The sequence below is a fragment of the Dasypus novemcinctus genome, chromosome 15 (assembly GCF_030445035.2).
Source record: "Dasypus novemcinctus isolate mDasNov1 chromosome 15, mDasNov1.1.hap2, whole genome shotgun sequence".
Lineage (NCBI taxonomy): Eukaryota > Metazoa > Chordata > Mammalia > Cingulata > Dasypodidae > Dasypus > Dasypus novemcinctus.
The window spans coordinates 80,973,017-81,045,105 of NC_080687.1; positions in this window are offsets into that span (position 1 = coordinate 80,973,017).

The following is a 72,089-nucleotide window of genomic DNA, read 5'->3' on the forward strand; positions in this document are numbered from 1 at the left end:
TTATGTGATGGATGCAGATGTGAAGGTCTTCCTAATGAATTAAATTTTCCCTAACTACATCATGACCCTACTTTTCTATTTCCTGTGTGAGGTAGATTGTATTTTGTAAAGATACCTGCAACAACAACTTTCATGACCTATAGTTTTCTTACAGTATAACTGCGACACCACCTCTGTTAGTGGAATGCTCTGTTTCTAGGTTCTTGGGATTTTAAGGACATGCCCAGCTGCCTGTTTTGAGGAAGACTATTACGGCCATAGGAGGCCATGTATAGAGGCCATAGGTAGTGTGCTGCCTGATACTCCAACAGGTCCAAGGTAATACCAGCATCAACCACAAAGCGTGTGAGCACTTGCCATGGGATCATCCCCAGAAGATTTCACTTGGAATCTTTCTTACCGAGGCCCCAGGCATTGAGAAGCAGAGAGGTCCTGTCACTGGGCTCTGTTTAAACGCTGGCCCATTGGTAATGCTTCAATAGATAGCAGGCATAATCTGATGGTAGTTAGTCAGACCAGCATTCTTGTGATTACTACTTCTGTGATATGTCACTCTGGATTTAATACAGTTGTATGTAACCAAAAACCAATGGGGAACTGCAAGTTTGCTTTGTTCTCCTCTTTGAAAGAAGTCTGAAGACAAGCAGTCCCGGGCAGAAATGGCAATTTCTTGGTTTACCATGGAACAATGTCCCTTATCTCTTTTCCTTACGACCCTTTTATCTTTAACCTTCAACTTCACCTTATAGCCACATTCCCTGACAGCAGGAACAGAATATAGGAGGAGTACAAAATGGGTCTTCCTTCCAAATGAATGAACCTCTATTAAAGAGATTTCTTTGAAACTACTGCTTATGCTTCACTGGCTACATCTACTGCAAGGGAGTCTGGGAATGCAGTTTACGATGGACAAATTGCCTATTCAAGTACTGAAGAAAATTGGTGTTCAGTTTCTAAGGAAAACAGAGATTGGATTTGGAGTACTCCTTATCATCATCATCATCATCATCATCATCATTATTATTATTATTATTATTATCATTGGCTGCAATTGGTATATCTTCTGCTTTCCCCTTGCTGTATCTGTTAATTGTTCTTACTGAAATACATACTTTAGAAGTTTCCTTGTATTATTTCCATGTTTTGTAGACTCTGTCTGTTTTGGCTGAAAATGCATGTCAATGCCATTCTTGAAATATGATTTCACAAGGTATATAATAAAATATTTCCTTTTTCTCACAAGTTTGAAATCATTATTCCACTTTTACTATTACTTTCATTAATATTTTATTCTTCCTAGTGTGATTGGTTAAACTAATAAATGTCTTTCTAATTTTCATTCTTCCTCCAATAAATATTGTTTTGAGTAGCAGATACTGATCCAGATTCTGAGGATACAAAAGAGGACAAATCATGATCCCCGACCTCATGGAATTTAAAGATTTGTCAAGAGAAAAGCAAATGTAAAGTAAGTTAGACGTAGTAGGAGACTGTGATATGCACAATGATGACAATTCTATGACTCACCCAGAGGTGTCCATCCTCTTGTGAGCTGGGATCTCCCTCCCAACCTTCACCTTCTCTGATGTAACTTGTCTACATCTAAGTTGAGTAGGAAGAATGATAAGAAATTAGTTTGTTGAATAGAGGTGGCTCACAGGCCCATGGTTTTGTGATTTTATCTTTGACACCAAGTTATAAGGAAGTTGTTTTCTGACAAAGTTATATGAAAAACTAATGTGATTTTTGAACCACTGTAATGTTGACAATCTACATTCAAACTACTTCTCAAAGACTCTGGTCAAATATTGGCAAAAAAAAAAAAAAAAACTTTGGTTTTGAAAGAAACAGGACGCAACTTTTCTAGTAGAAATAAAATATAATGGTTAGAGAGAAGATTAAATAAGTGTATATATTGGCTAATACTAATGTTTATCTTAGTTGGGTTCCTTTTATTGCAGGCACAGGTGTTGACCTTTGTTTGTTCTAAAAAGGAGGAATTCATTGTAAGGAAATGAGTGAAAATGTCAAGAAAATCCAAGGACAGACATCAGCCGGGCTTTACCTAATCAGAAGCAGAAAACTGAAGCGTGAAGGAAGCCATTTTTCAAAGGCAGATTCGCCTCACATTCTCCTTCCTCTCTTTCTCCCGTGTTTCTTAGATCTCATGGATGTCCAGCTGGTTTCTTGCATTTATTCCTTTTTCCTCTTCCTTACATTTAGATTCTGTTGATTACTTTTTTAATGCATAGCCCAGTTTTCTCCACAGCATGATAAATTAGGGTGTATTCTTTTAGCCACTACTTAAAATTGGCAAATCTTATCTGTATTTCACAGTTAAAATTTTCCAAGAGAAATTTGTTTGGCTCTGCTTATATTTTGAACCAAGTCTCACCATGGCTCCCTGGCCAGAATATGGATCAATTGTCCTAGATAAGGTTTCACACCTTTTCTAATCAGTATGTAATTCAGTAGACACAATAGAGAGCCTTCATATGGAAACCCATTTAATTCATAATATACATGTGTGTGTATGTATATGTGTGTGTGTGTGTTTCAATTTTGGCAGTTCTTTGAGGCTGAAGGTTTGATATTAGATTTCAAAATTCTTATATATACATTCAATGGCAAAACAAATCCAATCTTTATTACTTGTAAAATCTTCCTATTAAGAGGACTGAAATTAAAAGTTGCTAATGAATAGGAAATTTGCTTTTATAGTCTATCACTTACCAATCATTTTTGACCTGTTAAGAATTGGACAACAAAATGATGTATTTTAAATCCATGAGTACTTATTTCTTTTATATATTTTAAATAAAAATTTAATTTTAGAACAGTTTTAGATTTACAAAATTATTTTGAAGATAGTACTGAGTGTTCATGTTCATCCCATGACCAGTTTCCTCTATTATAATAATATAATTTATCATAATCAACTATAGTTGATAATCATTTATAACTAAAGTCTATAATTTATTCAGATTTCCTCAGTGTTTCTCTAATGTCCCTTTTCTGTTCCAGGATCCCATTTAGGAGATCATATTTTCATGTCTCCTTGGGCTCCGGTTACTTTCTTTTGAGACAGTTTCTTTCTTTTCCTCTCTCTTTTTTTTTCTTTCTAGGCTATTTGCTTGATTTGTTTCAAAGTTCATATTGATGTAGTTCCAGAAGCCCATTTTGTAAGTCTACAAACAAGATTAAAAGCTTAATTAATTTTGTAACTTAATGGGAGTATGAAATCATAAGCAAAATGAAGAAGGAGAAAACAATCCCCCAAAATAAGCCATTATGTTTTAAAAGGAATGACATTTAAATCCCTATGATACTGATATTCTTATTTGATTTTGTATGTCTATTCCCCAAATTTTAGAGATGAAATAAACTATTGCTACAGTTTGCATGTACTTAATTATAAAATTGTATGAGCTACACGTCATGTTTGTTCAAAGTTCTTTCACACTTTTAAATTTAATTATCTGAAAATTATCAATCATTTTATTAGGCAATACTTGAAATTGCATGCATATCAGTATAATTATTAATGCCAGCCCATTTACTGGCTCATTTACTCTGGCTATGCACAATTATGTGTGACATTTAAAAAAGAACACTGTTTTCATCATGATACAATCGTTTTTCTGAAGATCAACAAAAGATCTATTCCTTATAATTTTGTTACTTACTGTTTTTCTGACAAAAGTCATAGATTGAGAGGAACCAGATGGTAATGGAAAATATACCAGGGGTAGTCTACTTAATTGGTTTCTTAAATTGTTTTTCTTTCTACTCCAGAAGAATTTGTATTTCATTTCTTTTACTATGGGAAGGCAAGAAAATGCAATCTCTTACATTTTTATGGTACTTTTACGTTCATTTCTTATTTGAATCTCACAAATATTCTGTGATACAGGTAAGTAAATATAAACTCAGCATTGCCAAGGCTCACCCACCTTTGAGTTCAAGTGAAGACAAATAAATATTAATACCCATAACTTACTGGTTCATTTAATTGCCTTTGTAAAATGCAGGACTTTCATTTCTTTTCCAACAATGACCATCCATTCTCCTTTATCATGTGCTCCTTGCTGAAGTCCCATCTTAAGCAGCCATTGAGAAAGAATGCAATTTTGATGTTGACATATTATATACACTTACTATTTGATTGACTGTTCTTAGTTTATATTTCTGTCTGCTTTAACCACTGCATTGTGCAATATTTCATACAAACCTATATATATATATATATATATATATATTCTTTTTTAAAGATTTACTTATTTATTTATCCCCCCTCTCCCCCAGTTGTCTGCTCTCTGTGTCCTTTCTCTGTGTGTTCATCTGTGGTAGCTTCTATCCTTATCAGCGGCACCCAGAATCTGTGTTTTCTTTTTGTTGTGTCATCTTGTTGTGTCAGCTCTCCATGTGTGCAGTGTCATTCTTGGGTAGGCTGCACTTGCTTTTGTGCTGGGCGACTGTCTTTACGGGGTACACTCTTTGCACGTGGGGCTCCCCTATGCAGGGGACACCGTGCCTGGCAGGGCACTCCTTGCGCGCATCAGCACTGCGCATGGGCCTGCTCCACACGGGTCAAGGAGGCCTGGGGTTTGAACCGTGGGCCTCCCATGTGGTAGGCAGATGCCCTAACCACTGGGCCAAGTCCACTTCCCCTAATCCTATATTTAATGACTATTACATACATGCCTCTACTCTATATGTGGTACTTGAGTATTGAATAATAGACAGTTTTTTATATTATAAACTTTATATCCTTATGAGCATTGGTAAGCAATAGACTGGTAAATAAAAAATAGACAAGAAAACTTCAAAAAGCAATAGGTGCTAAGGAAAGTTTAAAATGCGATTATATGGGAGAGAGTAACATGGCTGCAGCTAAGCTTCATCGGCGTTCAAACCAAATGGTTAGTGGGAAACAACCTTTTTAAGATCCAAAACAATGGGGTTCCAATCCAGAGAACAAGCATTTCAAAATCCCAGAGGTTTGAAGGATCTATGAACCTGAGGAATACTTTGGAAGAAATATGTAGCTGGCACATAGTAAATGAAAGGAGAAGTGCTTCTGAATAGGTTTGACAAGGCACTAAGGGAAGCAGATAACCCTCACTTCCAGCAAATAGGATTAAGTGTACGTAAGAGAACCCTATATAAAGATAATCATGTCCCTTAAAATCAAACAAATTTTCTACACTCCAACCGTAATCTTATTTTAGCTTTTCCCAAATACAGCATATTCTTTTAAGGCCTTTACTTTTCTATTCCCTCCACTTTCCTCTTTTCCTCCTATAGTAAACACCTGTTCATCTTCCAAGACAATCTAATGTGCTCCCATCTCTAGGGAGATGGACTTCCCAGGTTATGGACTCCCAGAACACTCTTTAAATGTTACTTTTATAGCATTAGTTATATTCTACTCTGTCCCCAGATTATATATTTTCAAGATAAGGACCTTGTCTTATTCATTTCTGTACTTTTCCCTCCTCACTGCAACCACCTTGCAGAATTGAATTATTCATAAAATAATTATTGGTTGGTATGGATTAATGAACAAGGTAATCATTTTTAAGAAATGTTTAACATTTGTATTTGGACATTAAGACAGACCACCAAACAGAGTCACAACATGATGCAGAAGATGAAGAAATTTAAGGTTCTTATATTAAAACCTATTGATATCAATGATTAACAATCAATGCATATTGGTTCTGCCTCTGTTAGGTTTAGGGAGAAAGATAGCTAATGGTGACTTAGCCACTCTTTGAATTGGTTGCAAAGTCAGTATTTTGCTGATTCATATCCAAATATTCCAATAATTACAGCTTATATTCCTTCATAGAAGAAAAGAGGAAGAATATTTTGACTATTTTTAACTTGACATTTATTTCAAGTTTCCATTGTAAAAAGCACATTCTAAGCAGTCTCCTGGCTGGAATTTCAACATTTTCCAAGTTGACATCTCTCTTATTGTTGTGGAGCAGATGTCAGGATGTTTGGTCAATCCTTGACATTTTGGTGACAACATTACCATCAACTGCTAAACGTCAATTTAATTGGAAGAGGTTAAAAAGAACTTCTATAAGAAAATGAACATTGATTCCACGTGTGAAGACATATGGGAGAGGCTATTAATGCAAGTGAAACAGATCAGATAGACATTTTTTAATTTTTCTTGACTATATCCAGAAAACAAAGAGTTCGATTGCTTTTGTATTTATGATTGGTTGGTTGTTTAAAAAGATAAAACTTATTTAAACAGACAAGGAATTTGTTTAAAGTCACTTTATGCTTTTAAACAAAGATGGATTTTATGAATAGACAAAGTGTAACTAAAATTTTCAAATCACCCTGAATGCAATCTTAGCCATCAGCCAAACTATATTTAGCTTTACAATATAAAATATTGACATGGGAAATACCTGTGGTTGTGAAATGGTAATATTTCTTGTAAACTGATACTGTCAAGTATTAATATATATCCCAACAGTCTTAGGCCCTATAGGAACAAGAATTTAAAGGTTTGAAAGATCTGAATAAAAAATGAGGAGTATCCCATTGCCTACACATGACCATGTTCAAGCAGAAATTCTCATACAATCCACAGAAGCTATTTTCGGGTTTCATAATGAGCTCACATCTCTGAAAATAAATTCAGGTAAATGTTTCTGAGGTTTTAGAGGATGCACTGAGGCTGATGCAATGGTGTTTTACATTGCTTCAATGACCCCTTGATCCAGGAGCACTGTGAGATGTGATAAGAGAGGCTAGAATTCTGTACTCAACTCTGAATTGCCAGACTACATCTTACGGCCTTATATGTTAGCGGCTACAATGGGATTTGAATTTGATTTGGATATTTTAGCTACACCTGCCACAATTTATCTTTGGCTTTTCTTCATCTACTTCCCTATTCACTAATTCATTTAATTTCACTTAGAATATATTTTGTTTACAAAAGTTAAACTATTTTAACTTTATTATTTTCTCTTTTTAATTTTTTTATCCTGAAAACAATACATTCAAAGCAGTCACTTTGTGAGGTATTGAAATACAAGGAGTAGGAAAATTATCTAATCATAAATCCATGATGTAGAGATAATCACTGTGCACATTTTAGATATTTACACAATATTTTAAGGGTGTATAATATTTATTACACAGTTGAATTGTAATATTCTAATTAACTTTCCTACTTATGTTATATCAAAGTTTGTGCTTGTGTAAGTAAAACCAAAATGTCATCTTTATGCCTACAATTCTAATAGTTTCTTCAAAACAACTTACAAGAAGCTTGCTAAGGTGTAAGTTATGAATAACTGTATGATTGCTAGCATCAAAAACTCTTAAATTTGAGTATCATCAAACTTAATTATAGTTTGTAAAGATAGATTTCATTATTTCCACTAACATTCTTTTTTCAAGAATGAGATTGAGTATTTTATGATATGTTTATTAGTCTTTTGCCTTACCCTTTTGTGAAAATTCTTTCCATTTAACTGATAGACCTTAGCGTTTTCCTTATCAAATGTGTGACTGACTTTATAATTTTTGGTGAAATTTCTTGCACTTATGATCATTTCCTTGTGCACACTGATACACGGCTTTTGTCTTCTTCTTGGGGGTTTCCATTGCCCTAGTTTTCATTTGGTCATTCCCGTTTTCAGAATATTTTAAGTAACTATATCACATTTCGATTACATCTTATTTTAATTTAACTTGTTTTGCACTTGCTGTTAAAGTCATTTGCTTTTCATGTGTTGTCTATATTTTGCATTATAAACTTTCATGATTAGAGTAGTTAGCAGTTAGCTTAAGTGATATGTTAAGTTCTGACAACTTTAGGGTGTTCTATAATTTGAATTTTTAAGGCCAAGGCCAAGTTCTTTCATTTCTTTATTATCTTCTAATATTAATAAAATAGCTGTGTGCACAATAAATACTTCCTTATTATCATACGAAACAATAGCTGCAAATTAGATATATAGTTATTGTTACTTACTATCCTAAACATAGTTTGTTTGGTTTTGATATATATGTATATAGATAGATAGGTGATAGATAGATAGATAGATAGATAGATAGATAGATAGATAGATAGATAGATACAGATATAGCATGCTTCTTTAATCCCAGAAGAAATGCATTTTTGGTCAAGGCTTGTGCTATTTCTTAGTACAACCTCTTGGATATTTTGTTCTCAATGAATATTCCCAAATGTTTTTCAATTATTGGTTGACTAAGCCAGAAGTTTATTTAGAAAGCTAACAATAAATAGCAAAGAAGTGAAAATGAATTTGAAGTATGAGGCAGAGGCTAATAAGAAATAATAAGTCTGAAACACTTTGAGACACTAAAACTAACCACCAATCTTTCAGGTAACTGGATTGTAGAATAGTTCTAATCTAGCTGTCCTTTTTTAATCTTATGTGAAACTATAAACTAAAAAAAATCCAAAAAACTGTCCTTTGCCCATTGTATATTCTGACATTGCTATAATAAATGAATCAACAGAGGTTGTGTTTATCCATTTTGGGGGTCTTAAAAATATTTATCTAGAAATCTCAATAATGTTTCACATTGAGCTCTTCTCTACCTATTCATTTATAAAATGGGTATGGTTATTATCCCCAAAACATTATTCCCCATTCTATAAAGTTGAGGATAAATTTGTTCATTGAAATAATTCTTGTTTTCAAAATAAACCTATAGTAAGTAGGGACGTATAAACCACAGGCAAGAGAGTAGGGGAAAACATTTTCCAGATTGCTCTCTTTTCTTACATATTTATTTTTCTCTTCAACTTAAAAAATTTAGTAGGTCTATTTTAAGAACAAAATAGAGGTTTCAAAAATTGACTTAGAGGTTGCTAGAGTAGAAAAGTATAGAATCTTGGTTCTACATTAGAAGTTGATGAATTAGTAATAGCACAATGTTTATTTTTCTATAACTGGGAAAATGGAGACTTTTAGTATCAATATGGCTTGTATCAGAAATAATTATAAAATATAGCAGTCATCTGATTCATTTTTATCTATGCATTTGACATAACTTCATATCAATGTTGTAATGTATATTTTACAGACTTTATGCCTATAATTTATGTTTTATTCCATAAGCCTTATGTGAAAACCAGTTGTTTTGACTCCACAGACATATTTTAGATAGTTGTATAACATAGTTATAAGACTGTAGCTAGACAGACAGATAGACAGGACCTTGGAGTCCTGAGAACCTTGAGTTTCTCTCCTTTTTCCTGTGAGGCATACTACTAGTTTGCCAATGGTCCTATTATGTGCAAATTAACTAAGAAAACCCACCTATGCACAAAGAGTTTAAATGCTGCCTTGAAATCACAAAGCAAAGTTTTTGAAACCTGTGATCAAATGAATTTTAAAACAATCACATTGATAGAATTATTGTAATACCTTAATGCCATGGCTATATAGATGACGATAGGTGGGTTTTTCATTTACTGCAATTTCGACAGAGCCTACACCGTGCCTGACATGAGGGGAGGCTGTCAATAAATGTGCACCAAATGGAAAACAAGGAATAAATATACCAAATTTAAATATACCTGCACACATGGGACTTGGAGTTGTCTTAAATGATATTGCAGAGACGGATTTTGGTCATTATATATCCTGCCATAACCCATTGAATGTACTGGGGGAGAATGTAAACTACAATTTAACTGGCGGAGAATGTAAAGTATAATGTAATTGGGAGAATGTAAACTATTATCCAGGTGGTGCAGCAGTGCTCCATAGTATAGTCACCAAATGCAATGAATGTCCCACAATGATGAAAGTGGTTGTTGATGTGGGAGGAATGGGGTGGGGTGTGGGATATATGGGAACCTCTTGCATTTTTTAATGTAACTTTCTTTGTGATCTATGTATCTTAAGAAAAAAATACAATAAAAAAATAAAATGCAAAAAAAAAAAAAAAAAAAGAAACTGAACTAGACTTTTAGCTGCAACCAGAAGAAACACTTGGTCATTTGTCAAAGAGGGTGCTATTTGAATATCACCTTGCTATTATTTACTGACAGGCATTTATGACTAATGAAAACCAGACAATTTACTTCAGAAGATTCAGAGGTATAAACAGAACTAACAAAATGAATGGGCTTTTTCCCTATTCGCGGGGAACTTGCTTCAGTTCCATCTTCATTAGAGGTGAGGGCAGTGTATCTCATTGATTCTCGGGCTCCTGTTTCTGCCTTGACTGTCCCTTCTGGAGGCATCTGTCATCCTGTATTTAGTTCACTCGCATTCTGTTAATGCTTTGAGCTAGCTGTAGGGTATTGGCTTAGGAGCAGCTACAGGTACTCCCCGTAGGGTCCAGTGACATGCAGGAAAGAATAAGCAAAGCCACCCATAGTTTGGGGTTGGAAATACTGGCTTCCAACAATTTTGCCGAAGTGTGAAGATTTGCAGTAGAAAATAAAGTACCTCGTGCTGGGTCTGGCTCCAAGCCTCCCCCGAGAACCTTCCACTTCAGCAATCTATTTTATTCTGCGAGCCAGCTTTCTATCTGACAGAGTGTAACTTTCACATTAACAAAATGGCTTAATTATTTTTAACCAAACTGTTAACCACTTGCAGTGACTTCAGAAAAAGTCCCAACAAGTTTTAGTTTTTCATTCAAGAGGAAATTTTTCAAAGCTGTTAACAAACTGAATAGAGTTTCCTTTGGGGAAAATCAAGAATTCCTCTCTCAAAGAGAGTCTGAGCAGCCAGGTGGGAAGCTTCTAGGCAAGCTAAGCTTCAAGAAAAAGAACTCAAAAGCTTAGGAGCTTGCCCACAGCAACAGGATTTGTTTATCGTGAAAGGCTTCTTTCCATTAGGTTGCTTAAATTTCTAATTTGATTGCCATCAAATAGCAGCATTGAGGTATGTTAATTGAGGTGAATTCTGCCAAACTCCTTGGAGCATATAAGTATGAATATTTTATTACAAAGAATTCAGGGCAACAAAGATAATCAATCTGTTGGGTTTTACTTTGTCCACTGGTGTGGAAGCATTCATTTAAAGCTAATTGTGGTCAAGAATTAGTTTCTCTTTTCAATATAGATGTTTATTTGTAATGCATCTATATCATTATATATTCACTCTTCTAAATATCAAAAGGTTGAGAAGTTCTAAAATTATAAAATATTATAGCCATGACTACTGATTACAGAAGATTCATAGCCCTAATCAAAATGTGAAAATATGTCCATTACCACATTTTAATTTCATATGACATTTTTAGAAATGTGTGAGGCTTATGTATTTCTGATCATTATAATGATATAAAATATGATTTTGCTTTATTATACTGAGAACATTCATGTCTATAAGCATATTTTTCTACTATTCTATGGTGCAATGGGGGTTGTTTTATTCTTCTATGATAATTGGAAACTTTATCTGAAATTGAAGTCCTTCCTGCTACCATCAGTCTAGCAGAGAAGCTCCATGCAGTTCACTTGTGCCTTCTGAGAGATGCCTGTGGCACATCCTGAAAACTAGGATTATGAAATCATCTAATTATGAATGAAAAGTAAAAAGGTGGTAGGAGGTTGGGTTTAAGGAAGAAAACTTACTTGGTGATTTTTTTCACAGTATTTGGTAATGACAAGTACACTACAATGGCAATACTAGCTTTCCTACCTTGGGTGATTTGGAGCTGTATGTACCCCAGAAAAATGTGTTCTTAATCCATTCCTGTGGGTGTAAACCTACTGTAAATTGGACCTTTTGAGGAGGCTACTTCAGTTAAGGTGTGGCCCTCTTCAGCTGGTATGAGTCTTAGTCCTATTACTGGAGTCCTTTATAAACAAAATGAAATCCAGACACACAGAGAAAGCCACAGGAAGTGGCCAGAGCTGAAACTCAGCAGACCCTGAAAGAGAACAGAGGAGCCTGGCAAGGCTGCCAAGTGCACTGCCATGTGACAGAGGAGCCAAGGACCAAGGGGCAGCTAGCCCCAGAAAGCCTGTCTTTGGGAAGAAAGCATCGTCCTGATGATACCTTGATTTGGACTTCTCTTAGTCTCAAAACCATGTGCTAATAAATTATTATTGCATGCAGCAACCCAATGCATTGGTATTTACTTGAGCAGCCCCGGAAACAAAAACTTTCCCTAAAGAATCCTAAATTCTTTACAGAGAGCCATCAAACTTCCATTACTTCAATTAGACAGAGAATTTAAAAATTATTTTTCTAAGGTAGGGCGTGGAATAAATATTCCAAGGTTATAGGACAGGAAACAAGCACAGTTGATTCTAGAACTCTGTGCACATTTACTGTTTTATTTTATAACTTTTTCTTAACCAACATTTAGAAATATTTATCAACCATTACAGAAAAAGACAGATATCTTGAATTATTGCTAGGATATCATTTTAGCTCCTTCTGTTAAACATTCACAGCATAGGCCCTAAGCCTGAGAGAAGAACCTGAAGTCCGTGAGCATTTTCTTGGTTGAATGCCTACTTTCTTGGACACCTTTAAGGCTATTTGTCTGGCTTGAACCCTGCTGACCGTGTCACTCTTCGACTGAACTCTATGTTTTTGAATTTTCTGGAATTAGCATGGGTTGCTTTGGATAGCTTCTTTATACCTATATTCTCCTTTCAGTTTGTTCCTTTAGGGAATGGTTTGTGCTTTGCCAAGTTACTTTCAGGTTCCCCTGAGGCTTGTTTGAAATCCTATTTAGCTTTATATTTACATATTTTTAGTGAATAAGATTATTCAATGCCGTGGCCTGCAGTGTCATATGTATGCAGAGGATACTCAGATATTCTCTCCATTCCCTGTAGACCTATGAAGCGGCTTGATGTTTTGCATAATTGTCCGTGTGATATTCAAGCATGGATGTCTTCAAATTTCCCTAAATTTAGTACTGATAAAATTGGGTTGTTACTGATTGCTTCTCCAGTACAAAATGTTTAAAATGTAATTCATGCTGGCAACCTTAAAATCACACTTTTGACCTTAGGATTACTGCAATGCTGTATGTGTGTGGTGTGCATATGCATTATATTAATTCTACGGTTTCCTTTCTGTACCCACCCTGTGAAAACTTGTCACATAATGATTTCCCAATTCCAGAGGACTTTCTGCAACAATTTACAGGCCGGAACCTCCAGCTGCCACTTTTCCATCTCTCTCTGAATGATCACAAATCCATCCACACCCTGGTCTTCAGGGAATCTTCTTTCATGCTTGAGAAATTTAAAGTTGCTCTTCATTTGTAAGGTTGAACTAAAAACTCATTTGTTTGATTTAGCTATTTAAATATTTATTGTCTCTTTTTTCATATTAAATCTGCATAGAACCAAGGGGCACACACATAAAGAACACTTCATAAATGTAAATTGGGTTGATTGATAAGCCATGCAAAGTGTTTGTAGAAAGTAGTACTTTACCGTAAGAAGGGATATAAATGAAACCGTGGTGACTCTGAGTCGTGGATAACTTGATGTGTAGCATAATCTTCTTGCAAGGCAGTCAAAGAGTGTACAACGTTTTGGATACTGCATTAAGTAAATGGGGTAGAATAAAATTCCTATGAAATGGTCTCAGTTCATTAGTCTGGTAAAGTTTAGGTATCACTTTAACTAAAGGGGTATTCTGGATAATAGCTGGTGTTTTCTTCTAGCCTTTTAAAGAAATGGAGCTTTACATTCCTGTCTGATGGTCTGAAGAAGTTGAGTCTGCATTAAATAGAAAAGCGCGTTTAATTGATAGACCATAACATAGAAACTTCTTAAAGTAATACATGCATTGCCAGATATGGGTATGCAATTTCCCAACCTAGTCAAGCTCTCCTGTTAGATGAGAACATAAATGCAGGTGTTGGTTAGAGCTAGCTACCAGCTACAAAATTTGGAAAGGAGCAGTTTTGCCCCTCCAAACTGGCCCACTGGAGTTAATGATTGACCAAGACTGCCTCTGCATTTCTGCTCCACCAAGAAGAGCCTGTGACCCTGAAATGCTCCCATTTTAGCATTCATTCCTCACAGGCTGAAAAACCAACCCACACATGTGTATAACACTTATCAATAAGGCAAATTAAAATTACATTTTTCCTATCTGTGATGCAAAGATTATTTAACTTTAGTACAGTTGCACCTTGTGTTGTGGCTTTCATTTCCTTTCAAATAAACTAGGAAACATGAACCTTTTTTTTTTGTTAACTACACCCAGCCGGGAGCATTGGTGATCACTGTTAGAACAATCTGTAAATTCAAGGTGTTCAAAGGATGTCACTAGCCACAGCTATTTATACCTTGTTAAAATCTTATTGAGATTTATCCAGCTGCATATTTCCATTGCTCCATGTGCTACATGATACTCCCTAGCATCTGTATTGAAAGAAATAATACATTTCTGGGTGCTTTTCAATTTTATCCATTTCTGTCTTGTTCCTCCAACTTTCATGGTGTCATCATTGGATGCCCCTCCCAAGACATCTGTGGATCCTGTAAAAATTCTTATATTCTGGTTATTTGCAATGGATAGTGAATGCATTAATACATTAATACATATGTCTTCTTTGTGTTCATACTTACTGCCAGCTCATCATAAATTCCATCCCTGCAGACGTCGGCTCACATCCTTCCTCCACCCCCCGATTTCCTGTAAGCCTATCGTTCAGTCTCTAGCTCTCTGAGGCAGCTTTCTTATTTCATATCATTGAGGTCATGTAGTATTTGTCCTTCAATGCCTGGGTTGCTTCACTCAACATAAGGTTCTCAAGATTCATCCATGTTATCACGTGTGTTTGTAGTGTATTCTATATCTATCCTTTAAACCCATCACTATATTCCATTTTATTAGTAAGGGATCCTGACATTATATTGGGCTTCACTTTTCAGGAAGTTTTGGATCACAGAGTGGTTCAACAATGGCAGTGGAGGAATACTGGTATAGGATACTATTGACAGGTGATATATGGCTGACAGGGAGCTATACAGGGCATATGTCCAGGGTGCATGGTAATGTTTGGATATACTCATAGTGGCAACAGTTAAAAACTACAGCTGGGGGGGTACTGGGTTCCTGGCCGGGGGTGCTCTGTCGTGGTCCCTAGGGGAGCAGTGGCAGTCCCCCAGGTGCAACGGTAAGGACCAGGAAGTAATGAGGGTCCAACAGTGAGACCATGATACTAATGACTATGCTTGTGAGCCTATATGCCTGAAATAAGAACAAGGCCTAGAGCAACACTGTGCCTAGGAATTTCCTCCTGACAGCCTTCATGTTACTAAAATGTGGCCAGTCTCGAAGCCAAACTCAGCATGTAAATGCAATGCCTTCCCCCCAGCATGGGGCATGACACCTGGGGATGAGCCTCCCTGGCACCGAGGGATCACTACCAAGTACCAACTGATGATGCAACTAGAAATGACCTTGAATTAAAGGTTCAATGCGGATCAGCAGAATATCCCTGTCTACATATAATAACATGACGTTAAAATGCTGTTTGACCTAATATAAGGGGGAAATGGAAAGGAGAAATGAGTTTATATGGCTACGAGTCTCTAAAAAAGAGTCTGGAGGTTGTCAGAAGGATTGCCCTTATGCACAACTGAGCAGAGTCTAAGAGACAGATAAAGTAGATACAACCCAGGTATTGGTTCCTTTGAGGGCTAAAGAGACCCATGGGTTCTATGGTCATGGCAGATGGGGTTCACTGCCATGTCAGATGGCCCTTCTTTGGAGCTGTTGTTTCTGCGTGATGACACTGGACTCAGATGGGATCTCTTTTCACAAGACTTTCATGCTACTTTACTGGAATTGTAGTTGGTATTGGGGTTTAAGATATATTTAGGGGATTTGAATCTCTGGACTGACAATATGATAGCCAGTCCTGAGCCTCAACAGACTTCAATTCCTACACTCTGATTTATTGGACTCACCCCACTCAGCTAAGATGGAGTTGAAGAAGGACAACCACCACACCATGGAGCCTAGAGTGCCTACAACTGAAAGTAGGAGGATTGCATCCAGTATCCATGTGGAATCTGAGCCTCCTCTTGATATAGAGGTGCAACGGACGCAACCAATCCAAGGTCCACAGAGAAAAGGTGGCATTGGTGTGGGAAAAGAGGCCATGGTGGCTGATGGGTATGGGGAATGGGAGGAAGAGATGAGATGTGGAGGTGTTTTTGGGACTTGGAGTTGCCCTGGATAGTCCTTCAGGGGCAATCACTGGACACTGTAAACCCTCCCAGGGCCCACTGGATGGAACGTGGGAGAGTATGGGCTATGATGTGGACCATTGACCATGAGGTGCAGAGATGCCCAGAGATGTACTTACCAAATGCAATGGATGTATCATGATGATGGGAGTGAGTGTTGCTGTGGGGGGAGTGGTGGGGTGGGGGTGGTGGGGTTGAATGGGACCTCTTATTTTTTGAATGTAATATTTTTACAAAATGAATAAAATTAAAAAAAAAAAAGAATACATATGGAGGGTTTTTATGTTGACCAACTCCAGCAAGCGTTCTTCATGCAAACTAACTGATATTTGCAATGGGTTGTGATAGCCTTACAGCCTTACCCGGGGAATTCCCTTGAGTATTAGTTACCTAGCACAGTCATAACAAATGATTACAAATTGTGTCGCTTAAAACAGCAAAAATCTATTTTCTTACAGATGTCCAAAATCAAGGTGCTGACAGGGTCAGATCCGACTGGAGGCTCTGAAGGAGAATGCGATTTATGCTTCTCTCCCAGCTTCTAGTGGTTGCTGGCAATCCTTGGTGTTCCTTGACTTGTAGGATCATAAGAGACCCTCCATTCTCTGTCTATGTCTTCCCACGGCATTCTCTCCTGTGTGTCTCTGTGTCCAAATTTTCTTCTTCTTGTAAGGACACCATTCTTTGGATTAGGGTGTATCCTCACCCAGTGTTACCTCCTCTTAGCTTGATTACGTCTACAGCGGCCTATTTCCATATAAGCTCATATGCACAGGTCCCCGGGGTTAGGACCTATATGTATATCTCTTTTGGGAGGACATAATTCAACTTACAACACCTTGACACATCACAGTAACAATAGTTTATGGACTTTAAATCTTCAGATTACTTTACATTCTACAGCACAGTGTGTTAGGTCAGTAAAACATTAGTCTCTTTTATCAAATTAAATAACACTAAATTTAAGAGGGAATTTAATATAATAATTCATTCAGATTCTTAGCTTGTAAAATGTGGGAACCAGTTGTTTTTTTATCCCCACACTACTTCCACATAAGGGAGCCAATACCATAACAGAAGGAGTCATTCTCTGTGCATAGGGTGGGGATAGGACTGGAATTTATGTTAAGAAGATTCAGTGCACTGTGTAAGTTTAAAACTGTGTCTGCCTTTGGTTATTGGAAATCAGGAAATACATATGCACTTAAGCTTACAAATATGGTATTGCCCTTTTAAAATCTTTCAGTACTTTAAAATTATTTAATGACGCCATGTCATCCTTCCCACTACCATCAGGATAAAGTCAGTATTTATGAATATGTCCCATGGCTCTTTCATGAACTAGCCCATAATCACACTTCATTTCTTAACAGCATTTGTCTGCAAACCATATTCTCCAGTCAGAGTGAACTACTTGCAGTCCTATTATCCATACTCTATTTTGTTCTGAGTCTGTTTGAAGCCTTTCTCAGTTCGGAGCATGCTCATTTCCCTGTTCTTCCTTTTGTTTGACTAACTCCTTATTTTAGTTTGCTAAAAGCTGCCAAAAGCAATATACCAAAATGGATTGGCCTTTCCAATGGGGTTTGTTAACTTATAAGCTTATGGTTCCAAGGCTGAGAAAGGTGTCCAGATCAAGGCATCATCAGGCAATGCTCTCTTCTGGACGACCAGCTGCAGGTGATCCCGGGCTTGTCTGTCACATGGGAAGGTGTCTACTGGTCTCTCTCCTCTCCTCCAGGCTCTGTGGTTTCTAGCTTCTGGCCACTCCATCTGTGGCCTTCTTTCTCAGCTTCTGGGGTTCCCCTCTGAGATCCTATATCTTTCTCTCTGTATTCATCCCATTTACAAAGGACTCTGGTAAGAGGATTAAGACTCATCATGGGTCAAATCTTACTAAAGTAATAAAATCAAAAGCTCCCACATACAATAAGTTTACACCCACAGGAATGTGTTAGCTCTAAGGATATGATTTTCTGGGGTCTTCCAGCATCAAATTGTCACTCTCATTCATCTGAGAACCTAGCGTAGGCATGGTATTATCCTGTGTTTTGACTTTGATTTTCATTCCTGGATCAAGTGCCTCTCACAATACCTTCTTTGGTTACTTATTATTGTCTCTTCGCCTGTGGATTTTAAACTTCTGAGGAGTATGAGTTGTGTCCTATCCACTAATGTGACATTATAATGCCATGATATATGATGGCTACTCAATAGATATTTTGAGGAAATTGAAAAGGTAAAAGTAGATTATTTCAAAGGATCCGATTGACCAACAAAACCTACAGGAAGTCTTTAAATTCCTATGGGTCTCATAACTTGACAGTCCTCATCCTCCTGGGAGATCATCCTAAAACTATGGTTTGGTTAGAAAATAAATGCTATCATAGAGCTATGTGTCCCTGCATGATAATTCTATACCTGGTCTAGATAATCTAGACCTGTAATTTAGGAGAGCTCATTGTTTTAGAATATTAAACTAGGGACTATATTATTTATCTTCATTCATATGGCTAGTCTATATTTAACACCCCAGGCTACTTTAGGGTACTTGGAGTCCATTTCAATGCTTATTTACCTTAAACACTATTTCTTATAGCAAAGCAAATATAATAAATGAAGTGCTTAAAATGAAAGATAGTCTTGGATATTGAAAGAATAATTAACTTAAAACTCGCTATATTACTCTCACATTCAGAAATATTTCTAAAATCTCTTAGAAAAACAAAAGGTTTATGTATCTCTAAAAACTATAATAAAAGTATGAGCAAAGAAAAAAACAATAAAGAACATTAAAAAACAAACTAAATACCTTTAAACATGCATATAGGAAAGCAAATTTGGCCCAATGGATAGGCGTCTGCCTACCACATGGGAAGTCCAAGGTTCAAACCTTGGGCCTCCTTGACCCGTGTGGAGTTGGCCCACATGCAGTGCTGATGCACGCAAGGAGTGCCCTGCCACGCAGGGGTGCCCCCCGTGTAGGGGTGGCCCACACGCAAGGAGTGCACCCGTAAGGAGAGCCTCCCAGCATGAAACAAGTGCAGCCTGCCCAGGAATGGTGCTGACGCAGCGAGGTGATGCAACCAAGAAACATGGATTCCAGGTCCACTGACAAGAATACAAGTGGACACAGAAGAACACATAGCGAATGGACACAGAGGGCAGACAACTGGCGGGGGGGGGGGGGCGGGGGTGGGAAGGGGAGAGAAATAAATAAAAAAATAAATCTTTAAAAAAAAACCATGCATACAAAGGTGCATTGTGTATGCTGGAAGCACAGTTCATATTGTGCTTTATGGTGAATGTTTGGTAATCTCTTATCATGCTATGCTTAATAACATGAGAGTCTGCAATGATATAAACGAAATCCTTTGTGAGTAGGAGGAACAGGAAATCACGACAAAGAGTTTAATAGTTGTCTTGCAAGTTTTAAAGGTTGGGAATGACACCAAGAACTGCCTAAATGCTGATTGGATACAATGTTTGGAGTATTATACAATATTTTTGAAACTGAAAGCCTGCAGGCTCAGCATGTAGACAGAATCTCCACAGGCCTTGCCATTTCCTATTGTCTTATATCTGTCCAATTTATACATTCATCATTCCTTCCTGGCCTTTTGTGAAGATAAGAGATGAGATATGAAAAGTTTTGAGATTTTAAGAAATAAATGAGAGAAAAAACAAAAAAGAAAAGAAAAATTGCTTTCCAGTTTGATCATTTGTAGGGGACCAAAATGACACATTATGCTAGGATACTATCTTACAACTGTCTCTGTCAGAATTCTGTGATTGGATAATTTACCTCTTCCAAATTAAGGCATGCCTCACTATCATTTCTATGCACATAGAAGAAAACTAATTTCTAAGTACCCTTTACATGACTTTCAACCTAACAGATACCTAAACTTGCTGTCATACTGGGGATTCATTAAGGGAGTATGGCATTCACAGTTACTCACTAACACTAAGAAAATTAAATTTGAAGAAGTAATGAATGAATTATTATATTATCATCAAAAGAAAATTTCATAATATAAACCAAGATTACTGGAGAAAAGCCAACACTCATGGGCCATTTATTAATTTTCCTCTTGAATAAAAACAAACAAGTTCTAACATCTAAAATGATTCTCCACAAAATAAAATTAGCTAATAAGGTAGGAAGAGCAAATCAAAACTAAAATTCTCAGGTAGAAAAATCTTCAAATTCTGTATATTCAAATAGGAATAGCGTGAAGTGGGGGAAGTACACGCCTATCCGTATATTAGTGTGTCTTCACTACATAGAGAACTATTTGCATTTTTCTTATCCAAGTCAGTCAGTTTGTGCATCTTTAATATCCCACTTCCATTTTCATGCCTATAAGCAAGAAGATTCTACCAGCTCACAAGGGAGCAGGACGTCTTATGCATATACAATGTTTACCTGAAGACGAGAGTTTTGATGAAAACTTGGAACTCAAATATTCATCTCATTGGAATACAATTTGTGAATTTTTCAGCAGTTTCATGAAAAACCGAAAACTATTTTGAGAAGAATAAATGAGCAATTTCACACAGCTATAGTTTGCTTCCTCTTGTTTCTTGTCTTGCTATGTTATGCATGATAGAGAACCTTATAAAAAAATGCCTTTTATTACTGACCCAGCTCTTTGTGAAAGTGGTTTTATACTCCTTCAAGTCCTTAAAGAATAAGATTAAAGTACAAATACGGAAGTGTTTGTGTTGAGGAAAATGAAAGTTGAAAGGCACAAAGAAAAATGGAGAATGCACACTCATGGAATGTGGACACTGATAGACGTTCAATATCTAATGAACATTTCAAAGTGGAACTTCAATGAAAGTAAATAATCTGCTTTAGTGGGAAAAGGGGAATATTAGAAAATAATTCTTAGAAGAAACAGCAGATTTAGAGTTACTAAAACATACAAAGGAGGATTATAGCCTGTGGAATTGGTAAAGGCATTACTTGATATAATATTTATCCTAACATTGAAAAATGCAAATACATTAGGTCTTAATGAAATTTAAGAATATGTTCAAAATTCAGTGGTGAAATGGACTTTTGAAAGACTGTTTATAGATTATATTTTTCCCTTTTTTCCTGAGGAGTGAGAATAGTCAATTTTCAGAGGGCTTGGAAGTTAACTTTTTCCCTCCCTCAAACCTCAAAGATGTTACCCTTTTGGAATAGAACCACTGTAGGCAAACCACAAAGTATACTCTGACTCTAGGGGAAATAGTCAAGGGAGAATTTTCAGCTATTACAACAATTTAGCTCAACTTTTGTTCTTTCTAATCAAAGTTGATTCAGGGTATAATAATGTATTGGTACTTAGATTTTACATTAAAACCCATGCGTGTCAGTCTTTCCCAGAGCAGACTGCAATGGTCCATGAATTGGTAACAGACACCACATTTTCCTCAGCAAGACGCAAAGAACTGTCTGGGTACCAGCTCCAAGAAAATTACCCTCTCTTTCACTTTCCAACCTCCAACCCCAGGGAAGAAAAGAATCAATTTCAAAATATTCTTGGTAATACTCTTAAAACATTAGGTTCACAAAATTTTCTTAGTTTCGGCTATGGCATGGACTATTATTAGCAAGTTTAATGACTAGAATGCGATGTTATTCTGGTTGGCCATATGAAAAATACAGATCTACTAGAATAAAGCACAGGGTGTGGGGGCATTTATTTTCTCAGTTTGATGATGCAAATAATATTTTCATGTCTTCATACATGAATGTACAGTAAAGAGTTCTGTTATCAGGGGTGGGGGGTATGCAGGAACCTCTTACATTTTTTAATGTGACATTTTTTTGTGATGTATATATCTTCAAAAAATACAATTTACAAAAATGATGGTGTGGGAGGGTGGGGAGTGGGGTATGTGGGAACCTCTTATGTTTTTTATGTTTTTTTATGTCTTTTAATGTAACATTCTTTGTGATCTATTAACTTTAATTTAAAAAGTGTTAAAAAAAGATTGCTGTTATGTGGCAAGGAATCAGGATACGGGATTATTATATATGTGGTTTTAGTAATAAGATTTGCAATTTATTGAGTGATCATAATGTATTGTGCTCTTTTCTAGCCTTTCACAAGTCTCAAATTAGTGATTCTTATGAAAATGCTCTAAAATGTGATTATCAATTTTGCAGATTTAAACACAGAGGTGTAGAAGGGTTAAGGGACTTTTCCAAGGAACTGCAGCTAACAATGACAGGTCTGGACTGAATCCAGGTCTGTATCATTTGGCTCAAAAATTTTTTCCTTTTACATTTTAGAGAAAGTGATTTTATTTGGTAGAAAAGACTCTTTGTAAATCAAATATTTTAACGTCTTTAATCAAATATGATAAGTCATGTTGTACATATCAACAAAGGACACAATAGATAATATCATAAAATATATCGTTGGAACTTTACCTTTTCCAACACCTATATCATATCATTTAAATTATTTTAAATAATTATAAAACATTGGACATTGTGAGAATGAAATACTTAAGCACTATTATAAAATATTTTGAATGTAGTGGATATATCATATGGCTCTTCATAAAAGTTTAACTGTGTGATGACCCTTTCAACCCTATATCAAGATCTTAGTTTTATAGATATACAAAAATAAATTATCTCTGTTTCCTTAGGTTCCAAAATTTACAAGGCACATGATGAAGGGGCCCATATTTTACAACTGTGCCAAGTGTTAAGAACCTCTTTAGATCACTATATTATTCTTTGGCCAAGATTAATGGAAGTCACTTATTGTACCTTTTGTGGGTGGAAATAGAAAGATCAGTGATGGGCATAATTCAAAATCACATATTGTCTGGGTAACTATTTGGGATTCACAACAATGCATACAGCAGCCTGTAAAAGTTATTTAGATTCATTTCAAAGTGGAGAATGGCGGAATTAGCCACTGTGAAAACCTGGACAGACTCAGAAGACATTTTAATGGCTCTCTGAAAATTGTCAATTGGTACAGCATTCCTAAATGTTTAAGTGATCTAAGTAACTCGTGTATGAAGCATCCTTCTATGTCTTGCAGGTGCCTCCAAGAATCTTGAGAAAGTAATGACATTTCCTGAGCAAAAATATTTGTATGTTTCAGAGAAGCCAGCCGATACTCAATTTTTAAAATAATATAAGCAGTGATAGTTGAAAGGTGGAATTTATTTAGAATAGGAGACAAGGTAACCTGCATTCAAGAGTCATATAATGATCTTTACCATTGCTTGCTTGCTCTCAGATAGGTATCTATGTGACCGATTAAAAAAATTTGTGACTGATCTCTCAGACAATGAATTAATTGAAATCAGCAAATGAACCAGAACAGTAGCATGGCAGGCACTCAAATGCAAAGGTCTGATACATAGCAGCCACCCAAAATGTTTATTCTGAATGAATTGAATAGCTACACACATTTATATAATAATATAATATTCATAATTAATATTTATTGACACCTGCAAAATGTCAATACAGTCAACACATCATATACTTTGCAAATACTATTTCTGAATCTCTGCACAATCCTGCAAAGCACGTGTTATTATTCCAGTTCTACAAATAAAAGCTAGGATCATATTTTCTATGTTAATTAAAAATCTTCCTTACCTGCAGTTTGCCTTGTCTAGTCCTGACCTGATTTCTTTATTGGAACTGAATTTGTTTTCATCCCTTTCTTTTCAAAGGTACATTTGTATATATATTTGTATTTTGTGTATCCATGAAAGAATGCTTAGGATTTATTGGGATGCTTCTTAATGATAATATATTCCCACTAAAAACTGCCAAGGCACATTTTAAAACAAATTGGCAGAAAGAGAAGTGTCAGATAATTTAGCTTGCTACCTATTGGAGACTACATAGCTCAAAGACACAGGAGTGGCAGGCAACTAATTAAAATAGAAAACAGCGATCAGAAGCCTTTCGAGCCCTTAATACACCAAAGAGAAGGCGTGGCACCATAAAACAGACCGAGCACAAACAGCCATTCGTAGCGGATTTCACACAAAGTGAAAATGAAACACAAGGAGGCCCATCAGGGAACCACATCGCTGAAGAAAACGCTGTTGGTGAGGTGGCTGCGCCCTGGAAGGGAAGAGCCGTGCCGCCGCGAAGCTCCGCGGGAGTTCATGGAGAAGCCGCCGCCCCCGGAAGACAGAAATGCAAAAACAATGGGCTGGACATTTGCTGACAACAGACATTCAACAGATCATTGTGAGAATAACACCACTGGGCCAATGAATGACTCTGAAGTCATCTGTGGTCCCTTTTGCTGTGTCCTCTAAGTGGCCTTCCCTGTAATTGCTTAATTAAACAATGAAAATTGAGACTACTGTAAAGAAATCAAATCTGTTTCAGAGCTTTATGGAAGAGAGATTGTGATGTGCTTTCATAATCATTCCTCCTGGAATCAGAAATTAACAACAACAGTTAATTGTCTCCTTCAGGTAACTATAAAATCAGACATCTTTAAAAAAAAAAGAAAAAAGTGATTTCCAACTACCAAACAAAGTATAACCAAGGGCTGCTGGTAAACAACTAGTATGGTTTATTATTGTAAGTATAAATTAAGATAAAAAAAGGTGAAGTTGGGGAGGGGGGATGTTTAGATTAATAAAAAGATATTGACTGAAAATATCCTTGATAATTGCCCACATACTCTGACGACTGGCACTCTCCGCACCAGTTTTGTGTTTCTTTCTCTTTTCAGTGAACGGAGCATACGGAGATTCAGATGAAAAAAGTAAAACTTGGAAGACTTTGGGAGAAGGGGAATTTTGTCATCCTGAAGATATTTTGCTTGTTCTGTTTGAAAACTGGATTAACAACAACAAAACACTCACTCACACAGGAGCAAACCAAGCTCTTCCCTAAAGCAAAGTATATGCTTTGCTAGGTACTATAAATACGTTACAATTTGCTAGGAAGAGTGATCCTAATACATACAGAAATGCCCCTGTGGTAAACTGAATAATGCCACCCAGAGGTAGCCAGCTCCTAATCCCTGGATCCTGTGAAGATTACTGATAGCAAAAGAGACTTTGCAGAGGCGATTAAGGTAAGGGTCTTGAGATTGGGAGATTATCCTGGATTCGGTGGGCACTAAATGCAATCACAAGGGTCCTTTTAAGAGAGAGGCAGGGGAAGAATATAGAAGAGAGGAGGCGATGTGAGGACTCAGCAGAGAGCGAGATTTGGAAATGTTAAGCTACAGGCTTTGGAGATAAAAAAAAATGGTGCCCCGAGCAAAGGAATGCACCTGTAGACACTGAAAAAGGTAAAGAAACAGATACTCTCCCTCAAGGCGGAGGCAACCCTGCCAACACTTTGGTTTTGCCCTAGTGAAACTGACTTTTGTTGCTTTAAGATACAAAGTTTGTAGCTAATTTTTTATTGCAAAAATAGGAAACTAATATAATACACATGTGTGTTTCTAAAATAATTGGAAATGGGCTAAGAAGACTGGCCTAATTTAAGGAACTCTAGGACAATAATCCTAGATTTTATCGATATCTAGAGTTTATAGAAAATGCAGATTTCTGATATTCCTTTCCATGATTCTGATGCAATCAAACCCAAAGGGACTCTGTAACCTGTATTTTACCAATCCCAGGTAGTATTCAAACCACACAATGAAATACATTGATACAGGGGAAGGTCTTACAGTGGCTGCCAGGTTAGAGTGTTTGTTTTGGTGGTTAAACTATGCTCTTTGCCAGTTAAAAGGATGATTAGAAAAGTGTCTCTGCCTCCTTTACATCCTTTCTTCCTCTCTTCTTTTCTCTTTGCTTCCCTGTTTTTCTCCTCTCTTACAAATTTTGGGATGTATAGAAATCAACATCATTCTCAGGATTGCTAGTAACCTATTCAAGGTTATAAAATATACAGAATATTTGTGTTCAGTTATATAGGTGAACTTTCTTTATGGTAATGGTAGGAGGATCAACATTTTGGCACCTTGTGTTGGAAATGAGAGACTTTGAGAAAAGGGGGTGTTTAAGCTCAGTAGAATGGTACAGTCTAACAGTGACAATTTTTAGACATAGATTAATTTCTGAATCCCTGTTTTGCCATTTATGTCTGTGTTTAATTGGTTCTAAGAGGCACAAGAGCTCACATTTTAATAGTTCTGAAACAGGAGTGACTTTTTAAATGATGTCTTCTAATCGATGTTTTTTTTCCTCCCCGCATTGATACACAAAATAACATTACGTCTTAAAATAAGACTGATTTGGATTTGATAACACGTACAACACGTGACTTCAAGTTAGAGGCTCTACTTACTTCGTCTGTAAAATGGAGATAATGAAATGAACACTAACATCATCATACTAGTGAGAATTCAACCTCATCATCTATGTAACAAAGTACTGTTTAATAGGTGTTTGCAAATGTTTGTGCCTTTCCCTCTTTCTGTCTCTAGGCTTCAGTAGAAAAAGGACATAAACTCAGAAACAGGTTCCGTTTTCGTCACCTACGTTATTAGATCATAGATCTCCACAATCAGAAAATTCTGTGAAAATAGGCTTTCGTTAAAGTCTTCAGTTGGAACTACAGATTTCTACTTGGAATGAAGCTATTTCTGAATGAATCCTCTGAAAGCCAGGCATAGTGTGAGGCCAGCCTGAGTCCTAGAAATGCTATTATTTTCAGCCCTTCTTTTTATACCTTTCATTCTTTCTTCTGCATTTTCTAACAGGAAGGAAGGATTGGCTACATAATAGTTCCTTTGGATACTCTGAACAGTTCACAGAGCCATAGAGAAGTGTTTGGGCACTGAATCTCTCTACACGTGGTGAGAATTCACTCACTTGAATAAAAATTGCAATGAAATATTTTATTGGATGCACTGGATTCTATATTAAGATTATTTCTAAATAACAGGGAATTTTAATAACCTAAATCATGTAATTGAAGAAGGCAAGGAAAGTAAATCAGGTTAATTCCATGACTGAGTTTACAAGTCAGCATAAGTTATATATTATCTCTATGTAAATTAAGGGACACCAAGCAATTATGGACAATTTCCACATTTAGGCAAAACAATTGTTTTGCCCATGCCTTCATTACAACCAATTCTGCATGGTATATTTTACAATATATCCACTGAAAATATATTCCTTCTCATCAAATTACTAATTATTTAGAAATGAACATATTGATTATTTTCTTTAGGGAGGTTTGGTGTGAGCATTGTATTGACCGTGATTTTTAGCCCCACAGTCTGAATTAATATTAAAATATTCCAACTCCAAAATATAATTTTAATATATGTACCCCAACAAACCTGTTCTCATCATCTTAATCCTTGTTCCTGTGGCGTGAACCCATTCCTGGTAGGACCTTTCGAAGAGATTATTTGTATTTTTTTTAAAAAATGTATCTTATTGTCTTTTTAAAAAAAAGATATATAGATCACTCAAAATGTTACATTAAAAAATATGAGGTTCCCATTTAGCCCACTCCTCCCACATCAACAACCTTGAAGAGGTTATTTTTAGTTGAGGTGTGGCAAACCCAAGCAGGGCGGGCCTTATTCCAGAAGACTGCAGGTGTTATAAAGAGAAGAACCTGGGAGCCAGCGTCAGAGAAGGCCCCAGGGAGAAGCAGGAAGTCAGCAGGAAACCAGAAGAGATGAGAGAAAGGAGAAGACATCATCACGTGTCTTGAGAGGGAAGCGCAAGCCACGGAACCTCAAGGAGTGCTGCAGCTAGGACCAGACCTCTACAGCCTTCTAGCCTCTGAAACTCTGAAAAAAGAAATGCCTGCTGTTCAATCCAATCCTTGTGTGATATCTGTGAGAGCAGCTCAGACAAACTAAGACACCTTTTAATGAGGGTTCTTCGGAATAAATTAAAAACAAAAGTCTAACTCAAAAAGTATTACCTGGCAGAATTCTGACTCAGTAGATCTTGGGTGGGTTGTAAATTTGCATTTGTAACAAGTTCCCAGGTAAAGCTGATGCTGTGGTCTAAGAGTCCGTATTTTAATAAACTTTGGCTCAGGCTGTCTAGATGTCTGATACTAATTATAAGGTTAACAGAAGCCTGCCTCTTGAGTGTCCTTGCTTCTGCCACCAGTAAATCTTTCATGAAAGTTGATAGACTACCTTAAAAAACACAGTTAGAACTTCAATGAGTTTATAGAACAGTTTTGTGATGGAAAACAAATAAGTGTTTAATTCATAAATATGTACTAGAGTGCATGCATTCTTTCTGCATTTACTAAATAGAAGAATACCTAGCAAGTGAAATGGGAGCTGCAACTGCCTAAATGGACAAGAAGTGGTCATGATTTCTGCAAATTACCTCCTTTTAATGGTTCTTTTTTTCGTTATCAGTTGCACCCTTTCTTTCCCAGCTCCTGAGTTCAGTATATTGAAACTATCTTTGACTTTTCTCTCCTTTCCTTGTAATTTATCAAATGTTGATTTCTTTTAAATTTAAAATGTCTCCAACATTTGTTCCTCATTTCTCTTTCAACTGTCACCATTTGAGCCCAGACTCACATATCGAGTTACTGCAATCATTTCTTGATTTGTTTTCCACTCCAGCCTTTCCCCTTGTTTCATTTCCACATCCAAAGACATAGTAACATTTCTAAATTACTGTTTTTGTTAGACTGTTTCCCTGCCCAAATACTTCCTACAGTTGTCTGGTGGGATAAAACCCAAATTCCTCAGCTTGGTATAAAACCTCCTCCATTAGCTGACGCTGTTTGTTCATTCAATAGATATTTAGTATTATTTGAAGCGAATCATGTATTGCACTCTCTGTTTCCTCTAACTTCAAGAACACTGAAGAATTTCATTTTCTGGTTGGAAATGTGTGAAAACCTTCAAGGTAAGTTAAATTACAGAGCTAGATGGCAACCCAATAGCTACTATAGTGCAGTATGTGCATGTACGTATTAATATGTGTGTGTGGATGTATATACTTGTAAATAAATGTATTGACATATATTGCACATTGAGTGGGAATAATACAGTTTTTTTTTAATTTTTAAAGAAGTTTTAGATTACATAAATGTTACATAAAAAATATAGGGAATTCCCATATACTCCTCCCCTTCCCCCTCTTATACTTTGCCCCATTAACATCTTTCATTAGTGTCCTCATTTGTTACAGTTGATGAACACATATTGAAGCATTGCTGCTGACTGTGGTCTACAGTTTATGTTAAGGTTTACACTTTGCACTGCAGTTTTATAGGTTTTGACAAAATATATAATGGCATGTATCCATCACTGAGAGATCATCCAGAACAATTCCAATGTCCCCAAAATGCCCCATTTTATGCCTATTCTTCCCTCTCCTTCCCCTCAAAACCTCTGGTGTCCATGGCCTTTATATCAATGTTACAAGTTCTTCCATTGCTAGAATAATAATTCTATTTTAGTCCATAGCTGCTTTCCTCCTTACGTTTGTTAATTCCTCATCTTGAGGATTTCAGATGGTGATGCCCACTCTGCTTCCGATTGAGAGGGGGCTTAGATCCTACGGAGCAAATGGATGGAGCTGTCTTCCTTGCAGTTGAAGGTATACTCTGATTTTTGGGATTGGTGTTTTTGTCCATCATCATCCTTTTGTTAATTGTCCTGGATGAGTCCAATGAACTTGGGAGTAGGTGATGGCTACAATTCTCCTGAGATTTTGTGGATATATATATATGGCAATAATATGTATTAACTAACTGGCATTAATTATAATGGCATTAATTGCATTCACAATGTGTGCTACCACCATGACTATCCATTACCAAAAACTTTTCATCACCCAAAACAGAAATGCTGTACCCACTAAGCAATAAGTTCCTCCCTCCATCCTTAGCTGCTGGTAACCTGTAATCTAGTAGATGGCTTCATTAAGATGCTGGATATAAAGTGGCTCATAAAGAACTACCAGAACTTCTTCATTGCCTCTTTTCCACTCCCCTTAAAGTTTTTCGAGATTTTAATCTTTATACTTATTTGCTCCTCTTTGGTAATTTGTATATTCTCATATATTCCCATTCTTCTGGTATTAGCTCTATTACAACCCTCAAATTTGTCCTCTATTTGAATTTTACAAATAAAATCCTAAAACAGAACTTCATCACCTCCTACCTCTACTCTATGTATTTCCCAATATTCTAGTCAATATTGAATTTTCAGACCAGTTTCAAGTTTCTGAAGTAGAATTATAAATATCCATTCAAAATCCTCAGGGTCTTCCCACATTTTACAGGTAAGACTTACAATTATTAGCCTGGTATTTGTATCCTTCTACTATCTAGTTTATGTCCACCTTTTCTCCCACATTTCCTGTCCATACACAACCCTTTTTCACCACAGTGGATCATTCACTGAGCTGTCATCATGCCACCTTGCCAAATGCCATCATGGCTAAAATGTGCCTAAACTTTCTTTGTGTTTCAAAGTCCTAGATTCTTTATTTATTGTCTCCTCTCCTTCTCACTCCAAGTCGGAAGCCATAACTTTTTTATGGCCTCTTTTGAGGTTTTATACAATCTGTGTTGAAACTTTTTATATTTGTATTGCATTCTAGTTGTTTGTAATTGGCCTCTTTTCTTTTTTTAAAGGAAAAATGTTTAGATTCACCTTTGTATTTCCTTGAGTGCCTATTAAACTCCTGTTTTTGAACAATTACAGAGTTGCTAAAGTAGCTTACATTTCATACTCTAAATTAACCAAAGGTTTTATGCAGAGGACCATTTTGAGTTAGCACTGAGTATCTATAAAAATATTAACTATTTGTTTTGAATGTAGTATGTAAGTAGAAATATATTTTACGTGGGTATACTCAGAAGTCTAAGTACATTTAAGTATATTTCATAACTTAAAAGTGATCATGAGAAAGCCAAAAAAAACCACATAATCATAACAATATTTTTGAATGACCCCTAAAAGCACATTAATATTTACTAAAACCAAATCTTATCTGTAAAGAAATCTTTGAAGAAATGGTAGGACACATTTTTTTCTACCTAAACAAATGGCCATTATTAGACTCCTTATTGTATAATATTACGCCATTTATAACAGCATTTGCATAGGATAGTCATTAAGTTCAGTGTTATCTTTACAAGTGAATAAGCTGTGTCTTATACAATGAGTTACTTGATAGTTCTTAATATTTTTTACATACCTAATTTGTCAGAAGGTTCTTAATTAATTTAGGTAACAGAAACTTTTAAATGTTTCTTTACTTTTAAAATACTTTAGACTTGAATGTGCTCCTTCAGGATTATTTAAGTCCAAACATGACCTTCAAATCTAATACATTTGTAACCAAAATATTAAATGTAAACACAAAATTCTTCTATACAAAGAAATGTATGTCTTCTTCCATGTGAGAAGAGGTTCAATAACATATGGAGTAAAAAATCTATTTGTGGTAGACGTTCTTGATCATATCTTTATATGACTTGTGATGTTCTTGAATATATCTTTAAATGACTTGAAAGTATACAGAAAAGCATCACTGTAATCAGGCTGCATTTCATGGAGTCACAGACTTACAGGAACTCTTGTTTCAAAAGAATACCAGAGGATAGCTCACTCACAGTTTTCCTGACACTTCAACCTCTGCTACAACACATTCATACTCCCAACAATGTTCTTTTTCTAGTCTCTGAAATACAGAGAATGTAAATGTGCTCACCTTCTTAAAGATTGTCCTGTGTTCACTTGGCTTTCTGGCCACCTTGTGAAGAGTTGACATTTTGGTGTGGATTTTGACCAGTGCTCACACAGATTGGAAATGTAAATGAGAACATCTCATGACCAAATTTAATACAGCTTGCCTGTTACACCCTTCAAATGAAAAATAATTAGCCATTCAAACCTGTGCTTTTGGCAGTGTCGATACAATTAATGAAGGTGGAACAATTTTAAACATCATTGACAAGCAAAGTTTTGTTTTACAAGGTTAAACATAGTTGAATATTATATCTTTAAGTTTGCTTTTTATGCCTAATAAAATTTAATCTTGGAGTCGATCTTTCTTATGTAAAAGAATATATGATAAGGCACATATTTTTAGATGGAGAATAAATTGTAAATGTGCCAGATAGAAAATTTTTGTGAAGGTGAGGAAGCAGAACTGGCTTCAATTGCTCCAATTTTGTCTGTTCTTTGGCAAATAAACAAAACTTAAATGTATACAGATATCTCTCTTTGCTGAGCAATTTCACTGCAGCCTATAATTGCACCACTATTAGTGATAAATTCTGATTTACAGCTTAATTGGCCAGAAGTGAATATAGCCTCAAGGTCATTGTAGTAAAGATAGCAAGAACTTTAGTGAGGTACATAAGTTAAGCAAGAGATTGTGCAGTGAGGGTGCAGTGAGGGGAGAAGACCTGTTTAAAATATTAGAATATTATATAAGGTCATAGTGTGCAGTGCTGACTCCATACATATAACACAAAAGGTCAATTTGAAGTGCTCACAGAAGTCCCACAATAAAATATTTTATATTTAACAACAAGAGTCTGATGGTTTTTTTCCTGCCAAGGAAACCAATAATTACGTGATCTCCAAAGGGATTAAAAATGGACCAATTAAAGCCTCCAGGAAAGTTAAGCTTGAGAAGAAATTCACCAGAAAACTGGAGAAAATAGAAGGAAGAATTTTAGTAACCTAGAATTTATATGGAGCTGATGAATATGAGAGAAACTGTTTCTCCATAAAACATAAGCAAAAGTTCAGGATGTAGGGAGGCATTCTGAGTATGACAGAAGAAAAAAAAAAGGGTGTTGAGAGAGAAGTTTAAAACTCACCATATTTTAAAGCACAATGATATATATGAAAGATATCTTGGATTTTATGTAAAAATGGACGAAGGGGAGAGATCTTATTGATCCATGAGCAATTAAATTTCAACCGTTGCCCAAGTCATGTGAATTTGAGATGTGATTTGTAAAAGAGAATAGAGAACAGCATGTGAAATTGCATCACACTAAGAGTAGAATGAGCGTAGTCCCCAGAGACATGAATAAAGTGAGAGGGTGTAAACATTTTTAACTGCCTGCAGTTGAAGAAATTGAAGAAATACCTGGAAAGCTAACAAAATCTCTACATTAACAGCACTGCCGGTCACCAGGGACTCCAGCATATTTGGCTTGTTAAAAGGGGTTTCCAACCTCTTTAATAGTATCTGAAACGAATAGTTGTTACTATATTAAACATGCATTATATACTAATAATATGCTCCCTATTTAATAAGGCAAAAGCTCTGAAATAGCCTCTTTTCATTGGTTTCAATAATGTGAATTCGCATCAGCAGGTATGCAAAAGGAAGAAGTGCTCTTAAGGGAGAAAAAACTTGTAGACTGAGCAAAGGCCAAGTTCACATTTTATTGGTAAGCACTGACATATGGGGACACCAAGTCCTGAGAAAAGCCTCCAGGGAATGAGGCATTTGCTCCATGGGCATGCATAGATCCTAGGAAGAATATGTCACAGTCAAGGTAAAAGAATGATATCTGGAGGGAGGATCTTTGGGCAGTTTCATGACTTGAAATGGCCTTCTTCATGTACAGACATTATTTTCCCATGAGATAATTATAGTCACAAAGATTCCAGTCGGTCTTGGACATTAGGAACTTATAAGGGAATGAGGTTAGATTTGTATTTTTCTCTTTTGGGGCTCTTTTTCACCATACAACCTGGCTATTAGGGCATCTAGACTAGAGTCAAGAAATCCTATTGTGAGCATATCTATATGCCTTTCAGGGCAATCCCATGCCTAAACATGGACAACCAAGTACAGTGCTCTCTGTTCAGGCATTACTTGGAACCAGCATCCTAAGTACTAGTAGCATTGTGCTAGGCCAAAGAAGAAACAAAATTATAATAGTAGAAAATATATTTGATCAGAGCTAAGAGGTCAAATGAGACACTGAGGGGACAATGCGCACAGAGCAGAACAGAAGTACATCTTATAAAATAAGCCCATTTCTGCCAGGCATGTGGCATTTTTACAGTTCAAGACTGACTCATAGAATTGTCATGGGTCATGATAAAGGTTTCAATGGTTGCAAAATGTGCCCTGTTTGATGATGCCTGTGATGGTTAATTTAACGTGTCAATTTGGCTAGGTGATGATGTCCAATTCTTTGGTCAAGCAAGCACTAGCTGATTGTTAATGTTCTCACATATTTTCATGGATTTAAATCATTAGTCAGTTGATAACATTTATAGTCAGCAAAGGAGACTGACATTAACAATGAAAGAAATATCCCCTCATCCAATCACTTGAAGTCTTAAAGGGAGAAATGACGATTTTAATGGTAAGGTAGAAGAATTGCTATCTCTACTTTAGCCAGCCAGTTTCTCCTGGGGAATTGATCTCCATTGGTATTCCCAACTAGCCGCTTTTCCTAGGGAATTCAATGTCAACATCAAGATCCCAACTAGTGGCCTGCCCTACAGAATTGGTACTTTCCAATACCCACGGTCATGGGTGCTAATTCTTGTAATAAATTTCTTAATATTTAAATAAGTATGTATGTGTATATGTATGTATGTGTGTGTGTGTGTATATATATATATGTATCCTGTCAGTTCTGTTTCTCCGGAGAGCTGTGACTAATAAAAATTTACACATGTGAAATTCTGCACCATTTTCACTTCTTGGATATTGAATGGAGGTTCATTTAGTGAGAGAATTCCTAATGATATATATTTAAATGAGGTTTCTAAAGTATGCCAGCTTGTGACATTGATGCAGGCACTTAATCTCTTTGAGTTGTATTTCCTACCTCATATTGAGTTCAGATAATTGCCATTCTTTTCTCATTCTCAAGCTCTGTAGTTCCAAACACTTCCATTATCTGCTGTTATTTAAGAAATGGGCATGTCCATTATTGGGGATTGAATCATATTACCCACAAATAAATGTTCAGGTACCAATTTCTAGTCCTCTGGTATGAACCCATTTATAAATAGGAATTTTGAATATGTTCTTAGTTAAGATGTCCTCAAACTTAATGAAGGTTAGCCTTAACCCAATATGGCTGCAGTACTCATAAGCAAGGGAAATTGGATGCAAAAAAAAGAAGCCACGGAGAGCACCCAGAACCTAAAAGTCAGTGAAAGCTGGAAGAGAAAGGAGAAGACACTGCCATGTACATTGCAATGTGATGGAAAAGGCAAGGAGCCCCAAGATTTTCACCCAGGTGAAGATAACAGTCTTGGGAGGAAGGAAGTCATCGAGCATCTGAAACCGTGAGCCAATAAATTCCCTTTGGCAAGGCGACCCATTCCATGGTATGTTTTAGTAACTAGGAAATTAAAAGGTTTTGGTACCAGAACGTGGAGTGATACTATGCAAATACCTAAAAATATGGAAACATGTTTGGAATTGTGTAACAGGGAGATGTTGGAAGAATTATGAAGCACTTAACAGAAAAAGCGTAGATTGCTCTGGAGAGACTGTTGGTAGAAATATGTACATTACTGGTGCTTTTGATGCAGCCTAAGAAGGAAATGATGAATGTGTTATTGGAAACTGGAAGAAAGGTAATATTAGTTATAAAGTATCAGAGAACTTGGTGAAATTGTGTTTTGATGTTGCAGAACTTGAAAGTGATGAACTGGGATATTTAGCTGAAGAAATTTCCTGCTAAGTGTAGAAGAGTAAGTAGCCTGGTTTTCCCTTGAAGTTTATAATAAAATGTTAGAGGGAAAAGATAAGCTGAACTCTTAAGCACAAGGAAACCAGAAATGGATGACTTGGAAAATTCTCAGCCTATCCAGATGGTGTGCTCTTAGACTAGGTTCAGAAGTGGCTCTATCAGGGACCTTCCTGACCTTTTCGGGAAATGAGTCCCCAGAAGACAAGAGTTTAACTGAACAACCCTTTGTTAAAGAAGGTGTGGCTGAATATGGATTCAGTCAGCCATTTCAGTGGAAGTAAGGACTGTAAACACAGTTACCAAGAAGGAGCTTTGGAAAGTCTTATTTTCTAATGGTTTTGGACGCTTTGGGATTACATGCAAATTTGACAAGATTTTGTCTTGTCAATGACCAGAGCCATTGCTGGCCTGACTTAAAAGGGAAAGGGAAATGATGGATGGAAGAAAGAATGACTTCAAGAGCAGAATCATGGAAGATGAGGTTGGGATGAAGAGCTCTCTGGCCAAGAAAGCAAGCCCACCCATGTGTGTCAAAGTGCAGCGCCACCCCTCTGCTTGAATGGAGCAACTCATTTATCCTCACACTTGGAGAAGGTGGACCTTATACCTTGCAATATTCGGAGGGGGTTATACCTTCACTGGAGTGTTTGGGGAGAGTATGGCCACTATGCAAACACTTGGAAGAGGTGGAGATGCTGCTCCACTGTGAAATCTAATGGAGCTTGCTTTGATAGATTGTGAACTTATTTGGGACTTGTGGCCCCTGTTTTCCTTCCAATTTCTCCTGTCTAGAATAGGACTGTTTATCCTATATCTGTCCATCCATTATATATCATAAGCACATATCTTGTTCTCTAGATTTTACAGGTCCACAGACAGAGGGGAATTGTATCCCAAGAAAGACCACTCCTATAACTGATATTTGTTGTTTATTTGCTTACTAACAATTATTTTACTTTTTAATTTCATTTTTTATTTGAGAAGTTGTGAGTTAACAAAACAATCATGCATACCATATACGATTCATCACCCCATCACCAACACCTTATACTGTTGTGAGATAATTTGTTATAAATGATGAAAAGATATCAGCATAATATTACTATTATCTATAGTCTGTAGCTTATATTTGGTGTATTTTTCCCCACAAACCATTATTAACACCATGTGTTAGTATTATATATTTATCAAAGTTCATGAGAGAATATTCTCATACTTGTACTGTTAAAGTCCAGTACAATCCATCCAAAGTTTACATTCAGTGGCTCTCAGTTTCTTCAGAGTTGTGCTGTCATCAGCTCAGTGTATTTCAGAACTTTTCAGTTGCTCCAAAAGGAAAAATCTCATACCTCTTAGTACTCCCAATTATTGACCGTTAGCACTGATATGGTACCTTCTTTGCTATTGTTTTTAAAATACTAGAATATTACTGTTAATTATTGTCCATGTGTTATATTAGTTCTATTTTTCCCATGTATCTTCATGTTATTAACACCTTGAAATAGAGTAACATTAACTGATTTTGATGAGATTTTGAACTCAGCATTGATTTAAAATGGCTTAAGTTCTTTGGGGATGTTGTACAGGAACAGATATATTTTCCATGCATGAATAGTCTTTTTGGGGTTGAAAAGGGGAGCAGATTGTTGGAGATTAAATTATGTACCCCCCAAAAGCATATTCATGTCCCAACCTTTGGTCCTGTGAATGTGAATCCATTAAAAAATAGGACCTTTGAAGATGTTATCAAAGGGTACCTGTATTAGCCAAAGTGGTTCTGATGCAAAATACCAGAAATTAGTTTGTTTTTATGAAGGGTATTTATTTGGGCTAGGAGTTTACAGATAACAGGCCATAAAGCATAAGCTACTTCCCTCACCAAAGTCTGTTTTCATGTATTGGAGCAAGATGATTGCTGACATCTGCAAGGGTTCAGGCTTCCTAGGTTCCTCCCTTGCTGGGACTTATTTCTCTTTCCTCTGTGTGCTTACTTCCTGGGGCTCCAACTTAAGGCTTCAGAATCAAATTCCAACATCAAAACTCCAAAAACCCTCAACTCTGTCCTTTGCCATGCCTTTTATCTGAGAGTCCCCACACACCAAGGGGTGGGTATTCAATGCCCTACAGATGCATACATAATCAAGTAAACCTCTGAATCCAATATAATCTCATATGCCCAGAGGAAAAGACCAGTTTACAAACATAATCCAATATTTCTTTTTCGAATTCATCAATAATATCAAACTGCTACAGTGCGCAAACTCAAGGAGGGAAGACCTTAATCCAGTATGGCTAAAGCCCAAATAAGCAAAGGAAAATGGTCGCAGAAAGAAAAGCCACAAGGAGCAGTCAACAGAAACTGCAAGAGGAAGGAGAAGATGCCACCATTTACACTGCCCATGACAAAAAAGTCAAGGGACACCAAGATTGCCACTCAGGCAGAAGAAGCCAGTCCTGGAATCAAGCCTTCCTGCTTCTGAAACCATGAACCAATAAATTCCTGTTGTTAAGCCAACTCATTCAATGGTATGGTTTTCAGCAGATTGGAAATGGAAATATCTGCCATTCTCCTCCTCACTTCCTGAGCTACTATATCACAAGTAGCATAGAGTTATGGTGACAATAAGTGAGCTAGATATTGGAGAGAAGTAGGTGTTTACTTGCTGAGTTCCTTCACTTGGATACTTGTGCTCTGTATCTCAGTCTTAACCTTTTTTCCACATGGAAATATGTCATAGGAAAGAGTTTCATGTACTAATTAGTTTATCTAACATTTGTTGCCTGACTGTGTTAATTGATGGGAGAATTTAAAAAATTAGGTAAGTCAGAGCTCATAGAGCCTTTAAAATCTCTAAACAATGGTTTTGTGATGAAGTAATATACGGCATAGTGGAAATTATGAGTACAGTTGAAGAGCATATAACCAAATCAGAAGAAAGAAGGAAAGAGAGAGATTCAAGTAAAGTGAAACTTGGATTAAATATGAGATGTTGATGAGTTGAAGCTGACCAATTAAAGAGGTGAAGAAAAGACATTCCATGAAGAAGAACCTTCATATTTTTAAGCAGAGGAGGGAATTCAGATTGGTGTTTTAGATCAATGGCAATATGAAGGAAAGAGAAGGGATAAAGCTGAAGAAAGGAGATCAGGTTTTTCTGATTATGGTGACTGTAAAATGGCTGAAAAGGATTTTATTTCATTTATCATTGTGTATCTGATATGCAGCATAGAACCTGGCACACAACAGTCACTGTCAAAATGGATATTGTATATGTGTAATATCTGCAGCACAATATCAAGGAAGTATAAGTTCTCATTTATTGATTCTTCTAAGGTGATAAAATAAAGCAGGGATAGAGATATGAGTTGCACAGGAGAGGTTGATATTTTTGATAGAGAAAACTCACTAGGTGTTTTATGACGGACATGAAGGACCTAGTCATATGGATTTGGGGATTAGGAGACAGGGGAGCATTGCAGGTAGAAGAAACAGCAGCTGCAAAAGTCTTGAGGTATCATATATCTAGAAGCTCTGAGAAGTTGCAAGCATATCATACCTCCAGATCTCAGACTATGGGGGAATGATGCAGAAAATAGGGAAATCAAGAAACAAGTGTTATTGGGGGAAACCAGGGTTCACTTATAGCAAGAAGGTGGAAGGAACTTTCCCAGCAATGCTTTAGGATAAGGGGGTTTTCTGTTGCTATTTGTCTTTGCATTTCAGAATTCATAATGAAAGTTTCAGTAAAGTAGGTGGGGATGTGCTGGAGCATAGAAAATTAGAGTCCAGAAAATGGGGGATGATCTGGATGTTCAAGATGCTTTTTACAGTCATGACCTTAACAAGAACCAAGGCTGTGATGAATCTCCCCTTTGCTGTCACATTCAGTTGTTAATGGAGAGTGAGAGTTGAAGGAGGGAGGAGAACAAAACTACCTCATGCCTCTTCACCAGCAACTTCAGCCCTTCCAATGTTATGGAGTTCATAGTTTTCACAAAGCAGTATGATATTTAAAAAAAAGAAAAATTCACAATAGAAAGTATATCAAACATGACCCAGATTAAAATAATTGATATGCCCAATATTGCCATGTTTGGTGGGAGGCAGAGCTAATAGAATAGACTAGAGTAAGAAGTGCATGGACAGGGGAAATTTCATAAGCCAACTGTATTAGTCAACCAAAGAGGTGCTGATGCAAAATATCTAGAAATCAGTTATTTTTATAAAGGGTATTTATTTGGGGTAGAATGTTGCAGTTATCAGGCCATAAAGCGTAAGTTACTTCCCTCACCAAAGTCTTTTGCCATGTGTTGGAGCAAGATGGCTGCCAACATCTACCAGGGTTCAGCCTTTCTGGGTTCCTCTCTTCCCAGGGTTCATTTCTCTTTGGGCTCAGCTCCTCTGTCTTCTGCACAAGGCCAGCTGTAGATTTTTAGGTAAATGGCTTGTTTATTTTCCCAGGGCCTTCTCTCTTTCCTCACAACCAAGCTCCTCTGTGTGCTTATTTCCTGGGGCTCCAGCTCAAGACTCCAGCATCAAAAACTCCAACATCAGAAACTCCATCAAAACCTCAACTCTGTCCTTTGCCATGTCTTTTATCTGTGAGTTGCCAACTCAACACCCTAATGACATGGTCCAATCAAAGCCCTAATCATAATTTAATCATGCTCAGGTACAAGCCAGTTTACAAACATAATGTAATATCCATTTTTGGAATTCATAACTGTATCAAACTGCTATACCAACTAAATCTAGCTTAGGTTCTCAAAAGATCAGTGAGTTTGCAAAGGTAAGGTGGCTATTATATATCTTGTAAAGATCATTTCTAATGAAATGTAGGTCAATCTCAGTTAAGCATTTTCATGAAACCAAGGGTATTACCATGGTCTTTTTAATATTTTAAAATCCTGATTATTAGGAAATGCATTTAAATGATCTATAGCATTTTATCTTAAGACAGATTGAAAATTAATTTTTGGAATAAAGTTGTTTTTCATTTCTCAAGCAAGCCTTAGAGTCTTGCTTTGGGGAATGTATATTATCCAGTGTGAGTTAGGTTTTAGACATCTGATTTGAACGCTTAGAGTTGTCAAATTATTTATTTCTTTCCTAAAATTTCCCCAAGCTATGAAGCTCAAAGATGCTCATTTCCTTAGGTTCTTTAAAAGGAAGGGGACTGTCTTATTCCACAAGGTGTGAAGGTTATTTTAGGAATTAGCATTTTTTTTTCCATTTGGGCATTTTTGGTTACTTCACATCTATTTTTTGGTAAGCCATTCAATGTTTATGGGGATAATGTAAAGCCAGAACCCATAAAGCAGCTTAAGTGAAATATAATAGATGGCACCAAAACCAAGTCTCTAAAAAAGTTTAATTATCTTTCAAAAATTAGTTATTGCTCATACCTCTATGTTTGTCTGGTTTTACTTGACTTTGAATGGCATAATCATTGCAACCCACTGAATGGGAAATTATTTGTCTTCTTATAAAAATGTCATCAGAACAATATGTTGGTGCCTGCAGAATAGATGAAGATAAACCTAGAACAGAGGTTGCTCACCCTTTGCACTAAGATTCTTTATAAGCTGTTTGTCTTTATCTCTGGCCTCAGAGCTAGCAGAATTGTGGGAAGTGATGAGCTGCACAGATGATTACCGTAGGTTTGTTTAATGGACGTTTACTATGGATCAGGCACTGCACTCTTTATTTCCCAAGCATTATCTCAGGCAGTTCTCAAACCTCAATAGACTTTAGAATCTGTATTTTTAGCTGTCATGCCTTGTATCCTAAATTTCAGCCATTCACATATTACCATTTCACCTTTTCCTAAAACACCTTTAATTTTATTTAAAAGTGGATCTTTTTCTTTATATCTATTCAGTTTTCTTAAACTTATCTTTGCCATAAGCAAGGGTGTAAAAAAATTCAAAGAGTTTAATATGTTAATTGCATTTCTTCTAATAAACATTAAAATAATGCATAATTATTAAATAAAATATGTACCTCCCTGCATCACCTAAAATAACTTCCTGTATCACCAGTGAGTGTCACATGTACCACAATTTGAGAAATATCAGTCTGCTATTATGTCTCCCATCCTACTGGTATAAGTTTGAGCCATGGAACAGAGGAATATAGAGTATATATAAATTTTTTGCAGTGGAATACAAAGGGATGATGTGAATTATAGAAGTTGCTCAAAAGGATCCATTGAGATTTTGAATAATAATAAAATATCTACATATATTAATATTTTTCCATCCTTTTTATTTTTTATTTTAGTGTTTTATAATATATATAACATATAGAATCACATTTAATTTATAATTACACAATGCTGAGGAACATAAACAAAAACTATTTTATTGATGAGGTGGAAAATATATTTAGCATCTTTTACTTAATGCATAAAGACTACACCATCCTTCTTGCCCCTCCATCAGATTTCTAGTTTCATGGCTTTCGCTTGAATGAGAAGAGTCTGGTAGAATATTAGTAGTCATCTATTGGTCATTGAAAATAATTCATAATACTTACTAGTAGTAGTAGTAGTAGTAGATATCAGCATTAGGATATTTCCACATGCCTATAAAAATGATATTTTATTCAAAGTGAGTTTTTTAAAAATATAAAATACCATGTAAAGCAAAGAGAAGAAAACAAAATAATGGTCCATAAATTTGTAATTTTGCAATCCAAAAAGCTCTGAAAACAGAAACAATTTTCATAATTCATTCTACGGTAAAATTTGACCTGACCTGAACTTATTTGATAGCAAAACCTGACCTGAACTGATATGAGGCAGTTTATGGTCTCTATGCCATTTAATATGACTATTCATGTGGACTGCAGAAATCTTTGCCTAAGAGATATCGTCCCAAATTCTGCTGGATGGGTGTGTATTGCCTTTCCAAAGTCTGAACATTTCAGAATTCCAAGACACAGATGGCTACAAGGAATTTTGACATAGAATTGTGGACCTATAGGGCAATACTCATGTCATTTGTTATGACTGTGTCACAGGATACCTAAGCTGCCCTGTGTAGACTCCTAAGGAGTGTGGTCTAGAAACAAAAGCATTGAATGAGAGAACCAGGACCTAAATTCAGTCTATCTTTACATATTGTTTGTTGAGTGCTTGTAGAGATGCAAACACTTGTGGTGGTTGGATCCCCTGACCTAGGAGGTCTTCTCTAACCCTGACAATTTGTGAGTCTATGAAATGTTAACAAAGGTACACAAACATACACACACACATCTTTTTACATATATATATACTTATATCTTTATACATATAAACAAATATAAATTATATACAAACAAATATAAAATATATATTACCTGCCACTTTGAATTAGCCTTATGCTCTTCTTTTCCAAAGGTCATTTTGTCTAACATTTTGATTCTGCTTAAAACTAATATGGATTACCTGGCTCCATTTAAAATCTAATATTTTTATGGGAACCTGTTGAGCAAACCAGGAGTTGGAATTGGCCAAACATAGAGTTTAATTCAAATATTTAAGCTGTGCTGTTTATTGGTAGTTTCTGACAAGTGTGAATTCATTTTATCCATATACATGAAGGTTATATTGCACACACCAGCAGATTTTACTGAGATGGGGAAGCTAAAATTACACGCTCGTAGACTAGTCTCAGAAAGCAAATATAAACTATCAGGGAAACATGCTAGTTAAGTCACTACTGAAGGATAACTTTAAAAGAGATAACATGACATATAATAGCAAGTTTACTATGATGAAAAAATCTGTACAACCGGGTAGCATTTGTGCTAAGAAAGATAATTAGAGAAAAAAATACTGACAGTTCTATATGCACATTCTGGCATCACTGCTGAGACCACTGAAAAAAGAGAAATAAAGTTCAAGTAAATGTTATGCACAAAATGATATAAAAATGGAAAACAGTTAATAACACACTTCCATTCTTAAATATTTCACTATGAATTAAAAATTTATCAGTCAGGGGATACAAGTTCACTAGGATTAGGGATTCTGTGGCTTCAAAAATTACACCAATGTATATGCATATAAAGTGGCAACAGCCACCCAGGAAAACTCAAGTAAGCTAAAGTATTTATGTTCAGAGCCAGCTAGAGGCACACATGCCAATGTGTCTAAGGAAAATCATGACTACCAAAACTGTTCAGAGCTTGTCTTTATCTAAAGCCTGCAAGTCAGATGAGGAGAGTCGACCGTCTATTTTTAGGCCATAAGTCTCAAGAAGGTCATTTTAAAGGCATTAGTCTCACGTCCTATAATTTATTCATGAATTCACAATGTGGTTATTTATATACTTACTCATATATTTTACATTTTTATTTGTGTGTGACCTTCAAAAGAATCCCCAGGTCGCCCCTGGCTCACTATCACAGCTAAGGAGATGGCTTCCTGGCCTTAGTACCTGAGTCACAAAGTTCCTTTCCTCAAGATTGCAGGTTTCTACTCTTTCAGGGAAAGTTTGAGTAATAGCTGGGTTTTTGGTTGTCTCTATGTAATGTGCCCCGTAGGGACACGTATGGGAGGGGAAGCAGAGTTGCACTGAAGTCCCTAAGGGATAAGTTGTGGGGGAACAGATCAGACTAGTGGCTATTCAGAAGTTGAGGAGTGAATTGGAAGGAGACTTTGACGTCACAAATGCAAGTTTTCATCCTCATTTTGTGACTGTTGCTCCCTGCATGGCAGAAGGGTGGCTCCTTTGATATTCATGACCATGTTACATTCGAGCAACTATAGTCCTAATCGCTTTGCAGTTGCCACAAGCAGAGAAGGCTTTAGTAATCAAGGCACAGGGAAGATTGCTGTGGTATGGTTGGCATATTTATTGCAACTTTATTTTGATTAGTTAAATCCAGCTTATGTTTGATACAGTTAAAGGGGCTAATTCTCATGGTAATTAGTGTAAATAATACACTTCCAGTGTTACATATTAAAAAATAATAATAAATAAGTAATGTAATCACTTTGGGTAGCCAAGGTCCATTTAGTAAATGTTATAACATGTTAGATGATTGCACAGGAGCCTAAAATAATCTAATGTACAGTAAGAAAGCAAGCTTTCAAAATTTCCCCGTATTAAAAATCTAGATATTTCCATGCTTACATACTTACCAGTTCCATAAAGAATAAAGAATAATTACTTTAGTTTCCACGAGCAGGAGTGCAATATAAATTTAATGTGCCAATATTAAGATTTATGCCATATGGATGAGTGATTCTTAAATGGGAAGGTTTTTTTCATCTTATATATGGCTAAGGAAAATAAACATGTCAAAAAGTACAATATGAGGTCTCCCTGAGTTTACTTTTTAAAAAAAAAAAGCTTTTTTATTTTAGAATAGTTTTGCATTTACAGAAAAATTGCAAAGACAATACAGAGTTTCCGTATAACTGGCACCCAGTTTCCCCTTTAATTAATATCTTATGTTAATATGGTGCATTTGTCCCAATGGGTGAACCAACATTGGCACATTTATTATTACTAAGTCCATACTTTATTTTCTTCATTCATATTTCCTTAGATTTTACTTACGACCCTTTTCTGTTCCAGGATCCCTTCTAGGATGCCACATTACTTTTTTTTTTTTTAAATATTTATTTATTATTATTATTTTTTAATTACATTAAAAAATATATATGAGGTCCCATTCAACCCCACCACCCCCGCCCCCCACTCCCCCCACAGCAACACTCTCTCCCATTATCGTGATACATTACTTTTAGTCTTCGTGTGTCCTCGGGCTCCTCTTGGCTGTGATATTTCCTTCATTTAGTCTTTAACATTTCAAATGTTAGAAAAAATTATTTGTGTTCATGAAAGTTTGTTCTGAAAATAAGTACCCTATCGTATTCTAAATTTTCTTGATGACATGAACACATAAGTCATATCTAAAGCACACAAAGCACACATATAAAACCAATGTCACCATATACCACACACACACGCACCTTTAGTATCGGCTTTGTAAATTCCTTAGAGAAGACATTTGTTAAAAACTCACACTCCCTTCAGACACATCTTTGGCATTTACTGTGTTTTCAGTGGAATATCTAGAAAGTACACATGGGAATGTCTTTTGGTAATTACATTTACATTGCTGCCCCTTACATATTCCAATAATAAGTATGTCCTTATGATAATTATCAGAAAATCTCACTGCAAATCATTGTTTGAAATTTGATCTTCAATATAAGTAAAAACTGACTTTCTATTATTAACCTCACAGACATTAACACAAGATCTTGCTGTCTATAAGGTGGAGCCCATTTTAGAATTTTAATAAGGTGGTACTGTATAGTGTTTTAGGCAAGAGTCTCAGTTATTCCAGTAAAAATCACTAAGAAGTTTTAAAAGTCAAGAAAGACCTCAGATTGAAGAAACCCAAAAAAGGGTCATAGATGAGAGAGAAGAAAATCCCTATACTTAGTGTTTTAAATATGGTTAGAAGAAAAGGGAATAATTTAATAGCTAAGAGAGAAAAAAGCAGATCTAATACTAAGGAACAAAATCAGATTTAGAGCAGATTTTTCAACATCAACACTGAATTCAAGAAAACCTTTGGATAAATTTTCACACTGTTGATACCACACAAATATCATCTACATAAAGAGAGAGAGATACACACAATCAGGAGATTCTTTAACTTTTACCTTAGGAAAAGATAATTGAATATATTTGTGATGATTTCTAAAAGCAAATATTATTTTAATATATTAAATCATTTCTTCATGTATACTCACAAAAACTCACAAAAAAAGAAAATATATAAATATACTCATGTAAATCCTATAATAAAAATCTAGATAATATTAAAAAAATGGGGATCTGTGGTTGAAGAATAAGATACCATGGGGGGAAGCAGATTTGGTTCAATGGATAGAGTGTCTACCTACCACAAGGGACGTCCAGGGTTCAAACCCAGGGCCTCCTGGCCGGTGTGGTAAGCTGGCCTACAGTCAGTGCTGATACATGCAAGGAGTTCCCTGCCACACAGGGGTGTCCCCTGCATAGCCCCACATGCAAGGAGTATACCCTGTAAAGGAGAGCTGCCCCGTGTGAAAAAGCACAGGCTGCCCAGGTGTGGCGCTGCAAACATGGAGAGCTGACGCAGCAAGATGACACGACAAGAGACACAGATTCCCAGTGCCATTGATGAGAATACAGAAGAACACACACAGTGAATGGATACAGAGAGCAGACATAAGTGTGTGTGTGTGGGGGGGTGGGGCGGAGGGAGGAGAGAAATGAAAAAATGAATCTAAAAAAAATGACACCATGAGAAGGGAGCATATGCTAAACTTCTTGTCTTATTAGTGTCAGTGGTTAGGGTAAGTACATATTACAATTTAGAAGAATAAAAAAGGTTTTTTTTAAAAAGTAGATACAGTAGGACAAAATGATATAATAAACTATTATGGTAGAAACAGTTCCAAATAGATTAGTCTTGAAACTAAAGGTCTATGGACTAAACTCACCAGTAAAAAGGCAAAAAGAAAAGCAAGATATGAGAGACACCAGGATAAAGAAAAAAAGGTTTATACAAGAAATATTAGGCAAATATTACATAACATGAGCCTGGTTTATATATTAATACTACTTTATTAATGGGTCTTAAAATAAAAATGCCCTATTAGAAATGAAGAGGTTTATTTACCTTCACTATGAGTCAGTATTATCAGGTAGAGTTTGTCCAAGATTGGCTCAACATATCAAAATCAATCTATATGATACACCATATCTGTAGATATAGAAAAAGCACTTAATTAACTAAACGTTCTTTCTCAAATTATAAGTAGAATGGTTCTTCTTTTACCCACTGAAACCCCCCTCTAGCTAACATATTTGAGGGAAAAAGAAGTAATGTTTATATTTGTTGTCAAACCTTCCATCCTTTGTCACACTGATGGCCCTACTAAATGCTACAGAGCCAGATAAAGAAGTAACAAGCTTCAAGATTGGAAAGAATGATTGAACACATACTAGAAATAAAAATAATACTAATAATAATGTTCTAATAATTATTAGAATAGCAATATAAATGATAGCACTTTCTTTATTGCAAATAGCATTAACATGTACATAGAAAATAAAAGTATTCTACAAAGAGGAATTAGAACCAAGAAGCGAATTTAACAATGATCACAGAATACAAGGTAAAAATGCAAAAATCAATCATATTTTTCTAAACTAGCCACAAAAATTTGGATAATGAATTTTAAAAATACTTTTACACAAGTAGAAAAATATACAAAAGAATTTAGGAATAAATCTAACATAATGTATCCAAGATCTCTCCAGTAATATCAAGAAAACATTGTCAAAAGAAATTAAGATGACCTAAAGGAAAACAAAGATTGATCAAAACAAGGAGACTTGTTAAGATAGCAATTTTCCCCTAAATTAATCAATACGTTTCATACAATTCCTAAGAATTCTAGCAGAATATCTTGAAAAAAAGACAAGATGACTAAAATTTTTATGGAAGCACCAAGGATCTGGAAAACTAAAAAAATGTTTAAAGAAAGACAAATTTGGAGTACTTATACTACCAGCATTCAGGGCTTATACTAAACCTATGCTTTTAAATCATATAATTAAAGAATAGATAAATAGATCAACGGAATAGCATAGAGCTTTTGGATCTGTTTTGTCCTTCAGTGTCACCACTAGCTTCATGTGGCTATTTAAATTTAAATTAATTAAAATTACAAACTGGTTACCTCAGTTAAACTAGCCACATTTTAAGTGCTCAATGGCCACGTTTGACTAGTGACCACTAGATAATACTGATATGGCACATTTCATTATCGCACAAAAAAATCACACCGAATTGTGCTATTCCTGTTAGACTCATCCACATATTCATTTTTGACAAAAGTTCAGGTAAACTTAACGGAGAAATGAAAGTTTTTAACAGATACTATTTCTATGACAATTGGTTAACTCCATCAACCAAAATAAATAAATAAATAAGTAAATAAATAAATAACTATTGCGCTCTTTATACATAAATCTGGATCATGTACCTCAAAGCCAAAAAATTTCAGAAGAAAATATAAGATAACAGCTTTGTGTTCTTGGGGCAAGAAAATGACATATTTTAAAGGGGTTGAAAAATCAGTAATAAGGAAGGAAAAGAAATAGTTGTTAGACTTCGTTGAAATTAATATTTCCTTTTCATTGAACAATGCCGTCAAGAACATGAAAACCACAAGATAGGGCAAAAAAATTTTTGCAGAAAATATATCTGTCAACAGACTTGTATCCAAAATATATAAAAAACACAAAAAAATCAACAATAATAAGATGAAGAATCCAATAAAAATTTGCAAAAGAACTGAACAGGCACTTCAAATGAGAGTAAACATTTAGGAAACATTTTCAACAGCATTATTCCCAAGGGACATGCAAATTAAAACCATAGAAATTAAAACCACTGTGCACTAAATTGATGATAGAATGGCTAAACAGACAAACAAATCAAACACACACACACACAAAAACAACCAATAAAAGCAAATAAGAATGAGGATGTGAAACAACTAGAAAATTCATGCATTACTGGTGAATGGATTTAGCAGCTTCTCATAGATTTAAACTCATGTCAACACTTTTCCCAAGCAATTTCATTCCAAGAGAAATGAAAATATGTCCACAAAAAGGTTTATCAAAAAGTTTAAGAGAGTCTTATTCATATCATCAGCAGGAGAATGCATAATGAAATAGTAGAATATCCAAAATATGAAATGTCATATATTCAGTCTTCCCACCTACTCAGAGGGAGTAATAACCTCTACATCTACATGTATTCTTAAAAATATGTTGGGTCCTTCCCAATCTATCCTTTTGCCTGACCAGGTAGTAAATCAGGCTTGCTAAATCAAGCTTGTTATCCCATTTTAAGATACTGGTTGTGGTTTGTGTGTGTGTGTGTATGTGTGTTTAACTTAAATTACATCAAAATGCAGGTATTTTTTAAAATAGTGTTTCCTATCCTCATTGTATGCTATCCATTCTGTTAGTCACACTACCCATCTGTTCCCCACTTGTAATATGTGTGAGGATGGGATGTGGAGAGACATGCCCTAGAAGCCAATTTTTATCCTTCCTCCTTCCTTTAACATCTCAAAATTCCCTAATAAAGCCATGTGCAACAGCAGCCCATAAAATGCTAAATGTGGACTCTGACTTCCCTTCTAGTGATGCTACCCATATTCTAGTAAGCACTCATCCTACTTGTAAGACAGTCAGTATAGGTCTATGCAAACCTAAGAAAGAAAATAAGAAGAATATGAACAACGCTTAGAAGGCTGGTAACTTTGGGAGGTGGAATAGGACTGTGTGGAGTAAAGCATCAGAGCAGGAGAAGCAAAGGTTAAGAGAGAAGACTTTCATTTCTTATATAATTGCTTGGAAAAGGTGCCATCTTTTATGAGAAGCCTCCCCCAATTTTCTTCTTTTATTTTTAGGAGGTACCAGGGATTGAACCCAGGACCTCAAACATGGGTAGCAGGCGCCCAACCACTTGAGCAACATCCACTCTCCTCTTCTTAAGTGAAAACTGTATCTCCTCTGTGATGACCTAGATTATTTTTTCTTAAAATTTTGTCTCCTTCCTCAATCCTTGGTGTTGGATGTTACATATGTGTTGCTTTAACCCAAGAAAGATGAAGAGGATAAGAATAAGAGCATTATATGTGCTTGCTCAGTTTATTTCAGCTATTATGAAAAAAGCATGCCCCATATAACACTTTGCCTTCAGCATGGACCCCACACGGAGAAATGCTAAACTCAACATGCAGCCTGGACCAAGCCACAGCCTGAAGCTGAGCCACTCAGCTGAGGCCAGCTTAGATCAGGCAAATTGTAGACAACCTGCAGACTGTGCACATGAAAATAAATGTTTTTTGTTGTACACCATTGGATTTTAGGGTGGTTGCTTATGCAGTGTTATTGTGAAAATGGCTGATTATTCATTCCCATTGGCTTTGTCCATTCAAAAAATGCTCTGCATTTTCCCTATATCACTGGGCTGTTCTGACAATCAAATTAGTGTAGGGTGAAACATACGTGATGATGAATGTATTTTTATATGTACTAGTTTATACCTCGATTTTACAGAAGGCTTTTATTCTACATTTCAGAGCTGCCTACAAACTATAGACCTAGAAACACCCTTTGTGTTTTAATTATAATCTGTATGCCTTCAAGTTAGTCCTTAATATTTGATAACTGTAGAATATTGCCACCTAGTTTACAATTTTTATTTCTCCCTTATTGCTGCAATCGTCTTTGTACAACTCTAGTGCCATGTTGATGATCTAACTAGTAACTGAGACATTGTCTTCTCAGCTCTATTATTAATTTTTATCTCTACTTTACAGACATCTGGTGTGGATTACATAACCAACTAAATCGTGCCATCTCTTAACTCTTAAACTCTGAAATTTGCATCTCAGCTCAATGCTTCATCTTTCCAAGACTATACCCCATGATAATGTATTCATTCCAATGGCATTCTTTACTGCTTTATGCAAAATGTTAAAGAAGATTAAACTTTTCAACTGATCTATTCCAACTACCCTTTTAATTGTTCCTTTCTGACTAATCTGCCTAATTGGTACCTGAGAATGGACCATTTTTTAGTCCTTGCTATTAGCTAAGGACATACCAACATTCTCTCAGTTAATATATTTTAAAGACAAAAGTTGTTATCTCTACTACAGGCCCTTTGCATAAGAGCTGCTTAAAAATAGTTATCCCTCAAAACCACATCACAGTGCACCATATACAGTAGCAAGTCAATAAATACCTATTGAAAGAATGTCAACATATTCAAGGAGTAAATCTCTAATAAGGAATTTTCTGATATCAGGATGACAGGTTGAAAATTTTAAATTACTTAAAAGGAAAAAAGTAATATCCACTTTGATAGATTATACCATGGAATTCTATTCATATCTTTGGAAATAAAACAATTCTTCTCATGTTTGCTAGCTGTAGAAAAAAATTTTGTAGCTGCAGCAACCAGTCTTGAACAAAAATTAATGGTATGAGAAAGAATTACAGCTTTAGAAGAATTGATTCAACTCTACAGACATATTAACAGAGGCAAAATGACTACCAGCTCTACTGTTTCCTTCAGTGACCTTTGAGGAAAGGCAAAATAGCTGATTATTATTTCTATGTTTCTGAATTGTGCTTTTCATTCCTAGGAAGTGGGCAATTGGAAAGATACTATGGTACATATTAAGATGATCCAAGATGACAGGAAAAGTCATTTATTTTCAATAAATAAGTCAATCAAAACATCAAAATAATTATTTTTCTTTGAATTGACTGCCAGTTTTGTTGACAATATGACACTCTCACAGAGAAAGGAGGTTAAGTCTTTGAACTATGCTCACTGAATTAAGCTGAATGGGAGAAACAGACAGGGAGAAAAATTGGAATCAAATGCACCACACAAATTATCATCCATATGACTATGACAGATTCAGTTAGGTAAAACAAATAAGATAATTGATTATCACTTTTAATAACTTTGCCTTCAATTACTTCCTAGAGAAAAGACACAATGGATAAACTCTTCTGAAGGAAATTAGAAATAGTGCCACACAGCAAATAGAGATACACATTTAAGCAATTATTGTGCTATAAGACCACAGACTTTCTATTGAGAGTTTCCTGTGGCAATTAAATTAGTGGAAGCTTTGTGTCACTTGCATTTCTTGGTATATTATCATTGTAACTTTATCTGTTTAAGCCCTATATTGCATCTTTGCTATGCTCATTTTAAAAATAGCAATGGTATGCACTAAATTTGCATTCTTCTCATATATATATATATATATATACTTAGCTCTGAAAGATAGCACATTATGCAGTAGAAACATAATTGCCCCTTTAGAATTTTGATGGAAATTCAGAAGGAACTTGTCGTGTAGAAATGCTAAGTTCTGCAATGGATGACCTTCTCTGACTTCTTATATGTCCCCTCTCACAGTGCTTATTTGACCTCTCTCACAAACTTCCACACCTACCTGAAACAGATTTCCTTGTATTGCATGTCCTTTGAAGACAAGAAAACTTTCTCTGAATCCTACTGTGCCTAACTCTGAGCTGGGCACATAGTCCTTGGGAAGGATTCATTTATGATGTAATTGGTCTTGGTATATAGAGAACTGCAAAAGATTCAGAAGTTTTAGTGCCTGGAGATATAATTTTACCAAATAATGTCACAGCTAATTCAAGCTGCCAATGTTAGAACAATATCTATATGACCTCATTTAGTCAATTCATTTAAAACATCAGGAAAGTAAGTCAGTGACTAAATTCAAACAGACATGAGATGCCGATTGTTTTCCTTTCAATTTTCTCCTTGAAACTGTGGCATTATATAGACATAAATTATTTGGGTTTCTTTGTGCATTCCTATATACTTTTGGCTTAGAAAATGCATGTATATATGCATTCTTGTGTTCAAATCAGATTTGTAAATGAGAAATACATTTGCAGAAAATAATACCTTCACCTCTTGGCATTGAAAAAAACTGTTAAAGACAGAGGTATCAATTACCATTCAATGTATTAAAAAAAAAAGAAACAAGAAAAGATAACCCTTTCTAACTATGTAATAATCTGTGCCAAAAATAATATTACTGAATGAAAGAGACATTCCTATTCACACAGTATAACCTCTCAGCACAAATTCTATTCTTGAGGAAAGCTATATACTTTCTATTAACCTGGGAAGCTTTTTCACTTGAGCTAAAGAGGAAAAATAATAAGCATATTACCATTTACATTAGGTTCATAAGTTCAAATTTCCTCTGCTGGTTTTGAAAGAATTTGAAAATTTAGTGTACATTATACAATCTCAATAGAAAAACCTATATTCATAGTTTCATAAGTTCTTATCATTTTGAATCCTTATGTATAAAATAAAATTGCCCATTAGAAAATGTTTTGATTATACAAGACATTTAGAAAGGAATACATAAAGAACCATAATCCTGCATCTCAAATGAAACCATATTTTTATGTATTTCTTTTCAGTGTTTTTACCAAATTGAAATTCATGTTGAATATAGATTCTTCCATCTTGCTTTTACAATTAGCTTTAATTTATGAGCATTTTCATATTGCTAACATTCTTCAAAACTACAATGTAAACTATAAGACATGCTGAATGGCAATGCTCTAAAATGTGTTCATCAATTACAATGCAGTGCAACACTAATGACAGACGTTGTTCATATGGGGAAGGGTGGGAAAAGTGGGGAGCGGGGCATATGAGAATCCCTTTTTTTTTGGTAACATTTTATGCGATCTAAATATCTTTTAAAAATAAATAAATATATATATATAAAATATTTAATGAGTACGTAATGCCCTGTTTTTGGATGTACCATTATTCTTTAAGATTCTTTCATATTAGTGGGCAATTTGGTTATTTCCTAAATGCAGTTATATAAACAATGATGTAGTGAACAGAATTAGGTATTTATAGATATAATTATGTCTTTAATTAATGAGTCAGTAATCTGAATATATTGTTTTGTTTGTTCTTTTTTACTCAAAAATATGCATATACATAAAGAATATACTGTCCCACTCCTCTATTTCTTTTTCACTTAGGGAGAGCACTGGCAACTCTCTTGGGCCAATTCTTCAATTTTTTAAGCAACATTTATATATTTTTTCTATTTCTTAATTTTTCAATTTTAGACTTTGGCTATTAATTTCCCACTGTGCAAGATGATGATTTAGCTTTTATTTCTCCCTTAGTCTCTACTACAAATTTGTACTCATACATTCTGGCTTATCTTCCTAATACAATTATAGCATGATATTGTTATTCCATGATTACAGATATATGTGTACATTGTTATGTTTACTTCTGGATGCCTGTGGAATTTTATTGTGTCTCCAGATTTCTGAAATTCAAAAAAAAAGGGTCCTTGAAAACGATGCCTTTCTCTAATAATCAGGGTTTTATATGTCCTTTAAAAATTCACATGCACCTACTATGAGTGATGTTCTTACTTCATTTAATTAAAAATTCTCTAATTATATTTTGTTCTCTCTCTTTCCGGAACTCTCATTAGCAAATATTCAACCTTTGGGCTAGTACTCTAAATTTTCTTACCTTTATTATTCTATATTCTCTTTCTATTCTTTTTAGTCTATTTTCTGGAAGATTTCCTCAATTCTATCTTCCAAACCTTTTATTGCATGTTTTTCATTTTAGCTATCATATTTTTAATTTCCAAGAGATCTATTTCTGTCCTTGAAATTTTTTTAATAGCATTTTATTCTTGCTTTAAGGTGATAGTACCTATTATCTCTCTGATTATATGTAAGTTTGTGCATACATATGTACTTGTATGTTTGTATGTGCACATGCATACATACATGTACATACTTATAAATGCATGCGTGTATATATTTATAAATTTATGTATGCTTATTTTTTTATATGTTTATGTGTAAAGATGTATTTTCCTTGCCATGAACATGTCAGTTTCCCTTAATTGTGTTCTCTTATTTATTTGGGCCCCTGTCTCTCATGTAGTGATTCTGGCATCCTGTGTTTGGAAGTGCTTACTGAAGGCTTCCTTGAGGGTGGTCTGATGTCTTTATATCTTTTCTTCTAGAGCTGAAGCATGGCTGTCAATGTCATGGGAGGTGAGTGAAGGAAGTATGCTGGTAGTTTCAGCATTCGCTAAGCACATAAAGTCTCTTAACCTCTGTTTTGTCCTTTCTAGGCCAAGCCTCCAGTGTGTGCTGGACAGTGGGTGGTTGGGTGATGAGAGGCATTTGTTGGACTATTTAGAGCTGGGGTGGAATGCTAGTGTGGGAATGGGGATCTAATGGCTTTTTAGGCAAAATTTCAAGCAGTGTTCCTTGAAACCCTCCTTCTCATCCAGGTATCTGGATCCAGTGATATTGAGGACTTTGGCAATGCGGCAACATAAGCCAAATTGATTCTCAGCTCTTCCCACTGCCAGTTTTGATTGAGATTTCTCTGCTCTATTAACTCTTTCATTTGAAATGAAATATTTCTCTTTCTTCCTTTACCACTCTCCTTGTCCATGTGGCAGAGTTTAACTTCAGAAAAAAAAAAAAGGAAAGAAAAGACAAGAACAAAATTTATTGTCAGTGTACTCTACCTCTATCAAGAAGTCAAAAGTCTGAACCATAGATACTTTGTACTAATTTGCTTCCCATAAATGTTGTTCCAATTTACATTCCTACTAGCAACATTCACAGCACCTTTGCCAGTAATATTACCAATTTCTCTTAATATTGCCATTTTGATAGGCCCAGAAATGGCATCATTTAAAATTAGATAAACTAAAGAAAACATCTAACCCAAACTCTTCAAGATAGAGATGGAAATAACAATAAATCCTCAGTAAATGAATAAATGAATGAGAAGGACTGAAAACCAGAGTTTAGTAATTCTGAATAATCACAGATGACCTTGGGTCTTTTGAGAGGGTCATAACTGATTAGCCTTCAGCTTTTATTCCATGCTGTATTAGTCAGCCAAATGGGTGCTGATGCAAAATACCAGAAATCAGTTGGTTTTAATAAAGGGTATGTATTTGGATTAGAAACTTACACTTACAAGGCCATAAAGTGTAAGTTACTTCCCTCACCAAATCTTTTGCTACGTGTTGGAGCAAGATGGCTGCCGATGTCTGCCAGGGTTCAGGCCTCCTGGGTTCCTCTCTTCCAAGGGCTTGCTTTTCTTTCCTCACAGCCCATCCAGGGCTGGAAGTAAGCCCTGCTTATTTCCCAGGGCTTCAGCTCAAAACTCTAGCATCAAAATTCCAATATCAAAAAACCCCAACTTTGTCCTTCACCATTTCTTTTATCTTTGAGTTCCCGCCCACCCACCTCAACACCTTATTGACATAGCCCCATAAAAGCCCTAATCATAATTTAATCAAGCCCAGGTACAGACCAGTTCACAAACAAAATCCAGCATCTAATTTTGGAATTCATGAACAATATCAAACTGCTACCCATGCTGTAATGAACAAGGGGTCCATGGGTAAGTTAAAGGGAAGTTGAATGGGGAAAATTGTATCACAATTTTCACAAACTTTTTAATAGTATTGACAATATCTGCGACCTTGTCACCCACAGGAATCATAGATTTTTTAATATAATTTTCAGTTGTTGTAGATGTCCTGAAATTATGGTAGCTATTAGATTATATACTAGATATTGTTACTAATTGTGTTTATGAAACACAGATATTCTATGTCCCAAATTTGTTCTAAAAATATTTCGCTAAACATATTTCGATGTTACTGTTTTCTATTATAATCACGTATTTTATTTTATGCATTTAAATGCAAAGAAAATTAAGAATCCCCACTTAGATGGAAGAGGTTCCTCTGAAAGTAATGAAGAGTAGGCCAGATTTTAAAGAGTATTCAAACTTTAAGCATGTTGTGGAACAGAATGTTTGCTCAGGGAGTTTGAAAATATTCCTAGGTTTTTTACCAAAAAATGTTTAACTTCTTATCCTTTTCATCTTTTGTTGTTCACTTTACAGTTTTCCTAATTTTTTTCATATTTTCACTTTGTTTTCAGATATGGTTTCTACCCTCCTTCTAAAATGAGGTCTAAAATTAAGGAAGAATTTTGAATGCTTCATTTGTTTTGTACATTTTTCACTATGTGATGGGAATATTCTAAGGAAAGAATGGAACAATTTGCCATTCTAATTAGGCCATTTACAACTTAATTTTCTGTACTGTAATCACCATGTTTTCCATTCTCTTTCAATGCAAATGTAAGGTTGGAAGAGGAAAACTGTACAGGAGAAAGTAACCAATAGTTAATTAGAAACATCTGGCAACAAGGAGTTTGAGATGTAGAGTGAAAGTTTCCCTGGAAGGAAAGCACAACTTCAAATACAGAACCTGATCCTGGAACATATTTCAGTACTTTTGTAAGTAAGTAAAGATATTTAGTGCTAATAAATGCCAGGAATGTTTTAAAAGGTGAGAGCTACAATTAGGTATATGAATTGTACAATATCCAAGTATTAGAAGCTTCATTTTTATTTTAGTCTAATTCATCCTTCATTCAAAGTTGGTTGAGTGCTCTAGGCCTTGGGATATTATGATATACACAGTAATAACTACATCCAGTCCTTGATATCAAATATTCACCATTTTGATGAAGGGAACAGACAAGAAGGCTAATATATTCTATTTAGTTTGATAACTACAATAGCAGTATATGCCAGATATGTTTGTGGCCCAAAAGAAAAAAACGTAAAGTTTGCTTATTTGCGGCACTGAAGAGGTGTCAATAGAATATTTGCATCCAAAATTGTTTGAGATGGCTTATAAGTTGAACATATTACAAAATAGTAAATTTGGAGATAGAAGCTAAATGAGGGGGTGAGTGTCCATGGAGATTGACTAGTTATTACAATAGGTTTTACTATTCTGTTGCATGGAATAAAGAGTGAAATCTGATTACTTAGATCCGCTTCTGCTGAAGAGCATTCCATGTGAAGCTTATTTGAAAAAGATGCTCCTAGAAATATTATCTGTGCCAAAAGATGTTGAAGAACTAGTCGCAGGATATCCTCATTTTCAACACTGGAAATGGATATTAGACTTTGAGAATTTCTGCAGTAATGAAAATTATAGTAAGTTCATTACAAACGACATCCATTAACATTTTGAGGAACCAATGTTACTTGCAACAGATTTTTGAAATACTGGCTGGATCACATTTGAAAAGAAATAGATGAAATATAAGAAAAGTCAATAAGGAGAGTAAGGAGACAATTTAAGCTGTCTATTTTATGCTATAGTATTTTTTTGGGGAGTAATATTAGGTAAACTAATTTAATTCACTGCCAAGTTCAAGATTAAAGGAAGATAGTGTAAGTAGAAATTATTTGGTTATATTGAAAAGAGTTGGTATTTTGAATGCTACAAATAGTCTGTGTGAATTAATGAAAGGTAATTTAAGACCATTGTTTAGATCCTATGTTTTCCATATGCTATACCTAAAGATATTTGATATAACAATTACAATTACTACAACAATTGCAATAATTGTACCATAAATGTACACATATATTTATTTGAAAGCTTCAGAAATAACTTTGTAACTCCAAATAGTTTTCTGAACCAGAGTAGAAAAGAGGCTACTAATCAGGATATTTTTATGATTGAACACCTCTGACTAATAAATAGAATTCTGAAAAAGAAGAAAAGTACTTACTAATGTGAATGACATTCTTTTATTATGAAAAAGAAAAATGACTCACAGGAAAAAAGATTCAGCCCTAAGAGTACTAATATATTGCAAATAATTGCCAGTATTTTCGATTCCACAAAGTTCAGAGCCTAGAAGTTTTGAGACAAAGGAGGAAAAGAAGGTTATTTGAAACTTTTGTGAAGTTTAAGAATATTTATTCAATAGAAGATAAAAATTCATCTTCATTTTATGATTCAGAGTCTCATTTCCTTATGGACAAGGCACACTAAACTTCAGGGGAAAAGAAGCAATCCTAACTGAAATTAAAAGAAAAACATGCATACAATCAAAATAATTTCAATCAAATCAAATAAAGGCCATCAGAAGAGATGGGAGTTTCTTTTCGACTAGAAAAATTGTAGTATAATTTGTGGCCAGATAGGAGGTCAAAAGGAAATTACATAAACTGTATTAGAGACTGACAGGACTGAACCAAGTGATTGTTCATTGTATCATCTGCTTAAGATGTTTGAGAGAGAAAAATGGAACAATGATTGCCTTTTCAAAGTGCATGAAACTTCAATCATTTTTTTTATCACAAATAACATTACTTATTATAGAAGTTGTTAATAAATTAAGGAAACTGGAAATGACCGAATATTTGAATACATTTGTAATCATACTTACTCTTAAGCTAACATCGTATTTTTCTTTTTAATAGGACTTTCCAAAATGATATTTGGAATCAAATGTATTTCATATTTTCTTAAGAGGAAATTCTAATTTAATGTATATATTCTATTGGCGATATTTTCAAGTTATTGGCAAGTGATATAGTATGTTCATCAGTGCTTGCAGAATGTTTAATCATCTTTTGGTCTATGTTCAAATCATTCCAAACCATGGCCAATTTCTTCTCCTTTTAAATTTGATTGTATTGCAGGTATTCAGTTCTATCTCATAGTGATGCCTTGTTGGACAGTTTCCCATCCCGCTGCGTTATTAAGCTAGGCAGGTCATACAAATGACTGCCAACAACTGAAATTGGCATGTATTCTAAGCGGTTATGAAAGGGACTGGCTGGCTTGAAACCCACCTGAGGGGTCGAACAGTTTTCAAATCATTAGCCCAAGTTTTCTTCCCATGGAGAAAATCAGAAGATGGTCTCTACGGCCATGGCAACAAAACAAAAATATTGTCCAACTATTTTGCAAAATTAGACCTTATTTTTCTGCTCTTTTGCTTCTATTCCTTGCATGTGTTCCACAGAGTAAAAGAGTAAGGGGTATTTTAGAATATTAAAAAAATATTATTGTATTTTGGGACACTTTTGCAAATGATAACCTAGACATTTTCAATGGGTATGTCAGCCTGAGTCAGTGTTGCGGTCACAGATTGGTATATCTATTATATTATCATTGACTGATTTGATCTTCAAATACCAGGAACTGGGGCTCTGATTATGCACACTCTTCTTGATGGTCTGGCCTGAATTAACTAATCAACCCATTCATTCATGGAAACAGAGCTTGGATTTATAAGTGGTCTTCATTTTCTCTTTGATGCCCAAGAATTAGACTTCTTGGAACAACTCACCATGATCATTTATTTCTTCTCCACCCGTTATGTTTTTAATTAATGAATTAGGGACACAATCTTCAAATTGGCATAATAATGATGATGGTGATACTCTTGTATCATAAGATTTGCCCATAGGTCTTACCTTATATTTTCTCAACCTTTGAACTATGAGTAATTTAGATCAAGTTTATTGATAATATAGTGTCTACATAACTTCATTCGATTAGGGGGAAAATATCTCATAAATCACTATTATCACCAATTTCACAATTAAACACTTAAATGATTTAGTAGTCAAACACTTGGATATATATTAACTTCTGATTAATAGTTTTTATTGGGTGTTCAATATGTGCCATGAACTTTTCAAGGTCAAAAAACACACGAAACAGGTATCTCCTATAAAGCTTATATTTTAATCAAGGATATGGTCAATAAGCAACTACATAATTGAATTATACATAGAAAATGAATAATTCATTGAATAATATATTCTTAAATATATTTATGGCAAAAGTTCCCCTAGGAGTTGTAGATGGCTGTTTTAATACTTTGAATGGGCTGGTGCTTATGCAGCCAGCTCTTAACTATCTACAGATAGGCCACAAGGATTTGCTGATGCAAAGGTAACTGTGTTAGTCTTGAAGCCTTAGTCCCTTCTGAACTTTTGTTTTTTAATTCGTGGTTAAGAAACAGTAACAGGAGATTCATTATATATTTTATGACATTTTTTGAAAGCACACCATGTCCTGGGAATTACACTGAGGCCAAAATTATCTAAGCACATATGCTCCATATAATTCTCATAATAACTTTATATACTTTCTTTTATAGGTAAGGACTCTAAGAGATAGAAAGTTTATATAATTTACCTACAAATGCACAGCTAATTAGTGAGGAGAATAAGATTTACCCATAGGTCTACATGATTCCAGATACTGTACTCTTCTCACTTTATTTTATTTTTGTCTGCTACTACAATTAAAAATCTCTTCAATAAATAAAGTGAAGGAGGAAATGATTCAGCCAGGGTTAGGAAAAAAATGCAGTAAAATAAATGGTGCTAGAAAAATATGACTTAAAGTCTTTTTTCCTAATTAAATTTTATTTTTACTTTTAAAGAAGCTTTAGATTACATAAATGTTACAGAAAAATTATAAGGGATTCCCAAATGCTCCCCACCCTCCCCTCCCACATTTCCACATCAACAACATCCTCATTAGTGTGGTATATTTGTTACAATTGATGAATACATTTTGAAGCATTTCTATTAACCATGGACTACAGTTTACATTATAGTTTTCACTCTGCCCTGCGCAATTTTGTAGGTTATAACAAAATGTACAATGGCCTGTATCTTTCACTGCAATGTCATGCAGCACAACACCAATGTCCCAAAAATGCACCCATATTATACCTATTCTTCCCTCTCCCTTCCCTCAGAACCTCTGGTGACCACTGCCTTTGTATCAATGATAAGAGTTCTTCAATTGCTAGAATAACAATAAGTCTATAGTAGAATAATGTCTACTCTAGTCCATCGTTCATTCCCCAGTCTTGAAGATTTTGAAATGGTAATGTCCACTCTGTTTCTAATTGAGAAGGCACTTAGATCCAATGGGGAAGATGGATAGAGCTATCTTGCTTGCAATTGCAGACACTCTCTGTTCCTTGGGATGGTCATTGTCCATTGTCATCTCCTTCTTAGCAGTCCAATGAACTGGAGAGTTGGTGTTGCAATTCTGCTGAAATTCAGGGTTCAATTGGCACATGAGCAGAGCAAAGATTTAAGTTTCTAGGATTTATATTTATCAAGTATAGTGCTAATTATAAGGACAAATAAAATGGGAAGAAGAACCATGTGTTGAATACCTATAAATGAATCTAACTCTGTTACACTGGAGAGCATATATGCCAAAGTGAAGCCCACTGACAGGATGCCAAATTCCTGAGCTGTCTGCCCTGCTTATAGTTTCTGGATGTCTCTAGAGGCCTCAGGAGCCCCACTATTGGAGGCACTGTTTACCATGGCTGTCAATGAGATCCTACTGAGACTTGCATAAGAATGACCTCCTGATTCATTTTGAAATCTCTTAGCCATAAAAACTCATTCGTATTTACCGTTTCCTCCTTTTGGTCAACGTTTTGTCCAGATACATTGCTAGCTGACTTAAAGTCTCAATAGTTTGTGTTGTTTTTTTCTTTCAGAAAATGGAAGTAATTTTTAAAAATAGATATATTTAAGTAATAAGTATAGGAAAAAAGAATAACTGATGGATGCTTCAAAATCATTAACTTCAGATTTCCTAATGGTAAAGGAAAGATGGAATTTATTACAAATTAATAATTAGCAAGTCTCTTCATGCAGTAAAAGAAGACTTGTAATGGAAGCCAAATGCAGAACTACAATGAAGATGTAGCCCACACAAGATTAGGTATAAACATATTCAAGTGACATGAGTAATTTGAACTCTTGTGTCATGGATTTTTTGTTAAAAGTGACATTAAGAAATTATCATGGCATTTATGTTCTCACAGATATTGGGATCTGATTTCAATTAGGACCTAATCTGGAATACATTCTTACTATCTCAAAGCAAACTGGATTCATTGGCCCTCCCATGGTCACAGTTAACTGAGTAAATGTGTTTGTTTTTTATTATTATTATTGCAATAATGAAAATGCTCTAATAATGATTGAAGTGATGAACACACAACTATGTGATTATAGCAAATACCATTGATTGTACACTTTGGATGAATTATATGTTTATTAATATGTACCAGTGAAATTGATTTGTTAAAAGGAAAGAAAACACAAGACTCACATAGTGAACGGTAGAAAAACTGTAGATTTGACAGGACAAAAAGACTCATAGTCATATAACAAAGAATATATATTAGAAAAGGACATAAATGTAACAGCATTAATTAAGAGAGCCCATTCCTCATTAATACTGTCAGGTTTTTTGAATATATTTTGAGGGAAATAATATTTTCTTAGCAATGCAATTGGATCTATATATATCTTCAAACACACCAAATCTATATCCTTAATCCACTGTGTTTTCAGAACTAAAATTAGTGTTTTCATTTGTAGAGTCTTAGACACTAAAGCAATACTCTGTTAGGTGTCAAAAATAATACATGGGAAAAAAATGAAAGCACATGCTACTGTCCTCAAGCCATGGAAAAAGCGGCCAAGTAAAACACAGTGACTATGATATCTGCTTCTGGCCATGATGGAGAAACTGGTACTAAACTACCTTTTTTTTCCCCTCCATAATAGCAATAACTGGTCAAATTATAAAATACCTATTTTCAGATATTGATGGGAAAGGACACATGACTGTGTCCCATGGAACCAATTAACGAATGAGGTGAATCATACGATCACCTTGGTTTAACCTGGAAGCAGTTACTAAACCCCCAGCCCAGAAAGAGGGAACCCAATCAGAAACTGGCAATCTTACTAAGTTGAAGATACAGAGCTATGCTTTAGAAGAAAATATGAACATAATCAAGATAGAAATGAAAACCATGTAAAAAGAGTCAAATGGAACATGTAGGGCTGGAAAATATAACCTCAGAAGTGAAAACTTCATCCTATGGTTGAATAACAGATGAGATACTATGTAAAATATTACTAGACCCATGAACTTGAATAAAAGGCTAGAAAAAATATTCAAATTGAAATATGCATAGCTAAAACATGCTAAAAAAAGAATGGAATCTCAGTGGCCTGTGGGACATTATCATATGATCCATCATTGGTGTAATGAGAATTCTAGAAGAAGATGCTGGGTAGAAAGGGCATGTATATATATATACACACACACACTCACACACACACACACATACATACATATACACACATGCATATATGTATATATACATACATGTGTATATATATATTTCAAGTACTAATGAACAAAAATTTTCCAAATTTGAAGAAAATCAGAAACCCAGGCATCCGGAAATCTCAAACAAAATAATCACTAAGAAAATAATAACAAAGCACAACATAAAATTTTGGAAAACTAATGGTAATGAGAAATACCATAAAAACTGACAAGGGTGGGTGTAGTGAAATAAACCACTTATATTATGTGACGAGGAACAATGATAATAATAAAGTGTACTTTTCTTATCAGATACAGTAAAAGTCAAGGCAGAAAATAATGGAATGGAATCCTTAAAGTGTTAAAAGAAAAATCTGTCAAACTAGAATTTTATATCGTGTCAAATATTCTGCAAAAATAAATGCAAAATAAATACATTTTCAGGTGAACAATTCCTGAAAGAATCTGTTGCCAGCAGATCTGCACTATAGGAAATTTAAAGGAGCTTTTTCACAAAGAGGAAAAAAATATCACAAACGGAAACTAAAATCTACATGAAAAATGAGTAGGCTGGCAACACAAAGGTATAATTAAACATAAAATATTTTTTCTCATTTTTGATTAATTTACAAGTGCTTGGCAATTTAAAGAGAAGCATAATAATAATAATAATGTATTGATGGGTTTATAATATGTAGGGGGCACTAGAGCCCAATAGCTAAATGGACTAAGTGTCCTGATTACTACTGTGCTGTATCAGTGACACAGTGACACAGCATAACTGCACTCAGCTTCCGGGGGTGATCTTGGTTCAGACTGGTACATGCACCAGCCAATTTGTATATGTAATATGATAGGTATGCTACTGTAAGAGCCAATCATATATTCTGATAGCAGTAGCATAAAAGCAGCTCCCATGTAAACAGAGGAGTGGAGAGAACAAAGAAAGCTTAAAGGAACAGGAGCATGGAATAAACTCAATATGCATAAACTCCCTGCAGCTCCTTGTGCCTTCTTTGCAAATGGCCCTGACTCCCCCACTCTAGCCGAGGATCTCAGACCCACCAAATATATATATTGAAGAAATACATGAAACAGCACACAGGACTGAAAGAGGAAAAATAGAAGCATTCTATTCTATGTTTAGAGAAATTGCTATAATAATAATAACATAAAGAGATAAGTTAATTCCCCATTAAAATAAATAAAATACAAAATTTCTCATAAAATACAAAAAAAATCAGAAGACTGGGAATAAAGAACAAAGGAAAAGCGGCTAAAATAAAACAAATAAAACAAATAGCAAGATGGTACAATTAATCCCAACCATACCACTAAATATAAATGGTCTAAATACTCCAATTAAAACAAGAGATTGCTAGAATGGATTAAAAAAAGCAAAATATTTATATACTGTTCACTAAAAAGAAAACAACAATAAAAGTAAAGACAGAGATTAAAGTGAAATAGTGGAAAGTCATACCATGTGAACACTAATCATGAGAAATATGAGGTAGCTGTATTGAAATCTACTAAAGTATCATCCCCAAACTGACAAAAATTTAAAAAAAACACAGATATTCTAAGTAAAAAGAGACTACTCAACATGCAAACTTATCTTCCAAATGACACATTAGCAACACCCTCTTATATATTCACCAGCCAACAAGTTTGCCAGTCCAAAGATATTCTCATGTAGAAATATTCAACCATTACCACATCAGGAATATTTCTACAGTCTTTGAATTATGATAAGACCTTCACATTGTTACCCCTCCCAATCTTTCCGGCCCATTCTTTGTTGCTTTCCTCACAGGTACCTTAACTGTGCCGAGGATCTTGCAGTTCTCCAAATGCAAAGGAAACATATTCAGTGAAACAGCTCAGCAATTTTTACATATTGGTTTCTCTATCTGGAATATACCTCCCCAGTCAAATACCTGGGTATTTCTTACAATGAGGAGTCAGCCCAAACATTACTTCTTTTGGGAGACTTTCCACTATACTCTAAACTCAGGTTACGTTCCCCTTTCCTAGCTTCTAAAGTGACTTCTTTAGTAGTACCTCTCACCTTCTTCTGCTTGGTTTCTGAGCTGTATTTGTAGAAAAAACATTTAAAGAGTTCCTTGAAGATCAGAATACCAGGTATTTTCTTCATAATTTTAGCATCAAATTCAATGATTAATGCAGGCAGAGGACAGTTGTATAAATTGCATTGAATCTGAGACAACTGATTCCAACATTTTGATAAAAGGGCAGGGACATTATCGTGCAGGCTAGAGAGAAAGCAATTAAAATTGGAGCTTTCTACAGTCACGAAGTAATATTTATCAGATAGTTTTACCCTATTTCTACACTCTATTCCAATTTTGTACCTTATTCTGAGAGTGATGGAGTGAAGCTGATGGATTAGGAAAGATAAAGTGATGATTAAGAAAAGATAAGGGGCAGGATTAAGGTCTCTACTACATTCATTACTGGGTAATTTTTAAAAGCTTCAAAGTTAATTCTTTGTTTCTTTTTTAAAAGCACAAAAGATATATGCACCCCAATATGTTTGAAATTATGTCCAAGCAGTTTATTAAAATCACCATATATTAAGTCCTACCCAACCTATCTAGAGTTAATCTTGCCTTTCCTGAAGCTTTAGAAATTTCCTGGTCTCTTTCAGCTACAAATATAACATGATGGAGGAAAATGAATTATTTCAAGTTCCAGAAATAGAAAAATTTATGTTTAAGTTACTGTTAAGACATGCCATATATATATTTCCATGTAATAGATGGGTTAATTGAGAATAAAAAGAGAAATTTTAAAATCCAAATTATTGTAAGCCAAATAACTTCCCAAGTTAATTTTCTCCATTTTATTGAAAATACATTCAATCATTGATTGATTGAAAATACAGTCAATACACTATTTTTTTTTTAAAGATTTATTTTTTATTTATTTAATTCCCCTCCCCTCCCCCGGTTGTCTGGTTTCTGTGTCTTTTTGCTCGTCTTGTTTCTTTTGTCTGCTTCTGTTGTCGTCAGCGGCAAGGGAAATGTGGGCGGCGCCATTCCTCGGCAGGCTGCTCCCTCCTTCGCGCTGGGCGGCTCTCCTTATGGGTGCACTCCTTGCGCGTGGGGCTCCCCTACGCGGGGGACACCCCTGTGTAGCACGGCACTCCTTGCGCGCATCAGCACTGCGCATGGGCCAGCTCCACACGGGTCAAGGAGGCCCGGGGCTTGAACCGCGGACCTCCCATGTGGTAGACGGACACCCTAACCACTGGGCCAAAGTCCGTTTCCCCAATACACTATTGATCCATTCAGTTATCAGCTATTGAAAGCTCTCCACATGCTCATCATCATACTGGATGTTGGGGATTTAGCAGTGAAAATAGCTAAGGAGAAAAGATAAGCAACTAATTATTTCACAAAAATAGATTATTATCATCATTCATGCTAAAAACAAAATGTCCTGGGTGCTATTTGCAATTTCCTTAAAATTACATTGTTGATTAACAAAGAACCAAAGGAATGATGAAACTTCTTGTCTCTCACCAGTGGAAACCTTTGAAATCTACTGTTGACTCTTTTATGCAGTCTTGAGCTTATCAGCTCCCAGTCATGGCCCTAATGTTCGTCGAAAGGAAACCTGTTTTTCATTCAGCGATTGCTCATAATACAGTGCTAATATATATATATACACAAATGTAATACTTTACCTACTCATTGCACATATGGCACAGAAGAAGGTTTTACTTTTTCCCCAGGAGCATTTTTTCCTCCAGAATATGAATATTTCAATGCTGCTCTTCAATTTTTAGTAATAACTTAGCCTTGCTGAAATGGGTTTTCCTGTTTAAGAACAAAAATCCAAAGAAAACTTTATGCAACTTACTATTATTTAGAAAGGTTTATATCAGTGTCTCATAGAAGCAAGGATAATTAGAGAACATTACAAACATGTATCTTAGCCTCAGTAGAGAGAGCATTGGGTGAATGAACTAGCAGATTATCATAAAAACAGGTTGATTTTGACTAATTTTCTCACTGTCTGGGGGAGTGGATCATTTCATAGTTATCACAAATCATTTGGGTCTGCCCCTGGCCATGAACCAACTTTTGGATCAATTCCATACTCTCATATCGAATGAGCTGAGGAAATAGTTTTTCGTGTAAAGGAGAAAGTTACTTACACCAAAAGGCAGCAAGAGGAGACATGGGTCCACTTGAAACTCCCATCATTGCACATTTGATCAAATCACAGTGTGGGTCTGTGTTCCAGTGTGAAAATTATCCTTCTTGTGGATTTGGAAAGAGCCGGACTCCATTGAGAATGAATAAGCTGCTGAGTTCCAGTTTTGCAAGCTTACTATACTGCTCATCATTATTTTAATTTTAACTTCATTGGAATTGAAACATCCCTAATTTAAACCTGCCCTGGACAGTCACGTTTAATTACTTTCCCCAGGTCTCTACTTTACTTCATGAAAGAGCTTACTTCTTAGACTTTTTAACTATACATATTCCTTTTACTTAAAGAATTGTCTGAAATGAGCTCTTTACTCCTCTTAACAGGAATTAATTGCCTTGTAGGCCATGACATTGCTGAGTTTGGGTGTATCTCCTCTTGCGAGAAGGAAACCGAGAGCTTCATTTTGAATAAAAGTGTGGAAGTCTCATAATGAGTTATACAATGACAGACTGTTCTATGAAAAGATAAAGAGAGAACTAGATGAAACAGAATAAGTAATTTCTTTCAAAAATTTACAATATTAGTCAATTTGATTAATACACGTGCTACTTTGCTAGACGTTGTAGTCTGATCGTCATGCTGAATAAATGTCTTTTCTCAAATATGCTGTGTAAGGTTTATTCTGAAGTTGTCTTGTTAAACTGTCCCAACAGTATAAAGTCAGAATCCCTTCAGTGTGATTCCAGGTTTCACTCACAACTTACAGTCTTAGATGACTGCTTGGGGGCATAGAAGCCTTTGTCTTCAGAAAACTTCTAGTAGTTGAACTAACAGTTACTGTGTTGGGGACCTAGTTCACCATTAAAAGAGCCACCTGAGCAAAGTTAGGGAATTTATTTGGTTAGAAAAATGATTTTTGGCACTTCCTTTGCAACATATCTAAATTGAATAATGATACCAATTAAAATTATAGATGAGAATGAAGCTTGTGCGTCATCCATTATCAAGTGTTATCAATAAACAATTTGATATTCTCTTGAAAAGAAATTTGGGCATGAATATGAGGCCGAGAGATAATTATGTCTAGCCATCTGAAATATTTAACTGTACCAATTGAATATGTTATATAGCTTTTTAAATAGTAATGCCATGTACATTTTTCCTTAGTAAATATATTTACACAAATGTACTTTAGAATTTATTTTAATAGACATCATCTTACTGAAGAGGAATCAAACAATGTTATATTTTCTTAAACTTTTCTGCCTATACCACAATTGCAAATTAGACAATTAACTGACTTTCTCTCCTAAATGTCTCACTCTTTATCCTTAATATAGTTAAGATTTAAGACAAGTAAAGAGAAGGCAGGCGGCATCTCTTGGGAACATGATGTGACCCTGTACATTCAGTAGATGATGTTTGCCCCTTTTTCTCCATCAAATTTCAAGTGCATCTGTATGTTCAGAAGTAATGGGGAATAAGCATGCCTTATTTTCCCTATGGCAATTTTTTGCCCAGATGGTAGGCTAGTCTTTCAATCTTAAACTACTTCTTATTATTAACACCTTTTTAAACTCCAAAATATTTCTCTGGCAATAGACAATATGTCACTTAATAACCTTGAAAATTTACTTGTTTATTTTTGTCACAAAAAAATTACATGCTTAATTTGAGCTCTGCTTACTTCAGTGATTATCTGTCTTTAATGAAGCTTGACGATAATATGATTATTTGGAAAATTCTGAAGAATTTTAAATGTCATGCGTGGACTCTTTCTTCTTTACTTGTTTAACAAACTCCGAATATCATCCCAGGGAGAAGCAGGGCTGAAGGCAGATGTCTGATCCTCGGTGAGTGACCATGATTTCATTTAAGTGGCTCACAGACATTACAAGTGCATGTGACATATGTGACCTCTTGTACCTATGGTAATATGATGCCAATATTCTCCATTCAGCAGTGAAATGACCTGATTCAACTATGCTAGGCAAAATGCCATGGCAACAGCTGGCTCCTCTTTCGAGCAATGATTTTACAATCCTGCTGGAAGGCCATCAGCTGAGGGCTTTTTCCCTTTCTTTGTTAAAGCTCTTTTCTATCACTCAAAGTGAATGTTAGAAGCTCTTCAGAATGTGATGAAGAGGGAGAAGGCAGAATATAAATACGTGTAGTACTATTGTCCCATTAGCAATAGAGAGGGAGAAGAAAAGGGAGTGACAGAGTCAGCCTGTAGCAAATAATAAAAGAATTCTAATGGAAGGAATAAATGTCAAGAGCCTCTGGTTGGATTAAGTGGGAAAGAAAGTTCTGTAAGAGGGAGAAATTAAATTTAATAAAGAAAGTAGCATGAAAAAATGGTGTCTGAACAGTTAGTAAATGAAGCAGCTAAATGGTTTGAGGGGAGAATAAGTGGAAGAAAACAAGAAAAAAATAAAAGAAATGATTCTTACTTAATTCTGTTTCAGTACAGACTTAAAAGTGAACTTAAAGCAAGAAATGTCTTTTATATATAAGGATAAACCGAAAGGGGAAATTTATAAAAACATTTATGTGAAAAAATCAGAGTTTTAAATGCAGCCGGAAAATTGTAATTTAAAAATAAGGTCTCATGAACATGACCTGGTAATATTTCGCTATACCTGATGTAATAAATTATGCAGTAATTAAAATATGCAAACCTTATTGGTACAATACAATTCATTGTTTCAAAATGTATACTTTGCATTAATGTGTGATTATTATGCTACACATCATAATATTGCAAAAGCTTTCCAATCTAATCTGTGGATGATATATTTTTTCAAAATTATGAGATCATATGCTGATTGTATTCACAATTTCACTATTTCAATGGCTGATAAAATATCAAGAGGATAGCATCCGTAGATTTTCCATATTACCATTTATTTTGTATTTACTCTGTTTAGTATTCATTCACTCATAGGAGAACTTAGAGGCTTTCTAGTCTTATTCTTTTAAATTAAAGATGAATGAAAAGGATTTCCACAATCAGAACTGTATTATTATTATTTTAGTGTATTTGTATTATTTTATGTTTGTGTATGTGCATATTTTTATCCCAATATATTTTAAGCTCCTCTAAGCTGAGCTCCATGGTTTTCATCTCTATCTTCTACATTATCTTGCATGATTTCTTGTGCTTAGTAAATACAAAATAAATGCAATTCTTGACAATTGAAATGAATTTGCTATAATGCCTATAATTTGCTTATAAATTATTTAGATCAATGATTATGATGCTTCAAAAATTCTTATCAATGTTGCTGTCATAATAATTCAAAATATGGTCAAAAATTTTGACCATGACTGTTGAAATTCA